This window comes from Hyperoodon ampullatus (genome assembly GCF_949752795.1).
Source record: "Hyperoodon ampullatus genome assembly, chromosome: 2".
Lineage (NCBI taxonomy): Eukaryota > Metazoa > Chordata > Mammalia > Artiodactyla > Ziphiidae > Hyperoodon > Hyperoodon ampullatus.
This window is the reverse complement of record NC_136915.1, coordinates 191653933-191726021: the sequence shown is the minus strand read 5'-3', so window position 1 is coordinate 191726021 and position 72089 is coordinate 191653933.

Below are 72089 nucleotides of genomic sequence, written 5' to 3'. Positions count from 1 at the left end.
AACACAAAAAGTTCACATACACACACAGAATCATGCCACTCATTTCACATACAGACACACCCAGTCTCATGCACACAAACCTACACCACCTAACCGTAATACAGCTTCTTCCTGGGACTATAGTAATTGGTCACATTACTTGTAAATCACTTTCTATCACCAGGACCCCTACTCTCATTCCCAGCACAAATTTGGAATCAGTTTGCCCTCTACACTAAAACCAGCAAGAATGTCCCACTTTCTCATCTTCAAAGTTCTTCCTCCCCAAGTGACTGATTCCAGAATACATACCGTTTTCACGTTCTGGGAAGGCCACCTGCAATTACAGAAGAGAAAACACTATGAGGATAAGATCACAGTGATGCTCAGGTCTTTTGTTCATTTGCTGACAGTAGAAAACCTCATAAGAAACAGTGGTCCAGGGAACCCAGCCAGGGTTATCAGAGCAAACCTACTCAGGCTGAAAGGCAAGAACTTTGTTGGGAGGATGGAACTTCCAAGTCCATTTAGGTTGGAAATTACAGAATTCTTTTCCTAGAGGAAAAATCGCTGCAGGAGAGAGAGCTCCGTACTCTACAGGCTGTAATGGATGCTGTCAATTGTAATGTCCTGTGGAATCAGGCACCATGAGTTGGTAATAGACTCTCAGTCCACATTCTCCCAACCAAGGGAATTGTATGTATCTGGAAGGAATACCCTCAAATATTCATAACTCAATTCTATTGAAAGAGAAATAAAGCAATATTTCTATCCCAGACCAGAAAAAATCCAGCTACCTTGGGGTTCCACGGAGGCTTTTCTTCTGTCCTATCACGGTGCAGGTCATCCGCCACATCCTCAGGGAGAGCTGGAGGGACACAGAGTAACTGTCAGGACACTGGTGATGCTGCTCAGGAATTACTCAGGGGCTTTCTTCTCGATGAGGACATGGGGTGGTGTGTATGGAAGTGGGAGGTTAGTAAGTGTGGGCTGAGCTGGTGTTTGGCCATCCTCTTCGGGGGATGAAGGAAGGCAAAGGACAAGAGGAAGGAAATGAAAACAGAGCTTTGGCTTTCTAGCTAAGGGGAGCCTAATCAGAAGGGAAGGGTCGATCTAAAAAATGGTAAACACTAAAATGCATGCTCTGTTTCAATGACACAGACCCATGACCCATCCTGCCTCTTTTGAGCTTCTGCTAAATTGCCGCTGTCTCTTGATTTTTCCCAGATCACTCTTTCCCCAGCAACCACAATGCCAGCTACTGCATTTATCATGTCTTCTGTTGTATGATATTTCATACTTGATTAACAGCAACCTCCATTAAAGGACTGAATTCAATCCTAGACAATATGTGCTATATTTATTCACTAATCACTTGTCTTAAAGAAAATCAAATACACAAGATTTGACAAAACTGAAATCCTACCATTTAGATACAGCCACTATCAATCGTATCATATTTTTCTCCCAGTCTTTGTTTTCTATACAATGTATGTATGCCCACTGAGTCAGGGGCTGTCCATACTCTAGGGAGCTGTTCCATAAGTGGGACACTTCGTTATGAAGAGGGAGCAAAGACTGAGCACAGCCTGTCTCTAACCCAGCTGTGCAGGAGAAGTGTACAGGCTAACAGTCAGGTTCCACTTTGAGTCCTTGGGTGTGGGCTACAGGAATTGACCAATTCTAAGGCTTATGATAATGTTATCCAATACAGTAAAATAGCTCCCTGATTCTTATCTGCTTTTGGCCTTGTTTAAGCAATGACACCAGCACTGACAGATATGACCTGTACTGTATACATGGGGTCTCACACCTCTCAGAATCTGTGAGCTGACCAGGAGAATGCAGGTCCTGAGGTGGATTTCACATTAATGACTGTGCCAAAGTCAACTGATAAGCCCACCCATAGCTGCCCTGGATTCTGTGACCACTAAGGCCACCTGATGGGCAAGGTCTGGACCTTTGGAGATGCTAGGACTTCCAGCCAAGGATACGGATGCAGGGACTCCCTTGCTCCATGACTGAGGATCCCTTGGCTGAGTGGTAAGTGCAGGTCAGGGATCCAGAGCACCCACATTGGGACCCACCCCTGCGTTCTCAGTTTGGCTTTTCCACTTAGGAGGTCAAGAGCTTAGAACATTTATCTCTGCAGCATCTCCTTCTGAGGAAAAGGAATATTAACCAAATCTGGGCAACAGCTGTGTTGAGGGAAGAACAAGGCAGTGTACAGACAGTGTGCAGTGGTGATGAGCTTTGTTGACAGGTGAATTGTGCTGTGTGAGAGGGAAATATCTCCTGAGGAAACACACACACGCTCACGCATGCAGGTTCACAATCACACCACATAGGCTCACACATGGACCCCACCCCAACCCTGATACACACAAACCCACATCATCTAAATGATGCAGCTACTTCCAGGACCATAGAACTTGGGCATGGCTCTTTACTGGGAAATCAGTCTCTAGCTCTACACCCCCAGCCCTCATCCCTGTAGGGACCCTGAATCAGGGTGTCTCTCCAAGCAAAGCCAGCAAGAGAGTCCCACCTTCTTCATCATCTAGATTGTTCCTCAGCACAGGGGTGAACTCTGAATACATACCGTTTTTGTTTGCTGTCCAATCCACCTGTGATTAGAGAAGAGAAAACAGTGTAAGGATCTCAGCATCCTGTGCTCTGTGGACACAGGTATTTCATCTCTTTTTTTGTCCTCAGAAAACCAAATGGGAAACTGTTGTTGAGTCAATAGCCCCAAAAGAAACCAGAGAAGACAGCTGTGGGAAAGGCTGGACCTTTGCCTGGAAGATCTCTCAGGTCCACTTTGAGGAGCAAATACAAAAGTCTATTTCAAGGAGGGAAATTTTCTGCTGAGGAAAGTGTGTCTGACTATACAGTTTCTAACTGATGTTGCCATTTTTTAAATGGCCTTTTGAATGAGTTATCTGTTGGGAAAGACCTTCAATCAGCATTCATCCAACCAAGCAAAATTGTATACATCAGCTGTCTTGAACATTGTAGATCTTCATATCTGAAATCAATTGGAAAAGAAAGAAATGAAGCAAACTTTTAATCTCTGATAAATAAGGGGAGCTTACCCTGGAGGTAGAAGGAGCCTCTTCAACTGCCCTCACATAGGGCAGTTCCTCCAACCGGTCCTCAGGGGGCTCTAGGAGGACACAGAGTAAGTGTCAGGACACTGGTGATGCTGCTCAGGAATTACTCAGAGAGCCTCGTTAATGTGGACACAGGGTGGGAGTGTATGGATGCAGGTGGTTACTGAGTGTGGACTGAGGTGCTGTTGGACAGACCTCCCTGGTGGGTGGAGGAAGGCAAAGGGGAGGAACATTTCAGAAATGAGGAAGAGAACCTTTAGCTTTCTAGCTGTAGGGAACCTAATCAATTTGAAAGTGTCAGTCTGAAAAAGCTTAAACACTAACATTGCACTCTGTTTCAGTATAGAGTCCCACGGCCCCTCTGCCCATTTGAAAGTCCCTCCAAATCCCCCTTCTTCTTGAAATGTTACAAGACTATTTCAGCTTCCTTCTAATCAAATATGTTGCTCCTTCATTCATCGTCCATTCTGTTGGATTTTTGACTTATTTTATTGTGATGAAATATACATATTTATGCTTTTCATAATTTTTAAGTATACAGTTCAGTAGCATTTCTTACTTTCACAATGCTGTGTACCCATCAACACAATCTACATCTTAATCTTTTTCATCATTTCGACGTAACCTCTGTACCCATTAAATCATAATCCACCTTACTCCTGCCTCCTGACCTTGGTAATTTCTACTTCCGGTGTCTGTGAGTTTGCCTACACTAGGTACCTCATACAAGTGGAATCATATAATATTTGTCTTTCTGCGCCTGCCTTATTTCACTAACATTAATATATTTTTTATATTATTTGGATCATTCATTTTGTAGCATAAGTCAATCTTTAATTCCTTTTTATGGTTGAAAATTATTCCATTCTGTGTATATATCACATTTTATTTATCCATTCATCACCTCATGGACTTTGGATTGTTTCTATCTTTTGGCTACTAAGAATAATGCTACTATGAACATTAGTGTACACATTTCTGTATGGCACCATAATGGTGACAAATAATATTGTACATATTTCAAATATCATTGAATATAACAACACAAGGTGTGACTCTTACGTGAACTATGGACTTCTCATTAGTAAAAATATACTTACATTGTTTCACTAATTGTAACAAATGTACTTCACCTATGCTATATATTATTAATAGCTGAAACTGGAGTGATAGGATACAGGTATTTTCTGTATTGCATGTACAACTTTTATGTCCATATAATCCTGTTCTAAATAATGTCTAATAATTTAAAGAAATCTCGAAACATGGTTTCAGGGAGGGATGTGTTGTTGCTAACGTTCAAAAATCAGCTAATGTCTAAACCATAACTAGAGATCATCTTCCCTCTTAAACATGAATCAAATGTTAAATTTTAAATGCATGTTTACTTCCATGGTTAAAACAGTACCAGCTGGCTTAGTAAGTTTCAATTTGAACACATGGAATAAAAGAAGAATACTGCTTAATATTTCATAGCTTTTTCTTAAATATGAGGCACTGAATCAACTACAATAATTATTCTTGAGTGAACCTAATGAGAAATTTTCCACAGTACCTTCAGCTGGGTCATTTATAGGGTGCACCCTAAAATGTGGCCGGATGCGGATCTTTTTCAGCCAGCCTGGGGTTGATATTCTTGACCTCTGATGAGTGTTTCTTCTTCTCGCATTCTGGGAGCAGCATCCTGGGAAATGCATTACAATAGAGACAACTATTGACATCTTGCTGGCAGAAGACCATGGGGAAATTAGTAATAATTTATTCACAGTTCAATCCTTTGGTCCCTTTCCTCACCAGCTGCCCAGCAGAGCCTCCTGAATCAAAGTTGGACTTAGGAAGACCTTGCAGTTTGGTATGCAGTGAAAACACCCAACAGACAGGTTTTGTGGGCAAATATCTTTATTTAACTGAGAATGTCTAGAAACTCAGCAAACCATTGGGACCATGACTGATGGACTGGATTCAAATCCCGTTTAGAAGAAGCATGTACTTGGGAAAGATATGTAGATCCCTCTTTGCCTCAGTTCCCTGTTCTGAGATGTAGAAATGTTAATATGGCCTACTTTTAGCATTATGTCACGTGGCCAAAAATGATTGAATACAGGTAAAATGTTTGAAAAATAAAGGACCGGTGCTTCACAAATGCTCTATAAGTGTTCAATCCTCAATGATGGCAAGAAGAAGCTGGATATTTCGTAGCTGTTGAAAGGAGAGAAGGGATTTGACGGCTCCAAGTAAAGGGGGATTCAAGCTTACTCTTCAGCTTTTTCATGGGAACAAGGCTTTACAGTTCATGGAGAATATCCATTATCATGTCTGACACCCAGCCCTGTTGGGGGTGAAGGGGAGAGCAAAGTGGGGGCTGTAACCCATATGTTATGGTGGAGGGTGTGGAACTTTAGAGAGATAAGTGACTGTCCAAGAGTCACAACCATGATGAATGATGGATCATGGACAGGACAGACAGAGACAGTGCCTACTCTGAGCTCAATCCCTGGGGTAGATCTCTTGGTTTTGTCTTCACTGTATGCAGTGTTCCTTGCCCAGCACACAGAAACAGGGCCGGCACAAGTGATGGAAGACAGACTTTCCACAGGAGAAGGACATTGTGTTTCCTTAGCACAGAATCTGATAGTGAATATTAGCCTCAAAGGAGAAAGGTGGAGTGAATTTCCTCCATCTACTCCTGGAGGCTCCTTCTTTCTCGGACTTCTCCACAACTGGGTGTGGCATGTGGGTACAAGCATGGGCTTCCTGCCAAAGGAAGGAGGCCTGCCTAGCACTAGGTGCTTCAGGTAAGGGGGGAGGACTCATCCCGAGGCTCTAATAGGTAACAGTTAGAATGGGGGAAGTGGCAGAGAGATGTATCATAACCATTCAGAATGCTATGAGACCTACTAAGAGATGAGATTTCTTATTAAATGAAGTTCTAATTGACCCAGTAGTAGGGATGCTGAAACCCAGTTTTGTTCATTAAGAATCCAGCCATGGAGCAACTAAGTCCGTGCACCACAACTACTAAGCCTGTGCTCTAGAGCCTGCAAGTCACAACTACTGAGCCCACGTGCCACAACTATTGAAGCCCATGCACCTAGAGCCCGTGCTCTGGAACAACAGAAGCCACCGAAATGAGAAGCCCGCGCACTGCAATGAAGACCCAACACAGCCAAAAAAAAAAAAAAAAAAAAAGAACCCAGTAAACATTTGCCTGGGTGGTGATAGGATTTGTTTTCCAGGTTAAATGAGGCTCACTTGGTATAAAATCAATGCACACACTGAAAGTGTACAGTTTATTTACTTTTATATCCATACCCATTCAAGATGCAGTGGTGATGGGAATATTTTCTAGAAAGTTGGCACCAGTAACAGTGATGTTTAGGGGAACATAAACCAAGGGAAACACAACACAAAAAGTTCACATACACACACAGAATCATGCCACTCATTTCACATACAGACACACCCAGTCTCATGCACACAAACCTACACCACCTAACCGTAATACAGCTTCTTCCTGGGACTATAGTAATTGGTCACATTACTTGTAAATCACTTTCTATCACCAGGACCCCTACTCTCATTCCCAGCACAAATTTGGAATCAGTTTGCCCTCTACACTAAAACCAGCAAGAATGTCCCACTTTCTCATCTTCAAAGTTCTTCCTCCCCAAGTGACTGATTCCAGAATACATACCGTTTTCACGTTCTGGGAAGGCCACCTGCAATTACAGAAGAGAAAACACTATGAGGATAAGATCACAGTGATGCTCAGGTCTTTTGTTCATTTGCTGACAGTAGAAAACCTCATAAGAAACAGTGGTCCAGGGAACCCAGCCAGGGTTATCAGAGCAAACCTACTCAGGCTGAAAGGCAAGAACTTTGTTGGGAGGATGGAACTTCCAAGTCCATTTAGGTTGGAAATTACAGAATTCTTTTCCTAGAGGAAAAATCGCTGCAGGAGAGAGAGCTCCGTACTCTACAGGCTGTAATGGATGCTGTCAATTGTAATGTCCTGTGGAATCAGGCACCATGAGTTGGTAATAGACTCTCAGTCCACATTCTCCCAACCAAGGGAATTGTATGTATCTGGAAGGAATACCCTCAAATATTCATAACTCAATTCTATTGAAAGAGAAATAAAGCAATATTTCTATCCCAGACCAGAAAAAATCCAGCTACCTTGGGGTTCCACGGAGGCTTTTCTTCTGTCCTATCACGGTGCAGGTCATCCGCCACATCCTCAGGGAGAGCTGGAGGGACACAGAGTAACTGTCAGGACACTGGTGATGCTGCTCAGGAATTACTCAGGGGCTTTCTTCTCGATGAGGACATGGGGTGGTGTGTATGGAAGTGGGAGGTTAGTAAGTGTGGGCTGAGCTGGTGTTTGGCCATCCTCTTCGGGGGATGAAGGAAGGCAAAGGACAAGAGGAAGGAAATGAAAACAGAGCTTTGGCTTTCTAGCTAAGGGGAGCCTAATCAGAAGGGAAGGGTCGATCTAAAAAATGGTAAACACTAAAATGCATGCTCTGTTTCAATGACACAGACCCATGACCCATCCTGCCTCTTTTGAGCTTCTGCTAAATTGCCGCTGTCTCTTGATTTTTCCCAGATCACTCTTTCCCCAGCAACCACAATGCCAGCTACTGCATTTATCATGTCTTCTGTTGTATGATATTTCATACTTGATTAACAGCAACCTCCATTAAAGGACTGAATTCAATCCTAGACAATATGTGCTATATTTATTCACTAATCACTTGTCTTAAAGAAAATCAAATACACAAGATTTGACAAAACTGAAATCCTACCATTTAGATACAGCCACTATCAATCGTATCATATTTTTCTCCCAGTCTTTGTTTTCTATACAATGTATGTATGCCCACTGAGTCAGGGGCTGTCCATACTCTAGGGAGCTGTTCCATAAGTGGGACACTTCGTTATGAAGAGGGAGCAAAGACTGAGCACAGCCTGTCTCTAACCCAGCTGTGCAGGAGAAGTGTACAGGCTAACAGTCAGGTTCCACTTTGAGTCCTTGGGTGTGGGCTACAGGAATTGACCAATTCTAAGGCTTATGATAATGTTATCCAATACAGTAAAATAGCTCCCTGATTCTTATCTGCTTTTGGCCTTGTTTAAGCAATGACACCAGCACTGACAGATACGACCTGTACTGTATACATGGGGTCTCACACCTCTCAGAATCTGTGAGCTGACCAGGAGAATGCAGGTCCTGAGGTGGATTTCACATTAATGACTGTGCCAAAGTCAACTGATAAGCCCACCCATAGCTGCCCTGGATTCTGTGACCACTAAGGCCACCTGATGGGCAAGGTCTGGACCTTTGGAGATGCTAGGACTTCCAGCCAAGGATACGGATGCAGGGACTCCCTTGCTCCATGACTGAGGATCCCTTGGCTGAGTGGTAAGTGCAGGTCAGGGATCCAGAGCACCCACATTGGGACCCACCCCTGCGTTCTCAGTTTGGCTTTTCCATTTAGGAGGTCAAGAGCTTAGAACATTTATCTCTGCAGCATCTCCTTCTGAGGAAAAGGAATATTAACCAAATCTGGGCAACAGCTGTGTTGAGGGAAGAACAAGGCAGTGTACAGACAGTGTGCAGTGGTGATGAGCTTTGTTGACAGGTGAATTGTGCTGTGTGAGAGGGAAATATCTCCTGAGGAAACACACACACGCTCACGCATGCAGGTTCACAATCACACCACATAGGCTCACACATGGACCCCACCCCAACCCTGATACACACAAACCCACATCATCTAAATGATGCAGCTACTTCCAGGACCATAGAACTTGGGCATGGCTCTTTACTGGGAAATCAGTCTCTAGCTCTACACCCCCAGCCCTCATCCCTGTAGGGACCCTGAATCAGGGTGTCTCTCCAAGCAAAGCCAGCAAGAGAGTCCCACCTTCTTCATCATCTAGATTGTTCCTCAGCACAGGGGTGAACTCTGAATACATACCGTTTTTGTTTGCTGTCCAATTCACCTGTGATTAGAGAAGAGAAAACAGTGTAAGGATCTCAGCATCCTGTGCTCTGTGGACACAGGTATTTCGTCTCTTTTTTTGTCCTCAGAAAACCAAATGGGAAACTGTTGTTGAGTCAATAGCCCCAAAAGAAACCAGAGAAGACAGCTGTGGGAAAGGCTGGACCTTTGCCTGGAAGATCTCTCAGGTCCACTTTGAGGAGCAAATACAAAAGTCTATTTCAAGGAGGGAAATTTTCTGCTGAGGAAAGTGTGTCTGACTATACAGTTTCTAACTGATGTTGCCATTTTTTAAATGGCCTTTTGAATGAGTTATCTGTTGGGAAAGACCTTCAATCAGCATTCATCCAACCAAGCAAAATTGTATACATCAGCTGTCTTGAACATTGTAGATCTTCATATCTGAAATCAATTGGAAAAGAAAGAAATGAAGCAAACTTTTAATCTCTGATAAATAAGGGGAGCTTACCCTGGAGGTAGAAGGAGCCTCTTCAACTGCCCTCACATAGGGCAGTTCCTCCAACCGGTCCTCAGGGGGCTCTAGGAGGACACAGAGTAAGTGTCAGGACACTGGTGATGCTGCTCAGGAATTACTCAGAGAGCCTCGTTAATGTGGACACAGGGTGGGAGTGTATGGATGCAGGTGGTTACTGAGTGTGGACTGAGGTGCTGTTGGACAGACCTCCCTGGTGGGTGGAGGAAGGCAAAGGGGAGGAACATTTCAGAAATGAGGAAGAGAACCTTTAGCTTTCTAGCTGTAGGGAACCTAATCAATTTGAAAGTGTCAGTCTGAAAAAGCTTAAACACTAACATTGCACTCTGTTTCAGTATAGAGTCCCACGGCCCCTCTGCCCATTTGAAAGTCCCTCCAAATCCCCCTTCTTCTTGAAATGTTACAAGACTATTTCAGCTTCCTTCTAATCAAATATGTTGCTCCTTCATTCATCGTCCATTCTGTTGGATTTTTGACTTATTTTATTGTGATGAAATATACATATTTATGCTTTTCATAATTTTTAAGTATACAGTTCAGTAGCATTTCTTACTTTCACAATGCTGTGTACCCATCAACACAATCTACATCTTAATCTTTTTCATCATTTCGACGTAACCTCTGTACCCATTAAATCATAATCCACCTTACTCCTGCCTCCTGACCTTGGTAATTTCTACTTCCGGTGTCTGTGAGTTTGCCTACACTAGGTACCTCATACAAGTGGAATCATATAATATTTGTCTTTCTGCGCCTGCCTTATTTCACTAACATTAATATATTTTTTATATTATTTGGATCATTCATTTTGTAGCATAAGTCAATCTTTAATTCCTTTTTATGGTTGAAAATTATTCCATTCTGTGTATATATCACATTTTATTTATCCATTCATCACCTCATGGACTTTGGATTGTTTCTATCTTTTGGCTACTAAGAATAATGCTACTATGAACATTAGTGTACACATTTCTGTATGGCACCATAATGGTGACAAATAATATTGTACATATTTCAAATATCATTGAATATAACAACACAAGGTGTGACTCTTACGTGAACTATGGACTTCTCATTAGTAAAAATATACTTACATTGTTTCACTAATTGTAACAAATGTACTTCACCTATGCTATATATTATTAATAGCTGAAACTGGAGTGATAGGATACAGGTATTTTCTGTATTGCATGTACAACTTTTATGTCCATATAATCCTGTTCTAAATAATGTCTAATAATTTAAAGAAATCTCGAAACATGGTTTCAGGGAGGGATGTGTTGTTGCTAACGTTCAAAAATCAGCTAATGTCTAAACCATAACTAGAGATCATCTTCCCTCTTAAACATGAATCAAATGTTAAATTTTAAATGCATGTTTACTTCCATGGTTAAAACAGTACCAGCTGGCTTAGTAAGTTTCAATTTGAACACATGGAATAAAAGAAGAATACTGCTTAATATTTCATAGCTTTTTCTTAAATATGAGGCACTGAATCAACTACAATAATTATTCTTGAGTGAACCTAATGAGAAATTTTCCACAGTACCTTCAGCTGGGTCATTTATAGGGTGCACCCTAAAATGTGGCCGGATGCGGATCTTTTTCAGCCAGCCTGGGGTTGATATTCTTGACCTCTGATGAGTGTTTCTTCTTCTCGCATTCTGGGAGCAGCATCCTGGGAAATGCATTACAATAGAGACAACTATTGACATCTTGCTGGCAGAAGACCATGGGGAAATTAGTAATAATTTATTCACAGTTCAATCCTTTGGTCCCTTTCCTCACCAGCTGCCCAGCAGAGCCTCCTGAATCAAAGTTGGACTTAGGAAGACCTTGCAGTTTGGTATGCAGTGAAAACACCCAACAGACAGGTTTTGTGGGCAAATATCTTTATTTAACTGAGAATGTCTAGAAACTCAGCAAACCATTGGGACCATGACTGATGGACTGGATTCAAATCCCGTTTAGAAGAAGCATGTACTTGGGAAAGATATGTAGATCCCTCTTTGCCTCAGTTCCCTGTTCTGAGATGTAGAAATGTTAATATGGCCTACTTTTAGCATTATGTCACGTGGCCAAAAATGATTGAATACAGGTAAAATGTTTGAAAAATAAAGGACCGGTGCTTCACAAATGCTCTATAAGTGTTCAATCCTCAATGATGGCAAGAAGAAGCTGGATATTTCGTAGCTGTTGAAAGGAGAGAAGGGATTTGACGGCTCCAAGTAAAGGGGGATTCAAGCTTACTCTTCAGCTTTTTCATGGGAACAAGGCTTTACAGTTCATGGAGAATATCCATTATCATGTCTGACACCCAGCCCTGTTGGGGGTGAAGGGGAGAGCAAAGTGGGGGCTGTAACCCATATGTTATGGTGGAGGGTGTGGAACTTTAGAGAGATAAGTGACTGTCCAAGAGTCACAACCATGATGAATGATGGATCATGGACAGGACAGACAGAGACAGTGCCTACTCTGAGCTCAATCCCTGGGGTAGATCTCTTGGTTTTGTCTTCACTGTATGCAGTGTTCCTTGCCCAGCACACAGAAACAGGGCCGGCACAAGTGATGGAAGACAGACTTTCCACAGGAGAAGGACATTGCGTTTCCTTAGCACAGAATCTGATAGTGAATATTAGCCTCAAAGGAGAAAGGTGGAGTGAATTTCCTCCATCTACTCCTGGAGGCTCCTTCTTTCTCGGACTTCTCCACAACTGGGTGTGGCATGTGGGTACAAGCATGGGCTTCCTGCCAAAGGAAGGAGGCCTGCCTAGCACTAGGTGCTTCAGGTAAGGGGGGAGGACTCATCCCGAGGCTCTAATAGGTAACAGTTAGAATGGGGGAAGTGGCAGAGAGATGTATCATAACCATTCAGAATGCTATGAGACCTACTAAGAGATGAGATTTCTTATTAAATGAAGTTCTAATTGACCCAGTAGTAGGGATGCTGAAACCCAGTTTTGTTCATTAAGAATCCAGCCATGGAGCAACTAAGTCCGTGCACCACAACTACTAAGCCTGTGCTCTAGAGCCTGCAAGTCACAACTACTGAGCCCACGTGCCACAACTATTGAAGCCCATGCACCTAGAGCCCGTGCTCTGGAACAACAGAAGCCACCGAAATGAGAAGCCCGCACACTGCAATGAAGACCCAACACAGCCAAAAAAAAAAAAAAAAAAGAACCCAGTAAACATTTGCCTGGGTGGTGATAGGATTTGTTTTCCAGGTTAAATGAGGCTCACTTGGTATAAAATCAATGCACACACTGAAAGTGTACAGTTTATTTACTTTTATATCCATACCCATTCAAGATGCAGTGGTGATGGGAATATTTTCTAGAAAGTTGGCACCAGTAACAGTGATGTTTAGGGGAACATAAACCAAGGGAAACACAACACAAAAAGTTCACATACACACACAGAATCATACCACTCATTTCACATACAGACACACCCAGTCTCATGCACACAAACCTACACCACCTAACCGTAATACAGCTTCTTCCTGGGACTATAGTAATTGGTCACATTACTTGTAAATCACTTTCTATCACCAGGACCCCTACTCTCATTCCCAGCACAAATTTGGAATCAGTTTGCCCTCTACACTAAAACCAGCAAGAATGTCCCACTTTCTCATCTTCAAAGTTCTTCCTCCCCAAGTGACTGATTCCAGAATACATACCGTTTTCACGTTCTGGGAAGGCCACCTGCAATTACAGAAGAGAAAACACTATGAGGATAAGATCACAGTGATGCTCAGGTCTTTTGTTCATTTGCTGACAGTAGAAAACCTCATAAGAAACAGTGGTCCAGGGAACCCAGCCAGGGTTATCAGAGCAAACCTACTCAGGCTGAAAGGCAAGAACTTTGCTGGGAGGATGGAACTTCCAAGTCCATTTAGGTTGGAAATTACAGAATTCTTTTCCTAGAGGAATAATCGCTGCAGGAGAGAGAGCTCCGTACTCTACAGGCTGTAATGGATGCTGTCAATTTTAATGTCCTGTGGAATCAGGCACCATGAGTTGGTAATAGACTCTCACTCCACATTCTTCCAACCAAGGGAATTGTATGTATCTGGAAGGAATACCCTCAAATATTCATAACTCAATTCTATTGAAAGAGAAATAAAGCAATATTTCTATCCCAGACCAGAAAAAATCCAGCTTACCTTGGGGATCCACGGAGGCTTTTCTTCTGTCCTATCACGGTGCAGGTCAACCGCCACATCCTCAGGGAGAGCTGGAGGGACACAGAGTAACTGTCAGGACACTGGTGATGCTGCTCAGGAATTACTCAGGGGCTTTCTTCTCGATGAGGACATGGGGTGGTGTGTATGGAAGTGGGAGGTTAGTAAGTGTGGGCTGAGCTGGTGTTTGGCCATCCTCTTCGGGGGATGAAGGAAGGCAAAGGACAAGAGGAAGGAAATGAAAACAGAGCTTTGGCTTTCTAGCTAAGGGGAGCCTAATCAGAAGGGAAGGGTCGATCTAAAAAAATGGTAAACACTAAAATGCATGCTCTGTTTCAATGACACAGACCCATGACCCATCCTGCCTCTTTTGAGCTTCTGCTAAATTGCCACTGTCTCTTGATTTTTCCCAGATCACTCTTTCCCCAGCATCCACAATGCCAGCTACTGCATTTATCATGTCTTCTGTTGTATGATATTTCATACTTGATTAACAGCAACCTCCATTAAAGGACCGAATTCAATCCTAGACAAAATATGCTATATTTATTCACTAATCACTTGTCTTAAAGAAAATCAAATACACAAGATTTGACAAAACTGAAATCCTACCATTTAGATACAGCCACTATCAATCGTATCATATTTTTCTCCCAGTCTTTGTTTTCTATACAATGTACGTATGCCCACTGAGTCAGGGGCTGTCCATACTCTAGGGAGCTGTTCCATAAGTGGGACACTTCGTTATGAAGAGGGAGCAAAGACTGAGCACAGCCTGTCTCTAACCCAGCTGTGCAGGAGAAGTGTACAGGCTAACGGTCAGGTTCCACTTTGAGTCCTTGGGTGTGGGCTACAGGAATTGACCAATTCTAAGGCTTATGATAATGTTATCCAATACAGTAAAATAGCTCCCTGATTCTTATCTGCTTTTGGCCTTGTTTAAGCAATGACACCAGCACTGACAGATACGACCTGTACTGTATACATGGGGTCTCACACCTCTCAGAATCTGTGAGCTGACCAGGAGAATGCAGGTCCTGAGGTGGATTTCACATTAATGACTGTGCCAAAGTCAACTGATAAGCCCACCCATAGCTGCCCTGGATTCTGTGACCACTAAGGCCACCTGATGGGCAAGGTCTGGACCTTTGGAGATGCTAGGACTTCCAGCCAAGGATACGGATGCAGGGACTCCCTTGCTCCATGACTGAGGATCCCTTGGCTGAGTGGTAAGTGCAGGTCAGGGATCCAGAGCACCCACATTGGGACCCACCCCTGGGTTCTCAGTTTGGCTTTTCCATTTAGGAGGTCAAGAGCTTAGAACATTTATCTCTGCAGCATCTCCTTCTGAGGAAAAGGAATATTAACCAAATCTGGGCAACAGCTGTGTTGAGGGAAGAACAAGGCAGTGTACAGACAGTGTGCAGTGGTGATGAGCTTTGTTGACAGGTGAATTGTGCTGTGTGAGAGGGAAATATCTCCTGAGGAAACACACACACGCTCACGCATGCAGGTTCACAATCACACCACATAGGCTCACACATGGACCCCACCCCAACCCTGATACACACAAACCCACATCATCTAAATGATGCAGCTACTTCCAGGACCATAGAACTTGGGCATGGCTCTTTACTGGGAAATCAGTCTCTAGCTCTACACCCCCAGCCCTCATCCCTGTAGGGACCCTGAATCAGGGTGTCTCTCCAAGCAAAGCCAGCAAGAGAGTCCCACCTTCTTCATCATCTAGATTGTTCCTCAGCACAGGGGTGAACTCTGAATACATACCGTTTTTGTTTGCTGTCCAATTCACCTGTGATTAGAGAAGAGAAAACAGTGTAAGGATCTCAGCATCCTGTGCTCTGTGGACACAGGTATTTCGTCTCTTTTTTTGTCCTCAGAAAACCAAATGGGAAACTGTTGTTGAGTCAATAGCCCCAAAAGAAACCAGAGAAGACAGCTGTGGGAAAGGCTGGACCTTTGCCTGGAAGATCTCTCAGGTCCACTTTGAGGAGCAAATACAAAAGTCTATTTCAAGGAGGGAAATTTTCTGCTGAGGAAAGTGTGTCTGACTATACAGTTTCTAACTGATGTTGCCATTTTTTAAATGGCCTTTTGAATGAGTTATCTGTTGGGAAAGACCTTCAATCAGCATTCATCCAACCAAGCAAAATTGTATACATCAGCTGTCTTGAACATTGTAGATCTTCATATCTGAAATCAATTGGAAAAGAAAGAAATGAAGCAAACTTTTAATCTCTGATAAATAAGGGGAGCTTACCCTGGAGGTAGAAGGAGCCTCTTCAACTGCCCTCACATAGGGCAGTTCCTCCAACCGGTCCTCAGGGGGCTCTAGGAGGACACAGAGTAAGTGTCAGGACACTGGTGATGCTGCTCAGGAATTACTCAGAGAGCCTCGTTAATGTGGACACAGGGTGGGAGTGTATGGATGCAGGTGGTTACTGAGTGTGGACTGAGGTGCTGTTGGACAGACCTCCCTGGTGGGTGGAGGAAGGCAAAGGGGAGGAACATTTCAGAAATGAGGAAGAGAACCTTTAGCTTTCTAGCTGTAGGGAACCTAATCAATTTGAAAGTGTCAGTCTGAAAAAGCTTAAACACTAACATTGCACTCTGTTTCAGTATAGAGTCCCACGGCCCCTCTGCCCATTTGAAAGTCCCTCCAAATCCCCCTTCTTCTTGAAATGTTACAAGACTATTTCAGCTTCCTTCTAATCAAATATGTTGCTCCTTCATTCATCGTCCATTCTGTTGGATTTTTGACTTATTTTATTGTGATGAAATATACATATTTATGCTTTTCATAATTTTTAAGTATACAGTTCAGTAGCATTTCTTACTTTCACAATGCTGTGTACCCATCAACACAATCTACATCTTAATCTTTTTCATCATTTCGACGTAACCTCTGTACCCATTAAATCATAATCCACCTTACTCCTGCCTCCTGACCTTGGTAATTTCTACTTCCGGTGTCTGTGAGTTTGCCTACACTAGGTACCTCATACAAGTGGAATCATATAATATTTGTCTTTCTGCGCCTGCCTTATTTCACTAACATTAATATATTTTTTATATTATTTGGATCATTCATTTTGTAGCATAAGTCAATCTTTAATTCCTTTTTATGGTTGAAAATTATTCCATTCTGTGTATATATCACATTTTATTTATCCATTCATCACCTCATGGACTTTGGATTGTTTCTATCTTTTGGCTACTAAGAATAATGCTACTATGAACATTAGTGTACACATTTCTGTATGGCACCATAATGGTGACAAATAATATTGTACATATTTCAAATATCATTGAATATAACAACACAAGGTGTGACTCTTACGTGAACTATGGACTTCTCATTAGTAAAAATATACTTACATTGTTTCACTAATTGTAACAAATGTACTTCACCTATGCTATATATTATTAATAGCTGAAACTGGAGTGATAGGATACAGGTATTTTCTGTATTGCATGTACAACTTTTATGTCCATATAATCCTGTTCTAAATAATGTCTAATAATTTAAAGAAATCTCGAAACATGGTTTCAGGGAGGGATGTGTTGTTGCTAACGTTCAAAAATCAGCTAATGTCTAAACCATAACTAGAGATCATCTTCCCTCTTAAACATGAATCAAATGTTAAATTTTAAATGCATGTTTACTTCCATGGTTAAAACAGTACCAGCTGGCTTAGTAAGTTTCAATTTGAACACATGGAATAAAAGAAGAATACTGCTTAATATTTCATAGCTTTTTCTTAAATATGAGGCACTGAATCAACTACAATAATTATTCTTGAGTGAACCTAATGAGAAATTTTCCACAGTACCTTCAGCTGGGTCATTTATAGGGTGCACCCTAAAATGTGGCCGGATGCGGATCTTTTTCAGCCAGCCTGGGGTTGATATTCTTGACCTCTGATGAGTGTTTCTTCTTCTCGCATTCTGGGAGCAGCATCCTGGGAAATGCATTACAATAGAGACAACTATTGACATCTTGCTGGCAGAAGACCATGGGGAAATTAGTAATAATTTATTCACAGTTCAATCCTTTGGTCCCTTTCCTCACCAGCTGCCCAGCAGAGCCTCCTGAATCAAAGTTGGACTTAGGAAGACCTTGCAGTTTGGTATGCAGTGAAAACACCCAACAGACAGGTTTTGTGGGCAAATATCTTTATTTAACTGAGAATGTCTAGAAACTCAGCAAACCATTGGGACCATGACTGATGGACTGGATTCAAATCCCGTTTAGAAAAAGCATGTACTTGGGAAAGATATGTAGATCCCTCTTTGCCTCAGTTCCCTGTTCTGAGATGTAGAAATGTTAATATGGCCTACTTTTAGCATTATGTCACGTGGCCAAAAATGATTGAATACAGGTAAAATGTTTGAAAAATAAAGGACCGGTGCTTCACAAATGCTCTATAAGTGTTCAATCCTCAATGATGGCAAGAAGAAGCTGGATATTTCGTAGCTGTTGAAAGGAGAGAAGGGATTTGACGGCTCCAAGTAAAGGGGGATTCAAGCTTACTCTTCAGCTTTTTCATGGGAACAAGGCTTTACAGTTCATGGAGAATATCCATTATCATGTCTGACACCCAGCCCTGTTGGGGGTGAAGGGGAGAGCAAAGTGGGGGCTGTAACCCATATGTTATGGTGGAGGGTGTGGAACTTTAGAGAGATAAGTGACTGTCCAAGAGTCACAACCATGATGAATGATGGATCATGGACAGGACAGACAGAGACAGTGCCTACTCTGAGCTCAATCCCTGGGGTAGATCTCTTGGTTTTGTCTTCACTGTATGCAGTGTTCCTTGCCCAGCACACAGAAACAGGGCCGGCACAAGTGATGGAAGACAGACTTTCCACAGGAGAAGGACATTGCGTTTCCTTAGCACAGAATCTGATAGTGAATATTAGCCTCAAAGGAGAAAGGTGGAGTGAATTTCCTCCATCTACTCCTGGAGGCTCCTTCTTTCTCGGACTTCTCCACAACTGGGTGTGGCATGTGGGTACAAGCATGGGCTTCCTGCCAAAGGAAGGAGGCCTGCCTAGCACTAGGTGCTTCAGGTAAGGGGGGAGGACTCATCCCGAGGCTCTAATAGGTAACAGTTAGAATGGGGGAAGTGGCAGAGAGATGTATCATAACCATTCAGAATGCTATGAGACCTACTAAGAGATGAGATTTCTTATTAAATGAAGTTCTAATTGACCCAGTAGTAGGGATGCTGAAACCCAGTTTTGTTCATTAAGAATCCAGCCATGGAGCAACTAAGTCCGTGCACCACAACTACTAAGCCTGTGCTCTAGAGCCTGCAAGTCACAACTACTGAGCCCACGTGCCACAACTATTGAAGCCCATGCACCTAGAGCCCGTGCTCTGGAACAACAGAAGCCACCGAAATGAGAAGCCCGCGCACTGCAATGAAGACCCAACACAGCCAAAAAAAAAAAAAAAAAGAACCCAGTAAACATTTGCCTGGGTGGTGATAGGATTTGTTTTCCAGGTTAAATGAGGCTCACTTGGTATAAAATCAATGCACACACTGAAAGTGTACAGTTTATTTACTTTTATATCCATACCCATTCAAGATGCAGTGGTGATGGGAATATTTTCTAGAAAGTTGGCACCAGTAACAGTGATGTTTAGGGGAACATAAACCAAGGGAAACACAACACAAAAAGTTCACATACACACACAGAATCATACCACTCATTTCACATACAGACACACCCAGTCTCATGCACACAAACCTACACCACCTAACCGTAATACAGCTTCTTCCTGGGACTATAGTAATTGGTCACATTACTTGTAAATCACTTTCTATCACCAGGACCCCTACTCTCATTCCCAGCACAAATTTGGAATCAGTTTGCCCTCTACACTAAAACCAGCAAGAATGTCCCACTTTCTCATCTTCAAAGTTCTTCCTCCCCAAGTGACTGATTCCAGAATACATACCGTTTTCACGTTCTGGGAAGGCCACCTGCAATTACAGAAGAGAAAACACTATGAGGATAAGATCACAGTGATGCTCAGGTCTTTTGTTCATTTGCTGACAGTAGAAAACCTCATAAGAAACAGTGGTCCAGGGAACCCAGCCAGGGTTATCAGAGCAAACCTACTCAGGCTGAAAGGCAAGAACTTTGCTGGGAGGATGGAACTTCCAAGTCCATTTAGGTTGGAAATTACAGAATTCTTTTCCTAGAGGAATAATCGCTGCAGGAGAGAGAGCTCCGTACTCTACAGGCTGTAATGGATGCTGTCAATTTTAATGTCCTGTGGAATCAGGCACCATGAGTTGGTAATAGACTCTCACTCCACATTCTTCCAACCAAGGGAATTGTATGTATCTGGAAGGAATACCCTCAAATATTCATAACTCAATTCTATTGAAAGAGAAATAAAGCAATATTTCTATCTCAGACCAGAAAAAATCCAGCTTACCTTGGGGATCCACGGAGGCTTTTCTTCTGTCCTATCACGGTGCAGGTCAACCGCCACATCCTCAGGGAGAGCTGGAGGGACACAGAGTAACTGTCAGGACACTGGTGATGCTGCTCAGGAATTACTCAGGGGCTTTCTTCTCGATGAGGACATGGGGTGGTGTGTATGGAAGTGGGAGGTTAGTAAGTGTGGGCTGAGCTGGTGTTTGGCCATCCTCTTCGGGGGATGAAGGAAGGCAAAGGACAAGAGGAAGGAAATGAAAACAGAGCTTTGGCTTTCTAGCTAAGGGGAGCCTAATCAGAAGGGAAGGGTCGATCTAAAAAAATGGTAAACACTAAAATGCATGCTCTGTTTCAATGACACAGACCCATGACCCATCCTGCCTCTTTTGAGCTTCTGCTAAATTGCCACTGTCTCTTGATTTTTCCCAGATCACTCTTTCCCCAGCATCCACAATGCCAGCTACTGCATTTATCATGTCTTCTGTTGTATGATATTTCATACTTGATTAACAGCAACCTCCATTAAAGGACTGAATTCAATCCTAGACAAAATATGCTATATTTATTCACTAATCACTTGTCTTAAAGAAAATCAAATACACAAGATTTGACAAAACTGAAATCCTACCATTTAGATACAGCCACTATCAATCGTATCATATTTTTCTCCCAGTCTTTGTTTTCTATACAATGTATGTATGCCCACTGAGTCAGGGGCTGTCCATACTCTAGGGAGCTGTTCCATAAGTGGGACACTTCGTTATGAAGAGGGAGCAAAGACTGAGCACAGCCTGTCTCTAACCCAGCTGTGCAGGAGAAGTGTACAGGCTAACAGTCAGGTTCCACTTTGAGTCCTTGGGTGTGGGCTACAGGAATTGACCAATTCTAAGGCTTATGATAATGTTATCCAATACAGTAAAATAGCTCCCTGATTCTTATCTGCTTTTGGCCTTGTTTAAGCAATGACACCAGCACTGACAGATATGACCTGTACTGTATACATGGGGTCTCACACCTCTCAGAATCTGTGAGCTGACCAGGAGAATGCAGGTCCTGAGGTGAATTTCACATTAATGACTGTGCCAAAGTCAACTGATAAGCCCACCCATAGCTGCCCTGGATTCTGTGACCACTAAGGCCACCTGATGGGCAAGGTCTGGACCTTTGGAGATGCTAGGACTTCCAGCCAAGGATACGGATGCAGGGACTCCCTTGCTCCATGACTGAGGATCCCTTGGCTGAGTGGTAAGTGCAGGTCAGGGATCCAGAGCACCCACATTGGGACCCACCCCTGCGTTCTCAGTTTGGCTTTTCCCCTTAGAAGGTCAAGAGCTTAGAACATTTATCTCTGCAGCATCTCCTTCTGAGGAAAAGGAATATTAACCAAATCTGGGCAACAGCTGTGTTGAGGGAAGAACAAGGCAGTGTACAGACAGTGTGCAGTGGTGATGAGCTTTGTTGACAGGTGAATTGTGCTGTGTGAGAGGGAAATATCTCCTGAGGAAACACACACACGCTCACGCATGCAGGTTCACAATCACACCACATAGGCTCACACATGGACCCCACCCCAACCCTGATACACACAAACCCACATCATCTAAATGATGCAGCTACTTCCAGGACCATAGAACTTGGGCATGGCTCTTTACTGGGAAATCAGTCTCTAGCTCTACACCCCCAGCCCTCATCCCTGTAGGGACCCTGAATCAGGGTGTCTCTCCAAGCAAAGCCAGCAAGAGAGTCCCACCTTCTTCATCATCTAGATTGTTCCTCAGCACAGGGGTGAACTCTGAATACATACCGTTTTTGTTTGCTGTCCAATCCACCTGTGATTAGAGAAGAGAAAACAGTGTAAGGATCTCAGCATCCTGTGCTCTGTGGACACAGGTATTTCGTCTCTTTTTTTGTCCTCAGAAAACCAAATGGGAAACTGTTGTTGAGTCAATAGCCCCAAAAGAAACCAGAGAAGACAGCTGTGGGAAAGGCTGGACCTTTGCCTGGAAGATCTCTCAGGTCCACTTTGAGGAGCAAATACAAAAGTCTATTTCAAGGAGGGAAATTTTCTGCTGAGGAAAGTGTGTCTGACTATACAGTTTCTAACTGATGTTGCCATTTTTTAAATGGCCTTTTGAATGAGTTATCTGTTGGGAAAGACCTTCAATCAGCATTCATCCAACCAAGCAAAATTGTATACATCAGCTGTCTTGAACATTGTAGATCTTCATATCTGAAATCAATTGGAAAAGAAAGAAATGAAGCAAACTTTTAATCTCTGATAAATAAGGGGAGCTTACCCTGGAGGTAGAAGGAGCCTCTTCAACTGCCCTCACATAGGGCAGTTCCTCCAACCGGTCCTCAGGGGGCTCTAGGAGGACACAGAGTAAGTGTCAGGACACTGGTGATGCTGCTCAGGAATTACTCAGAGAGCCTCGTTAATGTGGACACAGGGTGGGAGTGTATGGATGCAGGTGGTTACTGAGTGTGGACTGAGGTGCTGTTGGACAGACCTCCCTGGTGGGTGGAGGAAGGCAAAGGGGAGGAACATTTCAGAAATGAGGAAGAGAACCTTTAGCTTTCTAGCTGTAGGGAACCTAATCAATTTGAAAGTGTCAGTCTGAAAAAGCTTAAACACTAACATTGCACTCTGTTTCAGTATAGAGTCCCACGGCCCCTCTGCCCATTTGAAAGTCCCTCCAAATCCCCCTTCTTCTTGAAATGTTACAAGACTATTTCAGCTTCCTTCTAATCAAATATGTTGCTCCTTCATTCATCGTCCATTCTGTTGGATTTTTGACTTATTTTATTGTGATGAAATATACATATTTATGCTTTTCATAATTTTTAAGTATACAGTTCAGTAGCATTTCTTACTTTCACAATGCTGTGTACCCATCAACACAATCTACATCTTAATCTTTTTCATCATTTCGACGTAACCTCTGTACCCATTAAATCATAATCCACCTTACTCCTGCCTCCTGACCTTGGTAATTTCTACTTCCGGTGTCTGTGAGTTTGCCTACACTAGGTACCTCATACAAGTGGAATCATATAATATTTGTCTTTCTGCGCCTGCCTTATTTCACTAACATTAATATATTTTTTATATTATTTGGATCATTCATTTTGTAGCATAAGTCAATCTTTAATTCCTTTTTATGGTTGAAAATTATTCCATTCTGTGTATATATCACATTTTATTTATCCATTCATCACCTCATGGACTTTGGATTGTTTCTATCTTTTGGCTACTAAGAATAATGCTACTATGAACATTAGTGTACACATTTCTGTATGGCACCATAATGGTGACAAATAATATTGTACATATTTCAAATATCATTGAATATAACAACACAAGGTGTGACTCTTACGTGAACTATGGACTTCTCATTAGTAAAAATATACTTACATTGTTTCACTAATTGTAACAAATGTACTTCACCTATGCTATATATTATTAATAGCTGAAACTGGAGTGATAGGATACAGGTATTTTCTGTATTGCATGTACAACTTTTATGTCCATATAATCCTGTTCTAAATAATGTCTAATAATTTAAAGAAATCTCGAAACATGGTTTCAGGGAGGGATGTGTTGTTGCTAACGTTCAAAAATCAGCTAATGTCTAAACCATAACTAGAGATCATCTTCCCTCTTAAACATGAATCAAATGTTGAATTTTAAATGCATGTTTACTTCCATGGTTAAAACAGTGCCAGCTGGCTTAGTAAGTTTCAATTTGAACACATGGAATAAAAGAAGAATACTGCTTAATATTTCATAGCTTTTTCTTCAATATGAGGCACTGAATCAACTACAATAATTATTCTTGAGTGAACCTAATGAGAAATTTTCCACAGTACCTTCAGCTGGGTCATTTATAGGGTGCACCCTAAAATGTGGCCGGATGCGGATCTTTTTCAGCCAGCCTGGGGTTGATATTCTTGACCTCTGATGAGTGTTTCTTCTTCTCGCATTCTGGGAGCAGCATCCTGGGAAATGCATTACAATAGAGACAACTATTGACATCTTGCTGGCAGAAGACCATGGGGAAATTAGTAATAATTTATTCACAGTTCAATCCTTTGGTCCCTTTCCTCACCAGCTGCCCAGCAGAGCCTCCTGAATCAAAGTTGGACTTAGGAAGACCTTGCAGTTTGGTATGCAGTGAAAACACCCAACAGACAGGTTTTGTGGGCAAATATCTTTATTTAACTGAGAATGTCTAGAAACTCAGCAAACCATTGGGACCATGACTGATGGACTGGATTCAAATCCCGTTTAGAAGAAGCATGTACTTGGGAAAGATATGTAGATCCCTCTTTGCCTCAGTTCCCTGTTCTGAGATGTAGAAATGTTAATATGGCCTACTTTTAGCATTATGTCACGTGGCCAAAAATGATTGAATACAGGTAAAATGTTTGAAAAATAAAGGACCGGTGCTTCACAAATGCTCTATAAGTGTTCAATCCTCAATGATGGCAAGAAGAAGCTGGATATTTCGTAGCTGTTGAAAGGAGAGAAGGGATTTGACGGCTCCAAGTAAAGGGGGATTCAAGCTTACTCTTCAGCTTTTTCATGGGAACAAGGCTTTACAGTTCATGGAGAATATCCATTATCATGTCTGACACCCAGCCCTGTTGGGGGTGAAGGGGAGAGCAAAGTGGGGGCTGTAACCCATATGTTATGGTGGAGGGTGTGGAACTTTAGAGAGATAAGTGACTGTCCAAGAGTCACAACCATGATGAATGATGGATCATGGACAGGACAGACAGAGACAGTGCCTACTCTGAGCTCAATCCCTGGGGTAGATCTCTTGGTTTTGTCTTCACTGTATGCAGTGTTCCTTGCCCAGCACACAGAAACAGGGCCGGCACAAGTGATGGAAGACAGACTTTCCACAGGAGAAGGACATTGCGTTTCCTTAGCACAGAATCTGATAGTGAATATTAGCCTCAAAGGAGAAAGGTGGAGTGAATTTCCTCCATCTACTCCTGGAGGCTCCTTCTTTCTCGGACTTCTCCACAACTGGGTGTGGCATGTGGGTACAAGCATGGGCTTCCTGCCAAAGGAAGGAGGCCTGCCTAGCACTAGGTGCTTCAGGTAAGGGGGGAGGACTCATCCCGAGGCTCTAATAGGTAACAGTTAGAATGGGGGAAGTGGCAGAGAGATGTATCATAACCATTCAGAATGCTATGAGACCTACTAAGAGATGAGATTTCTTATTAAATGAAGTTCTAATTGACCCAGTAGTAGGGATGCTGAAACCCAGTTTTGTTCATTAAGAATCCAGCCATGGAGCAACTAAGTCCGTGCACCACAACTACTAAGCCTGTGCTCTAGAGCCTGCAAGTCACAACTACTGAGCCCACGTGCCACAACTATTGAAGCCCATGCACCTAGAGCCCGTGCTCTGGAACAACAGAAGCCACCGAAATGAGAAGCCCGCGCACTGCAATGAAGACCCAACACAGCCAAAAAAAAAAAAAAAAAAAGAACCCAGTAAACATTTGCCTGGGTGGTGATAGGATTTGTTTTCCAGGTTAAATGAGGCTCACTTGGTATAAAATCAATGCACACACTGAAAGTGTACAGCTTATTTACTTTTATATCCATACCCATTCAAGATGCAGTGGTGATGGGAATATTTTCTAGAAAGTTGGCACCAGTAACAGTGATGTTTAGGGGAACATAAACCAAGGGAAACACAACACAAAAAGTTCACATACACACACAGAATCATACCACTCATTTCACATACAGACACACCCAGTCTCATGCACACAAACCTACACCACCTAACTGTAATACAGCTTCTTCCTGGGACTATAGTAATTGGTCACATTACTTGTAAATCACTTTCTATCACCAGGACCCCTACTCTCATTCCCAGCACAAATTTGGAATCAGTTTGCCCTCTACACTAAAACCAGCAAGAATGTCCCACTTTCTCATCTTCAAAGTTCTTCCTCCCCAAGTGACTGATTCCAGAATACATACCGTTTTCACGTTCTGGGAAGGCCACCTGCAATTACAGAAGAGAAAACACTATGAGGATAAGATCACAGTGATGCTCAGGTCTTTTGTTCATTTGCTGACAGTAGAAAACCTCATAAGAAACAGTGGTCCAGGGAACCCAGCCAGGGTTATCAGAGCAAACCTACTCAGGCTGAAAGGCAAGAACTTTGCTGGGAGGATGGAACTTCCAAGTCCATTTAGGTTGGAAATTACAGAATTCTTTTCCTAGAGGAATAATCGCTGCAGGAGAGAGAGCTCCGTACTCTACAGGCTGTAATGGATGCTGTCAATTTTAATGTCCTGTGGAATCAGGCACCATGAGTTGGTAATAGACTCTCACTCCACATTCTTCCAACCAAGGGAATTGTATGTATCTGGAAGGAATACCCTCAAATATTCATAACTCAATTCTATTGAAAGAGAAATAAAGCAATATTTCTATCTCAGACCAGAAAAAATCCAGCTTACCTTGGGGATCCACGGAGGCTTTTCTTCTGTCCTATCACGGTGCAGGTCAACCGCCACATCCTCAGGGAGAGCTGGAGGGACACAGAGTAACTGTCAGGACACTGGTGATGCTGCTCAGGAATTACTCAGGGGCTTTCTTCTCGATGAGGACATGGGGTGGTGTGTATGGAAGTGGGAGGTTAGTAAGTGTGGGCTGAGCTGGTGTTTGGCCATCCTCTTCGGGGGATGAAGGAAGGCAAAGGACAAGAGGAAGGAAATGAAAACAGAGCTTTGGCTTTCTAGCTAAGGGGAGCCTAATCAGAAGGGAAGGGTCGATCTAAAAAAATGGTAAACACTAAAATGCATGCTCTGTTTCAATGACACAGACCCATGACCCATCCTGCCTCTTTTGAGCTTCTGCTAAATTGCCACTGTCTCTTGATTTTTCCCAGATCACTCTTTCCCCAGCATCCACAATGCCAGCTACTGCATTTATCATGTCTTCTGTTGTATGATATTTTATACTTGATTAACAGCAACCTCCATTAAAGGACTGAATTCAATCCTAGACAAAATATGCTATATTTATTCACTAATCACTTGTCTTAAAGAAAATCAAATACACAAGATTTGACAAAACTGAAATCCTACCATTTAGATACAGCCACTATCAATCGTATCATATTTTTCTCCCAGTCTTTGTTTTCTATACAATGTACGTATGCCCACTGAGTCAGCGGCTGTCCATACTCTAGGGAGCTGTTCCATAAGTGGGACACTTCGTTATGAAGAAGGAGCCTAGACTGAGCACAGCCTGTCTCTAACCCAGCTGTGCAGGAGAAGTGTACAGGCTAACAGTCAGGTTCCACTTTGAGTCCTTGGGTGTGGGCTACAGGAATTGACGAATTCTAAGGCTTATGGTAATGTTATCCAATACAATAAAATAGCTCCCTGATTCTTATCTGCTTTTGGCCTTGTTTAAGCAATGACACCAGCACTGACAGATATGAGCTGTACTGTATACATGGGGTCTCACACCTCTCAGAAGCTGTGAGCTGACCAGGAGAATGCAGGTCCTGAGGTGGATTTCACATTAATGACTGTGCCAAAGTCAACTGATAAGCCCACCCATAGCTGCCCTGGATTCTGTGACCACTAAGGCCACCTGATGGGCAAGGTCTGGACCTTTGGAGATGCTAGGACTTCCAGCCAAGGATATGGATGCAGGGACTCCCTTGCTCCATGACTGAGGATCCCTTGGCTGAGTGGTAAGTGCAGGTCAGGGATCCGGAGCATCCACATTGGGACCCACCCCTGGGTTCTCAGTTTGGCTTTTCCACTTAGGAGGTCAAGAGCTTACAACATTTATCTCTGCACCATCTCCTTCTGAGGAAAAGGAATATTAACCAAATCTGGGCAACAGCTGTGTTGACGGAAGAACATGCAACCAACTTCAGAAAACAAGTAAGGGTCCTGTTCCTGAGCTAACCTTAGGTACTTCATACAACTCCGTAAGTCTCTTAGCCCCTTAGAGGGGATGAAAGCAATATTTGAGTTAAAAGTAACTTGTCCCAATTTCCTTAGTCTGGAATACTGAAACAAAAGTTCTACAGCGGAGGAAGCCTCATAAACACACAGCACCTGCCAGGCTTTACCCCAGCCTTGGAAGAACTGGGAAGGATAAGACCAAGGCAGGCCTGAGGAAAGGTCAGAGGGTAGGCAGGACTGGGGTGTGGGGAGCAAGGGCAGGGCTGTCTGGATGGAGCAGTGGGTTGTAAGAAGAGCAGTGACCCTTGGTCCTGCTGCCCTGAGTCTCTGTCCTGGGCCTGGTCAACCCCAGGAGACCAGGTCAGCAGGGCTGTGAAAGCAAGTGTGTGAAGAAGCCCAGCAGCCCCTTCACACAGCCCTCTAGAATTTCTGCCGCCCATGGAGGGTCTCTTGGGCAGCTGGACGTGGACCCCTCTCAAATGGAAGCATGTCAGCACATCAGCCTTTGGGAAGTGCAGAGGCTGAGATGAGCTCAAGGAGACTGAGCACATGCAGTGATCCCAGAGCACGTGTTCTGTGACTCATCCATCTCTGGGACTGTCCTTTACAAGAGGAACAAACAGTGAGGACAAAACATGAGGTGAAGCCACAAGTCCTGAAAGTGCAGAGGGAGACAGTTCACTTCTCATCCACCACCTCACCCTTTCTAGAAGAACTTGGTCTCAAGTTTCAAGGGCCCATGAGAGTTTCGACCCACAGGTTCTGTCCATCATAGGTCAGTATGCAAAGGAAAACAAACTCTCCTGTGCACAATACCCTAGATGTGCTAACCAGAAAACACACTTCCATATTAGGCAGTGACAAGCACAAGAAAGAGCAGCTCATGTGCAAAAGATCATTTTTGATGAGCAAATCAAGAAAAGGTGATTATAGAGCACAGTCACGTCTAAGGACACAATTTCTATCTATTGTATCATTAAAATATGACAAAAACAAGTCAGAACTCTACACATATTTCATTCTTCTTTCTGATTTCATATCCACTTTCCTCAGTCTCCAAAGCAGGAGATATAACCCTAAAGTTCCAGAAACCCTCTGCCATTAGATCCTACCTAAGTGTTGTTCCTACCTGTATCCTTTTCCTTATCACGGCCACAAATGCTATCCAAAGACGATTCTGTATAAACACGAACATGAATTTACAAGTCTTATGGATACATTTAAAATGTGACTAATGTGACTGAGTAATTGGACATTTTATTTTGTTTTATTTTAATACACTAAGATAATCATTGATTGAATTAAATAAATTATAACAGGCACATCTAGCTAGTGGCTACCACATTGTAATACACATCCCTCTCTCTCTCTCTCTCTCTCTCTCTCCATATATATGTATATATATATATATAAAATATATGGAGGATGTTACCACCACTCCCCTGTTTATTCACCTCTGTATGGTGTATCAATTAAAGATGACTGTTTGCTGATGGTTTACCAAAGGTAAAACCTCTGCCCCGTGAAGGTACTTAGGCCAAGGGGTAAGAAGGATGTGTCCCTCTGCTGGTTTCCCTGTTAACCTATGAGCCCAACTGCTGTCAATTCCCCCTTTAACTGGTAGCCTGCCTATTCCGCCCAGAGTGAAGAATGCTGCTACTGCTGCTGCTGCGTTCTGCCTGCCATTGGCTATCTACAGTGGGATGTCTCTCCAGGACAACTTTGCTTCAGACGTCAAAGATCTCCCATCTATTAAACCATGAATGTCTCTGTCCCTGACTCCGGGCTCTTTCCTTAGCCCTGAGGCTGAGCAAGTACAGGGCTTGCAGGCGTGAGAGGTGCAGCCCAACACCTTCTGAAGGGCAGTTTGCTGGCCAGATTTGATGATTCATTTGTAGGTGTTTCCTAGGCTCATGCACACTTGCCAGGCACTCATGAGACCTTGGGGACACTGAAACAGTAATGTCAACACCCAGATCCTAGAGGAATTCCCGACAGGTGTTCCACTTCAGGGGAGAGGTAATGAGCATGGCCCAGTGCACCTGTGATAGACATTATCAGCGAGCAGGTGCAGAAGGGAGAGAGGGACATTCACTCACTTCATGAGGCCATCCTGCTCACCACTGCCTCTGAAAAATCCAGGGAAGGAAGGGACAAAATGCCCTTAGAAGGTAAATGGCCTGTACACTGAAAACTACGAACCACTGCTGAAAGAATTAAACAAGGAACAAATAATTGAAATGACATATCATATTCATAGACTGGAGACTTATTATTGTTGACATTTCTACACTACCCGAAGGTAAGTAGTAATTCATTGTAATACCTATCAAAATCCCAATGTCACTTTCAAAGTAAAAGAAAAAAAAATCCTAAAATACATATGGAACCACTAAGGACTCCAAACAGACAAAACAATCCTGAGAACAAAGAACATAGATGGAGGCTTCTCACTTCCTGACTTCAAAACACATTACAAAGCCACAAGAATCAAAACTGTACGGTACTGACATAGAAACAGATACATAGGCCTAAAAACCAGAATAAATAACCCCCAAGAAAACTCATAGATACATGGCCAAATGAAATTCACCAAGATTCTAAGACAACAAATAGGGAAAGTATAGTTTTTTCAACAGTCAATAGGATGAAAATATAACTTACAGAAAGATTACAAATATATATCAGAAAAGGAGCAAATGTCCAAAACATATAAGAAACACACTACAACTCAAATGCAAATTAAGTTAAAAAATTAAAAAGCGTAAATCAATGGGTTAAGAAATGTGCAAAGCCTTAAATAAGACATTTCCTGAAAAAGACATACAAATGGCTAACAAATATAGGAAAAGGTTCTCAACCTCACTAATCACCAGGGCAATGCAAATGAACACCTCACACCTGTTAGGCTGTGTATTATAAAGAAAAAAATTAACAGCTTAAGGCAAAGATGTAGGGAATTGGAAACTTTGTACACTGCTGGTGGGAATGTAAAATGGTGCCGCTATTATGAAAAAGAGTATGAGGGTTCCTTATAAAATTATAAACAGAAATATCATATGATTCAGCAATCACAGTTCTGGGTATATATCCAAAGGAAATTAAATCAGTATCACAATGAGATGAACTTAGGTTCATTGCAGCATTCTCCACAATAGCCTAGATATGCAAGCAACTTCACAAAACAAGAAAGTGTCCTGTGCATGAGCTAACCTTAGGTACTTCAAAACAACTCCGTAAGTCTCTTAGCCCCTTAGAGAGGATGAAAGCAATATTGGAGTTAAAAGTAACTTGTCCCAATTCCCTTAGTCTTGAATACTGAAACAAAAGTTCTACAGCCGGGGAAGCCTCATAAACACACAGCACCTGCCAGGGTTTACCCCAGCCTTGGAAGAACTGGGAAGGATAAGACCAAGGCAGGCCTGAGGAAAGGTCAGAGGGTAGGCAGGACTGGAGTGTGGGGAGCAGGGGCAGGGCTGTCTGGATGGAGCAGTGGGTTGTAAGAAGAGCAGTGACCCTGGGTCCAGCTGCCCTGAGTCTCTGTCCTGGGCCTGGTGAATTCCAGGAGACCAGGTTAGCAGGGCTGTGAGAGCCAGTGTGTGAAGCGAGCCGAGCAGCCCCTTCACACAGTCCTCTAGAATTCCTGCCAGCCATGAAGGGTCTTTACGGGCAGCTGAACATGGAGCCCTCTCAAATGGAAGCATGTCTGCACATCAGCCTTGGGAGGTGGTGAGGCTGAAATGAGGAGACTGAGCACATGCAGTGATCCCAAAGCATGTGTTCTGTGACTCATCCACCTCTGGGAGCGCACTTTGCATGAGGAATAAACAGTGAGGACAAAAGTAAGATGAAGCTACAAATCCTGAAAGTGTAGAGGGAGAGCGTTCAAGTCTCATCCAACACCTGACACTCACTATAAGAACTTGTTGTCCAGTGTCAAGTGACTATGAGAGTTTTGTTCCCAGTAGGATATGGCCATCATACGTGAATGTAAAAAGGAAACCAAAATCCTGGTGAAAAATACCCTCCAGGTACCAAACAGAAATGAAGCTTTCATCTTTGGCAGTGAAAAACCAATGAAAGAGTAGTCTTGTGAGAAAGAAAATTTCTGAATGGCAAAGCAAGAAAAGATGACTATAAGCACAGTACAGTCAAAGGACATGGACACAATAACTCTATTATATCATTAATTTGGAAAGAACAAATCAGAATTCTACACATATTTCCTTTTTCTTCCTGATTTTATATTCATCTTCCTTAATTTCTAAAGAAGTGGGGGGAACCCAAGTGTTCTAGGAATTGTCTCGCATTAGATCCTACCTGAGAGTTGTTCCCTACGTGAATCGTCATCAGCATCACTGCTATGTATGCTCTCCACCATGCATTCTGTACAAACACAACCATGAGCATAACGTAATTATACAAGTTGACCCACCCATTTTTCCTACTCGACTTGCTGGCTCACACAGCATCACCCTGGTCTTCCCTCCAGGTTTTCAGACCTCCCCTGTGCTCTGTGCAGACAGAGTCCTTCAATAAGATATTGATCACAGTTGAAAATTTCAAATGAGGGAGAGATGCTGAGAAAATCACCTTTCGAACCCTCACTTCTATAGACCCATTTATAGCTTTCACCGTCAACCTTAAAAACCTGAAATTCCAGAAGTTACAGACACACTTGAAACATGGCTAGTGTGACCAAGCAATTGTGCGTTTTTTGCATTTTTTAGGAGAATGAGTTAATTATTGTTTGAACTAAATTAATTATAAATAGACACATTTGGTTAGTGGCTACCACACTGGAAATCTCTGCTCTAAGAAATCCAAAGATGAGAAAGAGGCAACCAGCCACCACCCCCCTGGTTGTTCCTTACTGAAGAAAATTTGATGGCCTGATCTGATCATTTGTATGTAGGTATATCTTGGGCTCTTGGACCTACGCCAGGCATTGGGAGAGTCCTTGTGAACACTGAAATAGTACATTCAACACTCAGATCCAAGAGGAATTCCCAACAAGGGGCCCACTTGTAGACAGAGGTGAAGGGCATCGCCCAGTACACCTGTATTAGACATAATCAGAGAGTAGGTGCAGAGGGGAGGGAGGGATTTCACTCTCTCCATGAGTCCATCCTTCTCACCCCTGACTCTAGAAGACCTGAGGAAGGCAGTGGAAAAGGCCCCGTAGGAGGTGAAAATTTGTATACTGAAAACTACAGGATATTCTGAAAGAAATTAAAGACGAGACAAGTAATTGGAATGACATACCATGTTCATAGACTGGATTACTAAATACTGTTGGCATTTCTATACTACATTAAGCGATGTACACATATATCGCAAAAACCCAAAAAATTCCATGTCATTATTATAGAAGTGGACAGAATCCTAAAATACATATGGAACCCCCCAAGTAGATAAAACAATCTTGAGAGCAAAGAGCAATGATGGAGATTAACACTTCCTGAACTCAAAACACATAACAATGCCACAGTAGTCAAAACAGTCTGCTACTGGCATCAAGACAGAGAGATACATCAAAGAAATATACTAGAGAGACCCCAAATAAAAGCACGTATATATGGCCAACTGATCTTTGCCAAGGTTCTAAGATTACCAAGTGAAGAAAGGATAGTCTCTTCAACAATCAACAGAATGAAAAGGCAACCTATAGGATGGGAGGAAATATGTGAAAACCTTGTATCTGAATAAGGGAACTATACCCAAAATATATATGAAACTACTACAAGTCAATTTCAGAAAAACAGCGGGCAAATAACTGAGTTTAAAAATGGGTAAAAAGCTTCACTAGACATTTCTCCATAAAGACATACAAGTGGTCAATCTACATATGAAAATTTGCTCAACATCGCTAAGCATCAGGGAAATGGAAATCAAGCCACAAGGAGATATCACTCACACCTGTTAGGATGTGTATTATAAAAAGACAATTAGGGCTTCCCTGGTGGCACAGTGGTTGAGAGTCCGCCTGCCGAGGCAGGGGACACGTGTTCATGCCCCGGTCTGGGAGGATCCCACATGCCGCTGAGCGGCTGGGCCCATGAGCCATGGCCGCTGAGCCTGTGCGTTTGGAGCCTGTGCTCCTCAATGGGAGAGCCCACAACAATGAGAGGCACGCAAAAAAACAAAAGAAAGAAAATTAATGGATGCTGGCAAAGATGTGAAGAAGTGGAACTTCTGTACCCTGTTTTGTACCCTGTAGTAATGTAAAATGGTGTACCCATTATGGAAAACAGAATGGAGGTCCCCCAAAAATTATTAAGAGAACTCTCATAAAATCCAGCAATCACTCATTTAGGTTTATATACAAAGGAGATAAAACAAGAATGTCCAAGAGATATCTACAATCTCATGTCCATTGCAGCATTATACACAATACACAACATAGGAAAACTGCCTAGTGTCCATGGGAAGATGAATTAATAAAGAAAATGTGGTGTATACATACAGTGGAATGTCATTCAGTCTTTGAAAAAGAAGGAAATCCTGCCATTTGCAGCAACATGAAAGAACTTGAAGGACATTTGTAAGAGTGAAATAAGCCAGTCACAGAAGGTCAAAAACTGATACAAAACTCCGAGGAGCAGAGAGTAGAAGGGTGGTTCCAAGAGCTGGCAGGAGGTTGACATGGGAAGTCTCTGTTCAATGGTTAGAATGTGTTATTTCAAAATGGAAAAGTTCAACACATATGCTGTACAACAAGGTGCATGTAGTCAACAGGACTGACTGGACATTTCAAAACTTGTTTAGAAGTTGGATTTCATTGTATGTGTACTTTTACAACAATAAAATATACATATGTAAAATAAATACAAAGTGGAAAAAGGGGAAAAAAAGAAGAAAAAAAAGGAAAGGGAGTCAACAGAGGGAAAGAAGAAAGCAGGAAGGGTCTCGAATGTACACAGGTATCAGGAGATAATGGGAGAGGAGCTCCTCTCCCCAGGCTTTAAAGAAGACATCTCTCCAGAGTTCACTCCAGCAAGACGGGGATGTCCTTTCTCTTCCCCATTCAACCAGAAGTGCCAATAGCATCCTAAGTGAGGCCCAGGCTGTGCTCAGGTGTACACTTTTCCTTGATCTCTAAACCAACCACCCCTGACTCCCCATGGCTCAGGTGCCCTTCCTGTATCTCCTTCCACTTCTCTAAAGCATTTCCCTCTTCAAGTCCAGCCCGAGGTGCCAATCCTGTCCTCACACGTGGGGTCCACTGGGCGGGTCTCTGATTTCTTAAGAGCCTCCCTGTGAGTAGCAGGCACTGAATCGCACACCAGGGTTCCCCTCAGCACCATCAGGAAACTACGACCTAGGGACTGAGGATTTCTAGAACAACTTTACTCATACACACTCTCTTGGGTAAATAAGTGACATTTTACAATTAAGCATTTTCAGTTTTTTCTTTGGTGGGGAAAATATTGACACATATAAGGCAATCATATTCTATTAAAGTATGTATTTCTCAAAGGACTCACTATCGAAAAACAAATTTTAAGTATAACTTTCCATGTTTTAATTGACTTTACTCCCAGACTTGTTTGCTTGCAAAAGCCTTCAGAAAATACCAAGAACCTACTTCACCTGGCACTTTGCACAGCAACATGAGTGGAGATCCTCTTGTCACACTGCTTGGTTACTCTATCCCACCTGGCAAAGCACAACCTCCTCTCCGCCCTCCTGGGAAGGGAGCCAGTGCCCACCTTGGGCTCAAGCCCTGGGGTAGATCTCTTGGTTCTGTATTCACTGTATGCAGTGTTTTTTGCCCAGTACACAGAAACAGGGCCGGCACAAGTGATGGAAGACAGACTTTCCACAGGAGAAGGACATTTCGTATCCTTAGCACAGAATCCAATATTGAATATTAGCCTCAAAGGAGAAAGGTGGAGTGAATTTCCTCCATCTACTCCTGGAGGCTCCTTCTTTCTCGGACTCCTCCAGAACTGGGTGTGGCATGTGGGTACAAGCATGGGCTCCCTGCAAAAGGAAGGAGACCGGCCTAGCACTAGGTGCTTCAGGTAAGGGGGGAGGACTCATCCCGAGGCTCTAATAGGAAACAGTTAGAATGAGGGAAGTGGCAGAGAGATGTATCATAACCATTCAGAATGCTAGGAGACCTACTAAGAGATGAGATTTCTTATTAAATGAAGTCGTAAATGACACAGTAGTAGGGATTCTGAAACCCAGTTTTGCTCACTAGGAATACAGCCATGGAGCAACTAAGCCTGTGCACCACAACTACTAAGTCTGTGCTCTAGAGCCTGCAAGTCAAGGCCAAGATGTGGGGAATTGGAAATTTTGTACACTGCCTGTGGGAATGTAAAATGGTGCAGGTCTTATGAAAAAGAGTATGGGGGGGGTCCTTATAAAATTATAAACAGAAATATCATATGATTCAGCAATCACAGTTCTGGGTATATATCCAAAGGAAATTAAATCAGTATCACAATGAGATGAACTTAGGTTCATTGCAGCATTCTCCACAATAGCCTAGATATGCAACCAACTTCACAAAACAAGTAAGTGTCCTGTGCCTGAGCTAACCTTAGGTACTTCAAAACAACTCCGTATGTCTCTTAGCCAATTAGAGAGGATGAAATCAATATTAGACTTAAAGGTAACTTGTCCCAATTCCCTTTTTCTGGAATACTGAAACAAAAGTTCTACAGCAGGGGAAGCCTCCTAAACACACAGCACCTGCCAGGGTTTACCCCAGCCTTGGAAGAACTGGGAAGGATAAGACGAAGGCAGGCCTGAGGAAAGGTCAGAGGGCAGGCAGGACTGGAGTGTGGGGAGCAGGGGCAGGGCTGTCTGGATGGAGCAGTGGGTTGTAAGAAGAGCAGTGACCCTGGGTCCAGCTGCCCTGAGTCTCTGTCCTGGGCCTGGTGAATTCCAGGAGACCAGGTTAGCAGGGCTGTGAGAGCCAGTGTGTGAAGCGAGCCCAGCAGCCCCTTCACACAGTCCTCTAGAATTCCTGCCAGCCATGAAGGGTCTTTAGGGGCAGCTGGACGTGGACCCCTCTCAAATGGAAGCACCTTCAACACATCAGCCTTGGGAGGTGCTGAGGCTGAAATGAGGGGACTGAGCACATGCAGTGATCCCAAAGCATGTGTTCTGTGACTCATCCACCTCTGGGAGCGCACTTTGCATGAGGAATAAACAGTGAGGACAAAAGTAAGATGAAGCTACAAGTCCTGAAAGTGTAGAGGGAGAGAGTTCAAGTCTCATCCACCACCTGACACTCACTATAAGAACTTGTTCTCCAGTGTCAAGTGCCTATGAGACTTTTGTTCCCACTAGGATATGGCCATCATACGTGAATGTAAAAAGGAAACAAAAATCCTGGTGAAAAATACCCTCCAGGTACCAAACAGAAATGAAGCTTTCATTTTTGGCAGTGAAAAAGCAATGAAAGAGTAGTCTTGTGAGAAAGAAAATTTCTGAATGGAAAAGCAAGAAAAGGTGAGTATAAGCACAGTACAGTCAAAGGACATGGACACAATAACTCTATTATATCATTAAAATTTGGAAAGAGCAAATCAGAATTCTACACATATTTCCTTCTTCTTCCTGATTTCATATTCACCTTCCTTAGTTTCTAAAGAACCGGGTGGAACCAAAGTGTTCTAGGAATTGTCTCACTTTAGATCTTACCTGAGAGTTGTTCGCTATGTGAATCGTCATCAGCATCACTGCTAGGTATGCTCTCCATGATCCATTCTGTACAAACACAACCATGAGCATAAAGTTATTATACAAGTTGACCCACCCATTTCTCCTACTCGACTTGCTGGCTCACACAGCATCACCCTGGTCTTTCCTCCAGGTTCTCAGACCTCCCCTGTGCTCTGAGCAGACAGAGTCCTTTAATAAGATATTGATCATAGTTGAAAATTTCAAATGAGGGAGAGATGCTGAGAAAATCAACTTTCGACCCCTCACTTCTATAGACCCATTTATAGCTTTCACCGTCAACCTTAGCAACCTGAAATTCCAGATGTTACAGACACACTTGAAACATGGCTAGTGTGACCAAGCAATTGTGTGTTTTTTGCATTTTTTAATAGAATGAGTTAATTATTGTTTGAACTAAGTTAATTATAAATAGACACATTTGGTTAGTGGCTACCACACTGGAAAGCTCAGCTCAAGAAATCCAAAGATGAGAAAGAGGCAACCAGCCACCCTTCCCCTGGTTGTTCTTTACTACAGAAAATTTGATGGCCTGATCTGATCATTCATATGTAGGTATATCTTGGGCTCGTGGACCCACGCCAGGCATTGGGAGAATCCTTGTGGACACTGAAATAGTACAGTCAACACTCAGATCCAAGAGGATTTCCCAGAAAGGTGCCCACTTGTAGACAGAGGAGAAGGGCATGGCCCAGTACACCTGTATTAGACATAATCAGAGAGTAGGTACAGGGGGAGGGAGGGATTTCACTCTCTTCATGAGTCCATCCTTCTCAATCCTGACTCTAGAAGACCTGAGGAAGGCAGTGGAAAAGGCCCCGTAGGAGGTGAAAAATTTGTATACTGAAAACTACAGGACACTGCGGAAAGAAATTAAAGAAGAGACAAGTAATTGGAATGACATACCATGTTCATAGACTGGATTATTAAATACTGTTGGCATCTGAATACTACATAAAGGGATGTACACATATATCACAAGAACACACAAAATTCCATGTCATTATTGTAGAAGTGGACAGAATCCTGAAGTACATATGTAACCCCCACAAGTAGATAAAAGAATCTTGAGACAAAAGAGCAATGATGGAGATTAACACCTCCTGAACTCAAAACACATAACAATGCCACAGTAGTCAAAACAGTCTGCTACTGGCATCAAGACAGTGAGATAGACCAATGAAATATAATAGAGAGACCCCAAATAAACGCACATATATATGGCCAACTGATCTTTGCCAAGGTTTTAAGATTACCAAGTGAAGAAAGTATAGTCTCTTCAACAATCAACAGAATGAAAAGGCAACCTATAGGATGGGAGGAAATATGTGTAAACCTTGTACCTGAATAAGGGACCAATATCCAGAATATATAAGAAACTACTACAAGTCAATTTCAGAAAAACAGCGGGCAAATAACTGAGTTTAAAAATGGGTAAAAAGCTTCACTAGACATTTCTCCATAAAGACATACAAGTGGTCAATCTACATATGAAAATTTGCTCAACATCGCTAAGCATCAGGGAAATGGAAATCAAGCCACAAGGAGATATCACTCACACCTGTTAGGATGTGTATTATAAAAAGACAATTAGGGCTTCCCTGGTGGCACAGTGGTTGAGAGTCCGCCTGCCGAGGCAGGGGACACGTGTTCATGCCCCGGTCTGGGAGGATCCCACATGCCGCTGAGCGGCTGGGCCCATGAGCCATGGCCGCTGAGCCTGTGCGTTTGGAGCCTGTGCTCCGCAACGGGAGAGCCCACAACAATGAGAGACACGTGTACTGAAAAAAGAAAGAAAGAAAGAAAGAAAGAAAATTAATGGATGCTGGCAAAGATGTGAAGAAGTGGAACTTCTGTACCCTGTTTTGTACCCTGTAGTAATGTAAAATGGTGTACCCATTATGGAAAACAGAATGGAGGTCCCCCAAAAATTATTAAGAGAACTTTCATAATATCCAGCAATCACTCATTTAGGTTTATATACCAAGGAGATAAAACAAGAATGTCCAAGAGATATCTACAATCTCATGTCCATTGCAGCATTATCCACAATACACAACATAGGAAAACTGACTACTGTCCATGGGAAGATGAATTAATAAAGAAAATGTGGTGTAAACATACAGTGGAATGTCATTCAGTCTTTGAAAAAGAAGGAAATCCTGCCATTTGCAGCAACACGAAAGAACTTGGAGGACATTTGTAAGAGTGAAATCAGCCAGTCACAGAAGGTCAAAAACTGAAAGAAAACTCCGAGAAGCAGAGAGTAGAAGGTTGGTCCAAGAGCTGGCAGGAGGTTGACATGGGAAGTCTCTGTTCAATGGTTAGAATGTGTTATTTCAAAATGGAAAAGTTCTAGACACATGCTGTACAACAAGGTGCATGTAGTCAACAGGACTGACTGGACATTTCAAAACTTGTTTAGAAGTTGGATTTCATCGTATGTGTACATTTACAACAATAAAATATACATATGTAAAATAAATACAAAGTGGAAAAAGGGGAAAAAAGAAGAAAAATAAGGAAAGGGAGTCAACAGAGGGAAAGAAGAAAGCAGGAAGGGTCTCGAATGTACACAGGTATCAGGAGATAAAGGGAGAGAAGCTCCTCTCCCCAGGCTTTAAAGAAGACATCTCTCCAGAGTTCACTCCAGCAAGAGGGGGATGTCCTTTCTCTTCCCCATTCAACCAGAAGTGCCAATAGCATGCTAAGTGTGGCCCAGGCTGTGCTCAGGTGTACACTTTTCCTTGATCTCTAAAACAACCACCCCTGACTCCCCATGGCTCAAGTGCCCTTCCTGTATCTCCTTCCACTTCTCTAAAGCATCTCCCTCTTCAAGTCCAGCCCGAGGCGCCAATCCTGTCCTCACACGTGGGGTCCACTGGGCGGGTCTCTGAGTTCTTAAGAGCCTCCCTGTGAGTAGCAGGCACTGAATCGCACACCAGGGTTCCCCTCAGCACCATCAGCAAACTACGACCTAGGGATTGAGGATTTCTAGAACAACTTTACTCATACACACTCTCTTGGGTAAACAAGTGACATTTTACAATCAAGCATTTTCAGTTTTTTCTTTGGTGGGGAAAATATTGACACATATGAGGCAATCATATTCTATTAAAGTATGTATTTCTCAAAGGACTCACTATCGAAAAAATTTTTTAAGTATAACTTTCCATGTTTTAATTGACTTTACTCCCAGACTTGTTTGCTTGCAAAAGGCTTTAGAAAGTACCAAGAACCCACATCATCTGGCAGTTTGCGCAGCAACATGAGTGCAGATGCTCTTGTCACACTGCTTGGTTTCTCTGTCCCACCTTGCAAAGCACAACCTCCTCTCCGCCCTCCTGGGAAGGGAGCCAGTGCCCACCCTGAGCTCAAGCCCTGGGGTAGATCTCTTGGTTCTGTCTTCACTGTATGCAGTGTTCCTTGCCCAGCACAGAGAAGCACGGTCGGCACAAGTGATGGAAGAGAGACTTTCCAAAAGAGAAGGACATTTCGTTTCCTTAGCACAGAATCCGATAGTGAATATTAGCCTCAAAGGAGAAAGGTGGAGTGAATTTCTTCCATCTACTCCTGGAGGCTCCTTCTTTCTCGGACTCCTCCAGAACTGGGTGTGGCATGTGGGTACAAGCATGGGCTCCCTGCAAAAAGAAGGATGCCTGCCTAGCACTAGGTACTTCAGGTAAGGGGGGAGGACTCATCCCGAGGCTCTAATAGGTAACAGTTAGAATGAGGGAAGTGGCAGAGAGATGTATCATAAGCATTCGGAATGCTATGAGACCTACTAAGGGGTGAGATTTCTTATTAAATGAAGTTGTAATTGACCCAGTAGTAGGGATGCTGAAACCCAGTTTTGTTCACTAAGAATCCAGCCATGGATCAACTAAACCCGTGCACCACAACTACTAAGCCTGTGCTCTAGAGCCTGCATTCACAAGTACTGAGCCCACGTGCCACAACTATTGAAGCCCATGCACCTAGAGCCCGTGGTCTGGAACAACAGTAGCCACCGAAATGAGAAGCCCGTGCGGTGCAACGAAGACCCAACACAGCCATAAGAAAAAAAAAAAAGATTCCAGTAAACATTTGCCTGGGTTGTGATAGGATTTGTTTTCCATGTTAAATGAGTGTCAATTGGTATAAAATCAATGTACACACTGAAAGTGTACAGTTTATTTACTTTTATATCCAAACCCAATCATGAGGCAGTGTTGATGTGCATATTTTTTGAAAGTTGGCACCAGTTACAGTGATGTTCAGGGGAACATAAATCAAGGGAAACACAACACAAAATGTTCACATACACACACAGAATCATACCACTCATTTCACATACAGACACACCCAGTCTCATGCACACAAACCTACACCACCTAACCGTAATACAGCTTCTTCCTGGGACTATAGTAATTGGTCACATTACTTGTAAATCACTTTCTATCACCAGGGCCCCTATTCTCATTCCCAGTACAAATTTGGAATCAGTTTGCCCTCTACACTAAAACCAGCAAGAATGTCCCACTTTCTCATCTTCAAAGTTCTTCCTACCCAAGTGACTGATTCCAGAATACATACTGTTTACACGTTCTGTGAAGGCCACCTGCAATTACAGAAGAGAAAACACTATGAGGATAAGATCACAGTGATGCGCAGGTCTTTTGTTCATTTGCTGACAGTAGAAAACCTCATAAGAAACAGTGGTTCAGGGAACCCAGCCAGGGTTATCAGAGCAAACCTACTCAGGCTGAAAGGCAAGAACTTTGCTGGGAGGATGGAACTTCCATGTCCATTTAGGTTGGAAATTACAGAATTCTTTTCCTAGAGGAATAATCGCTGCAGGAGAGAGAGCTCCGTACTCTACAGGCTGTAATGGATGCTGTCAATTTTAATGTCCTGTGGAATCAGGCACCATGTGTTGGTAATAGACTCTCACTCCACATTCTCCAAACTAAGGGAATTGTATGTACCTGGAAGGAATACCCTCACATATTCATAACTCAATTCTACTGAAAGAGAAATAAAGCAATATTTCTATCTCAGACCAGAAAAAATCCAGCTTACCTTGATGATCCTCCGAGGCTTTTCTTCTGTCCTATCACGGTGCAGGTCAACCGCCACATCCTCAGGGAGAGCTGGAGGGACACAGAGTAACTGTCAGGACACTGGTGATGCTGCTCAGGAATTACTCAGGGGCATTCTTCTCGATGAGGACATGGGGTGGTGTGTATGGAAGTGGGAGGTTAGTAAGTGTGGGCTGAGCTGGTGTTGGGCCATCCTCTTTGAGGGATGAAGGAAGGCAAAGGACAAGAGGAAGGAATTGAAAACAGAGCTTTGGCTTTCTAGCTAAGGGGAGCCTAATCAGAAGGGAAGGGTCGATCTAAAAAATGGTAAACACTAAAATGCATGCTCTGTTTCAATGACACAGACCCATGACCCATCCTGCCTCTTTTGAGCTTCTGCTAAATTGCCACTGTCTCTTGATTTTTCCCAGATCACTCTTTCCCCAGCATCCACAAGTCCAGCTACTGCATTTATCAGGTCTTCTGTTCTATAATATTTTATACTTCATTAACAGCAACCTCTATTAAAGGACTGAATTCAATCCTAGACAAAATATGCTATATTTATTCACTAATCACTTGTCTTAAAGAAAATCAAATACACAAGATTTGACAAAACTGAAATCCTACCATTTAGATACAGCCACTGTCAATCGTATCATATTTTTCTCCCAGTCTTTGTTTTCATTACAATGTACGTATGCCAACTGTGTCAGGGGCTGTCCATACTCTAGGGAGCTGTTCCATAAGTGGGACACTTCGTTATGAAGAGGGAGCCCAGACTGAGCACAGCCTGTCTCTAACCCAGCTGTGCAGGAGAAGTGTACAGGCTAACAGTCAGGTTCCACTTTGAGTCCTTGGGTGTGGGCTACAGGAATTGACCAATGCTATGGCTTATGGTAATGTTATCCAATACAATAAAATAGCTCCCTGATTCTTATCTGCTTTTGGCCTTGTTTAAGCAATGACAACAGCACTGTCAGATATGACCTGTACTGTATACATGGGGTCTCACACCTCTCAGAATCTGTGAGCTGACCAGGAGAATGCAGGTCTTGAGGTGAATTTCACATTAATGACTGTGCCAAAGTCAACTGATAAGTCCACCCATAGCTGCCCTGGATTCTGTGATCATTAAGGCCACCTGATGGGCAAGGTCTGGACCTTTGGAGATGCTAGGACTTCCAGCCAAGGATACGGATGCAGGGACTCCCTTGCTCCATGACTGAGGATCCCTTGGCTGAGTGGTAAGTGCAGGTCAGGGATCCAGAGCATCCATATTGGGACCCACCCCTGCGTTCTCAGTTTGGCTTTTCCACTTAGGAGGTGAACAGCTTAGAACATTTAACTCTGCACCATCTCCTTTTGAGGAAAAGGAATATTAACCAAATCTGGGCAACAGCTGTGTTGAGGGAAGAACATGCAACCAACTTCACAAAACAAGTAAGGGTCCTGTGCCTGAGCTAAACTTAGGTACTTGAAAACAACTCTGTAAGTCTCTTAGCCCTGGGGTAGATCTCTTGGTTCTGTCTTCACTGTATGCAGTGTTCCTTGCCCAGCACACAGAAACAGGGCCGGCACAAGTGATGGAAGACAGACTTTCCACAGGAGAAGGACATTGCGTTTCCTTAGCACAGAATCCGATAGTGAATATTAGCCTCAAAGGAGAAAGGTGGAGTGAATTTCCTCCATCTACTCCTGGAGGCTCCTTCTTTCTCGGACTCCTCCAGAACTGGGTGCGGCATGTGGGTACAATCATGGGCTCCCTGCAAAAGGAAGGAGGCCTGCCTAGCACTAGGTGCTTCAGGTAAGGGGGGAGGACTCATCCCGAGGCTCTAATAGGAAAAAGTTAGAATGAGGGAAGTGGCAGAGAGATGTATCATAACCATTCAGAATGCTAGGAGACCTACTAAGAGATGAGATTTCTTATTACATGAAGTTGTAATTGACCCAGTAGTAGGGATTCTGAAACCCAGTTTTGTTCACTAAGAATACAGCCATGGATCAACTATGCCCGTGCACCACAACTATTAAGCCGGTGCTCTAGAGCCCACAAGTCAAGGCCAAGATGTGGGGAATTAGAAAAATTGTACACTGTTGGTGGGAATGTAAAATGTTGCAGCTATTATGAAAAAGAGTATGGGGGTTCCCTATAAAATTATAAACAGAAATATCATATGATTCAGCAATCACAGTTCTGCGTATATATCCGAAGGAAATTAAATCAGTATCACAATGAGATGAACTTAGGTTCATTGCAGCATTCTGCACAATAGCCCAGATATGCAACCAACTTCACAAAACAAGTAAGGGTCCTGTGCCTGAGCTAACCTTAGGTACTTCAAAACTACTCCGTAAGTCTCTTAGCCCCCTTAGAGAGGATGAAAGCAATATTAGAGGTAAAAGTAACTTGTCCCAATTCCCTGAGTCTGGAATACTGAAACAAGATTCTACAGCAGAGGAAGCCTCATAAACACACAGCACCTGCCAGGGTTTACCCCAGCCTTGGAAGAACTGGGAAGGATAAGACCAAGGCAGGCCTGAGGAAATGTCAGAGGGTAGGCAGGACTGGGGTGTGGGGAGCAGGGGCAGGGCTGTCCGTATGGAGCAGTGGGTTGTAAGAAGAGCAGTGACCCTGGGTCCTGCTGCCCTGAGTCTCTGTCCTGGGCCTGGTGAATTCCAGGAGACCAGGTTAGCAGGGCTGTGAGAGCCAGTGTGTGAAGCGAGCCCAGCAGCCCCTTCACACAGTCCTCTAGAATTCCTGCCGGCCATGAAGGGTCTTTGGGGCAGCTGGACGTGGACCCCTCTCAAATGGAAGCACCTTCAGCACATCAGCCTTGGGAGGTGCTGAGGCTGAAATGAGGGGACTGAGCACATGAAGTGATCCCAAAGCATGTGTTCTGTGACTCATCCACCTCTGGGAGCGCACTTTCCATGAGGAATAAACAGTGAGGACAAAAGTAAGATGAAGCTACAAGTCCTGAAAGTGTAGAGGGAGAGAGTTCAAGTCTCATCCACCACCTGACACTCACTATAAGAACTTGTTCTCCAGTGTCAAGTGACTATGAGACTTTTGTTCCCACTAGGATATGGCCATCATACGTGAATGTAAAAAGGAAACAAAAATCCTGGTGAAAAATACCCTCCAGGTACCAAACAGAAACGAAGCTTTCATCTTTAGCAGTGAAAAAGCAATGAAAGAGTAGTCTTGTGAGAAAGAAAATTTCTGAATGGAAAAGCAAGAAAAGATGACTATAAGCACAGTACAGTCAAAGGACATGGACACAATAACTCTATTATATCATTAAAATTTGGAAAGAGCAAATCAGAATTCTACACATATTTCCTTCTTCTTCCTGATTTCATATTCACCTTCCTTCGTTTCTAAGGAACCAGGTGGAACCCAAGTGTTCTAGGAATTGTCTCGCTTTAGATCCTACCTGAGAGTTGGTCGCTATGTGAATCGTCATCAGCATCACTGCTATGTATGCTCTCCACGATCCATTCTGTACAAACACAACCATGAGCATAAAGTTATTATACAAGTTGACCCACCCATTTCTCCCACTCAACTTGCTGGCTCACAGAGCATCACCCTAGTCTTCCCTCCAGGTTCTCAGACCTCCCCTGTGCTCTGTGCAGACAGGGTCCTTCAATAAGATATTGATCACAGTTGAAAATTTCAAATGAGGGAGAGATGCTGAGAAAATCACCTTTTGACCCCTCACTTCTATAGACCCATTTATAGCTTTCACCGTCAACGTTACCAACCTGAAATTCCAGATGTTACAGACACACTTGAAACATGGCTAGGGTGACCAAGCAATTGTGTGTTTTTTGCATTTTTCAATAGAATGAGTTAAGTCTTTTACAACAACAAAATACACATATGTAAAATAAATACAAAGTGGAAAAAGGGGAAAAAAGAAGAAAAATAAGGAAAGGGAGTCAACAGAGGGAAAGAAGAAAGCAGGAAGGGTCTCGAATGTACACAGGTAACAGGAGATAATGGGAGAGGAGCTCCTCTCCCAAGGCTTTAAAGAAGACATCTCTCCAGAGTTCACTCCAGCAAGAGGGGGATGTCCTTTCTCTTCCCCATTCAACCAGAAATGCTAATAGCATCCTAAGCGTGGCCCAGGCTGTGCTCAGGTGTACACTTTTCCTTGATCTCTAAAACAACCACCCCTGACTCCCCATGGCTCAGGTGCCCTTCCTGTATCTCCTTCCACTTCTCTAAAGCATTTCCCTCTTCAAGTCCAGCCCGAGGTGCCAATCCTGTCCTCATACATGGGCTCTACTGGGCGGTCTCTGAGTTCTTAAGAGCCTCCCTGTGAGTAGCAGGCACTGAATCGCACACCAAGGTTCCCCTCAAAACCATCAGCAAACTACGACCTAGGGATTGAGAATTTCTAGAACAACTTTACTCATACACAGTCTCTTGGGTAAACAAGTGACATTTTACAATCAAGCGTTTTCAGTTTTTTCTTTGGTGGGGAAAATATTGACACATAAAAGGCAATCATATTCTATTAAAGTATGTATTTCTCAAAGGACTCACTATCGAAAAAAAATTTTTAAGTATAACTTTCCATGTTTTAATTGACTTTACTCCCAGACTTGTTTGCTTGCAAAAGCCTTCAGAAAATACCAAGAACCTACATCATCTGGCAGTTTGCACAGCAACATGAGTGGAGATGGTCTTGTCACACTGCTTGGTTTCTCTGTCCCACCTTGCAAAGCACAACCTCCTGTCCGCCCTCCTGGGAAGGGAGCCAGTGCCCACCCTTGACTCAATCCCTGGGGTAGACCTCTTGGTTCTGTCTTCACTGTATGCAGTGTTTCTTGCCCAGCACACAGAAACAGGGCCGGCACAACTGATGGATGACAGACTTTCTACAGGAGAAGGACATTTCGTTTCCTAAGCACAGAATCCGATAGTGAATATTAGCCTCAAAGGAGAAAGGTGGAGTGAATTTCCTCCATCTACTCCTGGAGGCTCCTTCTTTCTCGGACTCCTCCAGAACTGGGTGTGGCATGTGGGTACAAGCATGGGCTCCCTGCAAAAAGAAGGAGGCCTGTCTAGCACTAGGTGCTTCAGGTAAGGGGGGAGGACTCATCCCGAGGCTCTAATAGGAAACAGTTAGAATGAGGGAAGTGGCAGAGAGATGTATCATAAACATTCAGAATGCTATGAGACCTACTAAGAGATGAGATTTCTTATTAAATGAAGTTCTAATTGACCCAGTAGTAGGGATGCTGAAACACAGTTGTGTTCATTAAGAATCCAGCCATGGACCAACTAAACCCGTGCACCACAACTACTAAGCCTGGGCTCTAGAGCCCGAAAGTCACAACTACTGAGCCCACGTGCCACAACTATTGAAGCCCATGCACCTAGAGCCTGTGGTCTGGAACAACAGTAGCCACCGAAATGAGAAGCCCGCGCAGTGCAACGAAGACCCAACACAGCCAAAAGAAAAAAAAAAAAGAATTCAGTAAACATTTGACTGGGTGGTGATAGGATTTGTTTTCCAGGTTAAATGAGGCTCAATTGGTATAAAATCAATGCACACCCTGAAAGTGTACAGTTTATTTACTTTTATATCCATACCCATTCATGATGCAGTGGTGATGGGAATATTTTTTAGAAAGTTGGCACCAGTAACAGTGATGTTCAGGGGAACATAAATCAAGGGAAGCACAACACAAAATGTTCACATACACACAGAGAATCATACCACGCATTTCACACACAGACACACCCATTCTCATGCACACAAACCTACAGCACCTAACCGGAATACAGCTTCTTCCTGGGACTATAGTAATTGGTCACATTACTTGTAAATCACTTTCTATCACCAGGGCCCCTACTCTCATTCCCAGCACAAATTTGGAATCAGTTTGCCCTCTACACTAAAACCAGCAAGAATGTCCCACTTTCTCATCTTCAAAGTTCTTCCTCCCCAAGTGACTGATTCCAGAATACATACTGTTTTCATGTTCTGTGAAGGCCACCTGCAATTACAGAAGAGAAAACACTATGAGGATAATATCACAGTGATGCTCAGGTCTTTGGTTCATTTGCTGACAGTAGAAAACCTGATAAGAAACAGTGGTTCAGGGAACCCAGCAAGGGTTATCAGAGCAAACCTACTCAGGCTGAAAGGCAAGAACTTTGCTGGGAGGATGGTACTTCCAAGTCCATTTAGGTTGGAAATTACAGAATTCTTTTCATAGAAGAAAAATCGCTGCAGGAGAGAGAGCTCCGTACTCTACAGGCTGTAATGGATACTGTCAATTTTAATGTCCTGTGGAATCAGGCACCATGAGCTGGTAATAGACTCTCAGTCCACATTCTCCCAACCAAGGGAATTGTATGTACCTGGAAGGAATACCCTCAAATATTCATAACGCAATTCTATTGAAAGAGAAATAAAGCAATATTTCTATCTCAGACCAGAAAAATCCAGCTTACCTTGATGAAACACAGAGGCTTTTCTTCTGTCCTATCACGGTGCAGGTCACCCGCCACATCCTCAGGCAGAGCTGGAGGGACACAGAGTAACTGTCAGGACACTGGTGATGCTGCTCAGCAATTACTCAGGGGCTTTCTTCTCGATGAGGACATGGGGTGGTGTGTATGGATGTGGGAGGTTAGTAAGTGTGGGCTGAGCTGGTGTTGGGCCATCCTCTTTGGGGGATGAAGGAAGGCAAAGGACAAGAGGAAGGAAATGAAAACAGAGCTTTGGCTTTCTAGCTAAGGGGAGCCTAATCAGAAGGGAAGGGTCGATCTAAAAAATGGTAAACACTAAAATGCATGCTCTGTTTCAATGACACAGACCCATGACCCATGCTTTGAGCTTCTGCTAAATTGCCACTGTCTCTTGATTTTTCCCAGATCACTCTTTCCCCGGCATCCACAATGCCAGCTACTGCATTTATCATGTCTTCTGTTGTATAATAATTTATACTTGATTAACAGCAACCTCTATTAAAGGACTGAATTCAATCCTAGACAAAATATGCTATATTTTTCACTAATCACTTGTCTTAAAGAAAATCAAATACACAAGATTTGACAAAACTGAAATCCTACCATTTAGATACAGCCACTATCAATCGTATCATATTTTTCTCCCAGTCTTTGTTTTCTATACAATGTATGTATGCCCACTGAGTCAGGGGTTGTCCATACTCTAGGGAGCTGTTCCATAAGTGGGACACTTCGTTATGAAGAGGGAGCCCGGACTGAGCACAGCCTGTCTCTAACCCAGCTGTGCAGGAGAAGTGTACAGGCTAACAGTCAGGTTCCACTTTGAATTCTTGGGTGTGGGCTGCAGAAATTGACCAATGCTATGGCTTATGGTAATGTTATCCAATACAATAAAATAGCTCCCTGATTCTTATCTGCTTTTGGCCTTGTTTAAGCAATGACACCAGCACTGACAGATATGACCTGTACTGTATACATGGGGTCTCACACCTCTCAGAATCTGTGAGCTGACCAGGAGAATGCAGGTCTTGAGGTGAATTTCACATTAATGACTGTGCCAAAGTCAACTGATAAGTCCACCCATAGCTGCCCTGGATTCTGTGATCATTAAGGCCACCTGATGGGCAAGGTCTGGACCTTTGGAGATGCTAGGACTTCCAGCCAAGGATACGCATTAAGGGACTCCCTTGCTCCTTGACTGAGGATCCCTTGGCTGAGTGGTAAGTGCAGGTCAGGGATCCAGAGCATCCACATTGGGACCCACCCCTGGGTTCTCAGTTTGGCTTTTCTACTTAGGAGGTCAAGAGCTTACAACATTTATCTCTGCACCATCTCTTTCTGAGGAAAAGGAATATTAACCAAATCTGGGCAACAGTTGTGTTGAGGGAAGAACATGCAACCACCTTCAGAAAACAAGTAAGGGTACTGTGCCAGAGCTAAGCATAGGTACTTCAAAACAACTCCGTAAGTCTCTTAGCCCCTTAGAGCAGATGAAAGCAATATTAGAGTTAAAAGTAACTTGTCCCAATTCCCTTATTCTGGAATACTGAAACAAAATTCTACAGCAGAGGAAGCCTCATAAACACACAGCACCTGCCAGGCTTTACCCCAGCCTTGGAAGAACTGGGAAGGATAAAACCAAGGCAGGCCTGAGGAAAGGTCAGAGGGTAGGCAGGACTGGGGTGTGGGGAGCAAGGGCAGGGCTGTCTGGAAGGAGCAGTGGGTTGTAAGTAGAGCAGTGACCCTGGGTCCTGCTGCCCTGAGTCTCTGTCCTGGGCCTGGTCAACCCCAGGAGACCAGGTCAGCAGGGCTGTGAAAGCAAGTGTGTGAAGAAGCCCAGCAGCCCCTTCACACAGCCCTCTAGAATTTCTGCCGCCCATGGAGGGTCTCTTGGGCAGCTGGACGTGGACCCCTCTCAAATGGAAGCATGTCAGCACATCAGCCTTTGGGAAGTGCAGAGGCTGAGATGAGCTCAAGGAGACTGAGCACATGCAGTGATCCCAGAGCACGTGTTCTGTGACTCATCCATCTCTGGGACTGTCCTTTACAAGAGGAACAAACAGTGAGGACAAAACATGAGGTGAAGCCACAAGTCCTGAAAGTGCAGAGGGAGACAGTTCACTTCTCATCCACCACCTCACCCTTTCTAGAAGAACGTGGTCTCAAGTTTCAAGGGCCCATGAGAGTTTTGACCCACAGGTTCTGTCCATCATAGGTCAATATGCAAAAGAAAACAAACTCTCCTGTGCACAATACCCTAGATGTGCTAACCAGAAAACACACTTCCATATTAGGCAGTGACAAGCACAAGAAAGAGCAGCTCATGTGCAAAAGATCATTTTTGATGAGCAAATCAAGAAAAGGTGATTATAGAGCACAGTCACGTGTAAGGACACAATTGATTTCTATTGTATCATTAAAATATGAAAAAAACAAGTCAGAACTCTACACATATTTTATTCTTCTTTCTGATTTCATATCCACCTTCCTCAGTCTCCAAAGCAGGAGATATAACCCTAAAGTTCCAGGAACCCTCTGCCATTAGATCCTACCTAAGTGTTGTTCCTACCTGTATCCTTTTCCTTATCACGGCCACAAATGCTATCCAGAGTCGATTCTGTAGAAACACGAACATGAATTTACAAGTCTTATGGATACATTTAAAATGTGACTAAAGTGACTGAGTAATTGGATATTTTATGTGTTTTATGTTAATACACTGAGTTAATCATTGATTGAATTAAATAAATTATAACAGGCACATCTAGCTAGTGGCTACCACACTATAATACACATCCCTCTCCCTCTCTCTCTCTCTCTCTCATTCTCTCTCTCTCACTCTCTCTCTCTCTCTATATATATATCTACCCATTCAAGATGGCTGTTTGCTGATGGTTTACCAAAGGAAAAACTTGTGCCCTGTGAAGTACTTAGCCCAAGGGGTAAGAGGGATGTGTCCCTCTGCTGGTTTCCCTGGTAACCGATGAGCCCAACTGCTGTCAATTCCCCCTTTAACTGGTAGCCTGCCTATTCCGCCCAAAGTGAAGAATGCTGCTACTGCTGCTGCTGCGTTCTGCCTGCCATTGGCTATCTACAGTGGGATGTCTCTCCAGGACTACATTGCTTCTGACATGAAAGATCTCCCATCTATTAAACCATGAATGTCTCTGTCCCTGACTCCGGGCCCTTTCCTTAGCCCTGAGGCTGAGCAAGTACAGGGCTTGCAGGCGTGAGAGGTGCAGCCCAACAACTTCTGAAGGGCAGTTTGCTGGCCAGATTTGATGATTCATTTGTAGGTGTTTCCTAGGATCATGCACACTTGCCAGGCACTCATGAGACCTTGGGGACACTGAAATAGTAATGTCAACACCCAGATCCTAGAGGAATTCCCGACAGGTGTTCCACTTGAGGGTAGAGGTAATGAGCATGGCCCAGTGCACCTGTGCTAGACATAATCAGCGAGCAGGTGTAGAAGGGAGGGAGGGACATTAACTCACTTCATGAGGCCATCCTGCTCACCACTGCCTCCAAAAAATCCAGGGAAGGAAGGGACAATATGCCCTTAGAAGGTAAATGGCCTGTACACTGAAAACTACAAACCACTGCTGAAAGAATTTAACAAGGAACAAATAATTGAAATGACATATCATATTCATAGACTGGAGACTTATTATTGTTGACATTTGTACACTACGCAAAAGTAAGTATAAATTCATTGTAATACATATCAAAATCCCAATGTCATTTTCAAAGAAATAAAAAAAAAAAAGATCCTAAAATATATATGGAAACACTAAGGAGTCCAAACAGACAAAACAATCCTGAGAACAAAGATAATGGAGGCTTCTAACTTCCTGTCTTCAAAACACATTACAAAGCCACAGGTATCAAAACTGTATGGTACTGACATAGAAACAGATACATAGGCCTAAAGAGCAGAATAAATAACCCCCAAGAAAACTCATAGATACATGGCCAAGGGAAATTCACCAAGCTTCTAAGACAACAAATAAGAAAAGTATATTTTTTTCAACAGTCAATAGGATGAAAATATAACTTACAGAAAGATCACAAACATATATCAGGAAAGGAGCTAATGTCGAAAACATATAAGAAAAACACTACAACTCAAATGCAAACTAAGTTAAAAAATTAAAAAGGGTAAATAAATGGGTTAAGAAATGTGCCAAGACTTAAATAAGACATTTCCTGAAAAAGACATACAAATGGCTAACAAATATAGGAAAAGGCTCTCAACCTCACTAATCATCAGGGCAATGCAAATGAACACCTCACACCTGTTAGTCTGTGTATTATAAAGAAAAAAATTAACAGTTTAAGACCAAGATGTGGGGAATTGGAAACTTTGTACACAGGTGGTGGGAATGTAAAATGGTGCAGCTATTATGAAAAAGAGTATGCGGGTTCCTTATAAAATTATAAACAGAAATATCATATGATTCAGCAATCACAGTTCTGGGTATATATCCAAAGGAAATTAAATCAGTATCACAATGAGATGAACTTAGGTCCATTGCAGCATTCTCCACAATAGCCTAGATATGCAACCAACTTCACAAAACAAGTAAGTGTCCTGTGCCTGAGCTAACCTTAGGTACTTCAAAACAACTCCGTAAGTCTCTTAGCCCCTTAGACAGGATGAAAGCAATATTAGAGTTAAAAGTAACTTGAACCGGGGCTTCCCTGGTGGCGCAGTGGTTAAGAGTCCGCCTGCCGATGCAGGGGACACGGGTTCGTGCCCCGGTCCGGGAAGATCCCACATGCCGTGGAGCGGCTGGGCCCATGAGCCATGGCCGCTGGGCCTGCGCATCCAGAGCCTGTGCTCCGCAACGGGAGAGGCCGCAACAGTGAGAGGCCCGCGTATCGCAAAAAAAAAAAAAAAAAAAAAAAAAAAAGTAACTTGAACCGATTCCCTTAGTCTGGAATACTGAAACAAAAGTTCTACAGCAGGGGAAGCCTCATAAACACACAGCACCTGCCAGGGTTTACCCCAGCCTTGGAAGAACTGGGAAGGATAAGACCAAGGAAGGCCTGAGGAAAGGTCAGAGGGTAGGCAGGACTGGAGTGTGGGGAGCAGGGGCAGGACTGTCCGGATGGAGCAGTGGGTTGTAAGAAGAGCAGTGACCCTGGGTCCTGCTGCCCTGAGTCTCTGTCCTGGGCCTGGTGAATTCCAGACCAGGTTAGCAGGGCTGTGAGAGCCAATGTGTGAAGCGACCCCAGCAGCCCCTTCACACAGTCCTCTAAAATTCCTGCCGGCCATGAAGGGTCTTTAGGGGCAGTTGGACGTGGAGCCCTCTCAATTGGAAGCATCTCAGCACATCAGCCTTGGGAGGTGCTGAGGCTGAAATGAGGAGACTGAGCACATGCAGTGATCCCAAAGCATGTGTTCTGTGACTCATCCACCTCTGGGAGTGCGCTTTCCACGAGGAATAAACAGTGAGGACAAAAGTAAGATGAAGCTACAAATCCTGAAAATGTAGAGGGAGAGAGTTCAAGTCTCATCCACCACCTGACACTCACTATAAGAACTTGTTCTCCAGTGTCAAGTGACTATGACAGTTTAGTTCCCACAAGGATATGGCCATCAGACGTGAATGTAAAAATGAAACCAAAATCCTGGTGCAAAATACCCTCCAGGTACCAAACAGAAACGAAGCTTTCATTTTTGGCAGTGAAAAAGCAATGAAAGAGTAGTCTTGTGAGAAAGAAAATTTCTGAATGGCAAAGCAAGAAAAGATGACTATAAGCAAAGTACAGTCAAAGGACATGGACACAATAACTCTATTATATAAATAAAATTTGGAAAGAATAAATCAGAATTCTACACATATTTCCTTCTTCTTCCTGATTTCATATTCACCTTCCTTCGTTTCTAAAGAACGGGGTGGAATCCAAGTGTTCTAGGAATTGTCTCCCTTTAGATCCTACCTGAGAGTTGTTCCCTACGTGAATCATCATCAGCATCACTGCTATGTATGCCCTCCACCATGCATTTTGTACAAACACAACCATGAGCATAAAGTTATTATACAAGTTGACCCACCCATTTCTCCTACTCGACTTGCTGGCTCACACAGCATCACCCTGGTCTTCCCTCCAGGTTCTCAGACCTCCCCTGTGCTCTGTGCAGACAGAGTCCTTCAATAAGATATTGATCACAGTTGAAAATTTCAAATGAGGGAGAGATGCTGCGAAAATCACCTTTCGACCCCTCACTTCTATAGACCCATTTATAGCTTTCACCGTCAACCTTACCAACCTGAAATTCCAGATGTTACAGACACACTTGAAACATGGCTAGTGTGACCAAGCAATTGTGTGTTTTTTGCGCTTTTTAATAGAAAGATTTAATTATTCTTTGAACTAAATTAATTATAAATAGACACATTTGGTTAGTGGCTACCATACTGGAAAGCTCAGCTCTAAGAAATCCAAAGATGAGAAAGAGGCAACCAGCCACCCCTCCCCTGGCTGTTCCTTACAGCAGAAAATTTGATGGCCTGATCTGATCATTCATGTGTAGGTATATCTTGGGCTCTTGGACCCAGGCCAGGCATTCGGAGAGTCCTTGTGGACACTGAAATAGTACAGTCAACACTCAGATCCAAGAGGAATTCCCAGCAAGGGGCCCACTTGTAGACAGAGGTGAAGGGCATGGCCCAGTACACCTGTATTAGACATAATCAGAGAGTAGGTGCAGAGGGGAGGGAGGGATTTCACTCTCTCCATGAGTCCATCCTTCTCACCCCTGACTCTAGAAGACCTGAGGAAGGCAGTGGAAAAGGCCCCGTAGGAGGTGAAAAGTTTGTATACTGAAAACTACAGGACACTGCGGAAAGAAATTAAAGAAGAGACAAGTAATTGGAATGACATACCATGTTCACAGACTGGATTATTAAATACTGTTGGCATTTCTATAGTACATAAAGGGATGTACACATATATCACAACAACCCACAAATTTCCATGTCATTATTATAGAAATGGACAGAATTCTAAAATACATATGGAACCCCCGCCAAGTAGATAAAACAATCTTGAGAGCAAAGAGCAATGATGGAGATTAACACTTCCTGGACTCAAAACACAGAACAATGCCACAGTAGTCAAAACAGTCTGCTACTGGCATCAAGACAGTGAGATAGACCAATGAAATATAATAGAGAGACCCCAAATAAACGCACATATATATGGCCAACAGATCTTGCCCAAGGTTCTAAGCTTACCAAGTGAAGAGAGGATAGTCTCTTCAACAATCAACAGAATGAAAAGGCAACCTATAGGATGGGAGGAAATATGTGTAAAACTTGTACTTGAATAAGGGACCAATATCCAGAATATATAAGAAACTACTGCAAGTCAATTTCAGAAAAACAGCGGGTAACTAACTGAGTTTAAAAATGGGTAAAAAGCTTCACTAGACATTTGTCCATAAAGACATACAAGTGGTCAATCTACATATGAAAATTTGCTCAACATCGCTAAGCATCAGGGAAATGGAAATCAAGCCACAAGGAGATATCACTCACACCTGTTTGGATGTGTATTATAAAAAGACAATGAGGGCTTCCCTGGTGGCACAGTGGTTCAGAGTTTGCCTGCCGATGCAGGGGACACGTGCTCGTGCCCCGGTCTGGGAGGATCCCACATGCCGCTGAGCAGCTGGGCCCAATAGCCATGGACGCTGATCCTGTGCGTTTGGAGCCTGTGCTCCGCAACGGGAGAGCCCACAAGAATGAGAGACCCATGTACTGCAAAAAAAAAAAAAAAAAAAAAAGAGAGAAAGAAACTCTTAATGGATGCTGGCAAAGATGTGAAGAAGTGGAACTTCTGTACCCTGTTTTGTACCCTGTAGTAATGTAAAATGGTGTAGCCATTATGGAAAACAGAATGGAGGTCCCCCAAAAATTATTAAGAGAACTCTCATAAAATCCAGTAATCACTCATTTAGGTTTATATGCCAAGGAGATAAAAGAAGAATGTCCAAGAGATATCTACAATCTCATGTCCATTGCAGCATTATCCACAATAAACAACATAGGAAAACTGCCTAGTGTCCATGGGAAGATGAATTAATAAAGAAAATGTGGTGTATACATACAGTGGAATGTCATTCAGTCTTTGAAAAAGAAGGAAATCCTACTATTTGCAGCAACACGAAAGAACTTAGAGGACATTTGTAAGAGTGAAATAAGCCAGTCACAGGTGGTCAAAAACTGAAAGAAAACTCCGAGAAGCAGAGAGTAGAAGGGTGGTTCCAAGAGCTGGCAGGAGGTTGACATGGGAAGTCTCTGTTCAATGGTTAGAATGTGTTATTTCAAAATGGAAAAGTTCTAGACACATGCTGTACAACAAGGTGCATATAGTCAACAGGACTGACTGGACATTTCAAAACTTGTTATGAAGTTGGATTTCATCGTATGTGTACTTTTACAACAATAAAATATACATATGTAAAATAAATACAAAGTGGAAAAAGGGGAAAAAAGAAGAAAAATAAGGAAAGGGAGTCAACAGAGGGAAAGAAGAAAGCAGGAAGGGTCTCGAATGTACACAGGTATCAGGAGATAATGGGAGAGAAGCTCCTCTCCCCAGGCTTTAAAGAAGACATCTCTCCAGAGTTCACTGCAGCAAGAGGGGGGTGTCCTTTCTCTTCCCCATTCAACCAGAAGCGCCAATACCATCCTAAGCGTGGCCCAGGCTGTGCTCAGGTGTACACTTTTCCTTGATCTCTAAAACAACCACCTCTGACTCTCCATGGCTCAGGTGCCCTTCCTGTATCTCCTCCCACTTCTCTAAAGCATTTCCCTCTTCAAGTCCAGCCGGAGGCGCCAATCCTGTCCTCACACGTGGGGTCCACTGGGCGGGTCTCTGAGTTCTTAAGAGCCTCCCTGTGAGTAGCAGGCACTGAATCGCACACCAGGGTTCCCCTCAGCACCATCAGGAAACTACGACCTAGGGACTGAGGATTTCTAGAGCAACTTTACTCATACACACTCTCTTGGGTAAACAAGTGACATTTTACAATCAAGCATTTTCAGTTTTTTCTTTGGTGGGGAAAATATTGACACATATACGGCAATCATATTCTATTAAAGTATATATTTCTCAAAGGACTCACTATCGAAAAAAATTTTTTAAGTATAACTTTCCATGTTTTAATTGACTTTCCTCCCAGACTTGTTTGCTTGCAAAAGCCTTCAGAAAATACCAAGAATCTTCATCATCTCGCAGTTTGCACAGCAATATGAGTGGAGATCCTCTTGTCACACTGCTTGGTTTCTCTGTCCCACCTTGCAAAGCACAACATCCTGTCCGCCCTCCTGGGAAGGGAGCCAGTGCCCACCCTTGACTCAATCCCTGGGGTAGACCTCTTGGTTCTGTCTTCACTGTATGCAGTGTTTCTTGCCCAGCACACAGAAACAGGGCCGGCACAAGTGATGGAAGACAGACTTTCTACAGGAGAAGGACATTTCGTTGCCTTAGCACAGAATCCGATAGTGAATATTAGCCTCAAAGGAGAAAGGTGGAGTGAATTTCCTCCATCTACTCCTGGAGGCTACTTCTTTCTTGCACTCCTCCAGAACTCGGTGTGGCATGTGGGTACAAGCATGGGCTCCCTGCAAAAAGAAGGAGGCCTGCCTAGCACTAGGTGCTTCAGGTAAGGGGGGAGGATTCATCCCGAGGCTCTAATAGGAAACAGTTAGAATGAGGGAAGTGGCAGAGAGATGTATCATAACCATTCAGAATACTATGAGACCTACTAAGAGATGAGATTTCTTATTAAATGAAGTTGTAATTGACCCAGTTGTAGGGATGCTGAAACCCAGTTTTGTTCACTAAGAATCAAGCCATGGATCAACTAAACCCGTGCACCACAACTACTAAGCCTGTGCTCTAGAGCCCGAAAGACACAACTACTGAGCCCACGTGCCACAACTATTGAAGCCCATGCACCTAGAGCCTGTGGTCTGGAACAACAGTAGCCACCGAAATGAGAAGCCCGCAGAGTGTAACGAAGACCCAACACAGCCAAAAGAAAAAAAAAAAAAGAATCCAGTAAACATTTGCCTGGGTTGTGATAGGATTTGTTTTCCAGGTTAAATGAGTGTCAATTGGTATAAAATCAATGAACACACTGAAAGTGTACAGTTTAGTTACTTTTATATCCAAACCCAATCATGAGGCAGTGTTGATGTGCATATTTTTTGAAAGTTGGCACCAGTTACAGTGATGTTCAGGGGAACATAAATCAAGGGAAACACAACACAAAATCTTCACATACACACACAGAATCATACCACTCATTTCACATACAGACACACCCAGTCTCATGCACACAAACCTACACCACCTAACCATAATACAGCTTCTTCCTGGGACTATAGTAATTGGTCACATTACTTGTAAATCACTTTCTATCACCAGGGCCCCTACTCTCATTCCCAGCACAAATTTGGAATCAGTTTGCCCTCTACACTAAAACCAGCAAGAATGTCCCACTTTCTCATCTTCAAAGTTCTTCCTCCCCAAGTGACTGATTCCAGAATACATACTGTTTACACGTTCTGTGAAGGCCACCTGCAATTACAGAAGAGAAAACACTATGAGGATAAGATCACAGTGATGCTCAGGTCTTTGGTTCATTTGCTGACAGTAGAAAACCTCATAAGAAACAGTGGTCCAGGGAACCCAGCAAGGGTTATCAGAGCAAACCTACTCAGGCTGAAAGGCAAGAACTTTGTTGGGAGGATGGAACTTCCAAGTCCATTTAGGTTGGAAATTACAGAATTCTTTTCCTAGAGGAAAAATCGCTGCAGGAGAGAGAGCTCCGTACTCTACAGGCTGTAATGGATGCTGTCAATTGTAATGTCCTGTGGAATCAGGCACCATGAGTTGGTAATAGACTCTCACTCCACATTCTCCCAACCAAGGGAATTGTATGTATCTGGAAGGAATACCCTCAAATATTCATAACTTAATTCTATTGAAAGAGAAATAAAGCAATATTTCTATCTCAGACCAGAAAAAATCCAGCTTACCTTGAAGATCCACGGAGGCTTTTCTTCTGTCCTATCACGGTGCTGGTCACCTGCCACATCCTCAGGGAGAGCTGGAGGGACACAGAGTAACTGTCAGGACACTGGTGATGCTGCTCAGGAATTACTCAGGGGCTTTCTTCTCGATGAGGACATGGGGTGCTGTGTATGGATGTGGGAGGTTAGTAAGTGTGGGCTGAGCTGGTGTTGGGCCATCCTCTTCGGGGGATGAAGGAAGGCAAAGGACAAGAGGAAGGAATTGAAAACAGAGCTTTGGCTTTCTAGCTAAGGGGAGCCTAATCAGAAGGGAAGGGTCGATCTAAAAAATGGTAAACACTAAAATGCATGCTCTGTTTCAATGACACAGACCCATGACCCATCCTGCCTCTTTTGAGCTTCTGCTAAATTGCCACTGTCTCTTGATTTTTCCCAGATCACTCTTTCCCCAGCATCCACAAGTCCAGCTACTGCATTTATCATGTCTTCTGTTGCATGATATTTTATACTTGATTAACAGCAACCTCCATTAAAGGACTGAATTCAATCCTAGACAAAATATGCTATATTTATTCACTAATCACTTGTCTTAAAGAAAATCAAATACACAAGATTTGACAAAACTGAAATCCTACCATTTAGATACAGCCACTATCAATCGTATCATATTTTTCTCCCAGTCTTTGTTTTCTATACAATGTATGTATGCCCACTGAGTCAGGGGCTGTCCATACTCTAGGGAGCTGTTCCATAAGTAGGACATTTTGTTATGAAGAGGGAGCCCAGACTGAGCACAGACTGTCTCTAACCCAGCTGTGCAGGAGAAGTGTACAGGCTAACAATCAGGTTTCACTTTGAGTCCTTGGGTGTGGGCTACAGAAATTGACCAATGCTATGGCTTATGGTAATGTTATCCAATACAATAAAATAGCTCCCTGATTCTTATCTGCTTTTGGCCTTGTTTAAGCAATGACACCAGCACTGACAGATATGACCTGTACTGTATACATGGGGTCTCACACCTCTCAGAATCTGTGAGCTGACCAGGAGAATGCAGGTCTTGAGGTGAGTTTCACATTAATGACTGTGCCAAAGTCAACTGATAAGTCCACCCATAGCTGTCCTGGATTCTGTGATCATTAAGGCCACCTGATGGGCAAGGTCTGGACCTTTGGAGATGCTAGGACTTCCAGCCAAGGATACGGATGCAGGGACTCCCTTGCTCCATGACTGAGGATCCCTTGGTGAGTGGTAAGTGTAGGTCAGGGATCCAGAGCACCCACATTGGGACCCACCCCTGGGTTCTCAGTTTGGCTTTTCCACTTAGGAGGTCAAGAGCTTAGAACATTTATCTCTGCACCATCTCCTTCTGAGGAAAAGGAATATTAACCAAATCTGGGCAACAGCTGTGTTGAGGGAAGAACATGCAACCAACTTCACAAAACAAGTAAGGGTCCAGTGCCTGAGCTAACCTTAGGTACTTCAAAAGAACTCCGTAAGTCTCTTTGCCCCTTAGAGCGGATGAAAGCAATATTAGAGTTAAAAGTAACTTCTCCCAATTCCCTTATTCTGGAATACTGAAACAAATTTCTACAGCAGAGGAAGCCTCATAAACACACAGCACCTGCCAGGGTTTACCCCAGCCTTGGAAGAACTGGGAAGGATAAGACCAAGGCAGGCCTGAGGAAAGGTCAGAGGGTAGGCAGGACTGGGGTGTGGGGAGCAAGGGCAGGGCTGTCTGGAAGGAGCAGTGGGTTGTAAGAAGAGCAGTGACCCTGGGTCCTGCTGCCCTGAGTCTCTGTCCTGGGCCTGGTCAACCCCAGGAGACCAAGTGAGCAGGGCTGTGAAAGCAAGTGTGTGAAGAAGCCCAGCAGCCCCTTCACACAGTCCTATAGTATTTCTGCCGCCCATGGAGGGTCTCTAGGGGAACCTGGAGGTGGACCCTTCTCAAATGGAAGAATGTCAGCACAGCAGCCTTGGGAGGTGCTGAGGGTGAAATGAGGAGACTGAGCACATGCAGTGATCCCAAAGCAGGTGTTCTGTGACCCTTCCACCTCGGGAGCGCGCTTTCCATGAGGAATAAACAGTGAGGACAAAAGTAAGATGAAGCTACAAATCCTGAAAGTGTAGAGGGAGAGAGTTCAAGTCTCATCCACCACCTGACACTCACTATAAGAACTTGTTCTCCAGTGTCAAGTGACTATCAGAGCTTTGTTCCCACTAGGATATGGCCATCATATGTGAATGTAAAAAGGAAACCAAAATCCCTGGTGCAAAATACCCTCCAGGTACCAAACACAAATGAAGCTTTCATCTTTGGCCGTGAAAAATCAATGAAAGAGTAGCCTTGTGAGAAAGAAAATTTCTGAATGGCAAAGCAAGAAATGATGACTATAAGCACAGTACAGTCAAAGGACATGGACACAATAACTCTATTATATCATTAAAATTTGCAAAGAAGAAATCAGAATTCTACACATATTTCCTTCTTCTTCCTGATATCATATTCACCTTCCTTCGTTTCTAAAGAACCGGGTGGAACCAAAGTGTTCTAGGAATTGTCTCCCTTTAGATCCTACCTGAGAGCTGTTCCCTATGTGAATCGTCATCAGCATCACAGCTATGTATGCTCTCCACGATGCATTCTGTACAAACACAACCATGAGCATAAAGTTATTATACAAGTTGACCCACCCATTTCTCCTACTCGACTTGCTGGCTCACACAGCATCACCCTGGTCTTCCCTCCAGGTTCTCAGACCTCCCCTGTGCTCTGTGCAGACAGACTCCTTCAATATGATATTGATCATAGTTGAAAATTTCAAATGAGGGAGAGATGCTGAGAAAATCACCTTTCGAACCCTCACTTCTATTGACCCATTTAAAACTTTCACAGTGAACCTTACCAACCTGAAATTCCAGATGTTACAGACACACTTGAAATATGGCTAGTGTGACCAAGCAATTGTGTGTTTTTTGCATTTTTTAATAGAATGAGTTAAGTCTTGTTTGAACTAAATTAATTATAAATAGACACATTTGCTTAGTGGCTACCACACTGGGAAGCTCAGCTCTAAGAAATCCAAAGATGAGAAAGAGGAAACCAGCCACCCCTCCCCTGGTTGTTCTTTACTGCAGAAAATTTGATGGCCTGATCTGATCATTGGTATGTAGGTATATCTTGGGATTTTGGACCCACGTCAGGCATTGGGAGAGTCCTTGTGGACACTGAAATAGTACAGTCAACACTCAGATCCAAGAGGAATTCCCAGCAAGGGGCCCACTTGTAGACAGAGGTGAAGGGCATGGCCCAGTACACCTGTATTAGACATAATCAGAGAGTAGGTGCAGGGGGAGGGAGGGATTTCACTCTCTCCATGAGTCCATCCTTCTCACCCCTGACTCTAGAAGACCTGAGGAAGGCAGTGGAAAAGGCCCCGTAGGAGGTGAAAATTTGTATACTTATAACTACAGGATATTGGGAAAGAAATTAAAGACGACACAAGTAATTGGAATGACATACCATGTTCATAGACTGGATTATTAAATACTGTTGGCATTTCTATATTACATAAAGTGCTGTACACATATATCGCAACAACCCACAAAATTCCATGTCATTATTATACAAGTGGACAGAATTCTAAAATACATACGGAACCACCCCCCCCAAGTAGATAAAACAATCTTGAGAGCAAAGAGCAATGATGGAGATTAACACTTCCTGAACTCAAAACACATAACAATGCCACAGTAGTCAAAACAGTCTGCTACTGGCATCAAGACAGTGACATAAACCAATGAAATATATAGAAAGACCGCAAATAAACGCACATATATATGGCCAACTGATCTGTGCCAAGGTTCTAAGATTACCAAGTGAGGAAAGGATAGTCTCTTCAACAATCAACAGAATGAAAAGGCAACCTATAGGATGGGAGGAAATATGTGTAAACCTAGTACCTGAATAAGGGACCAATATCCAGAATATATAAGAAACTACTACAAGTCAATTTCAGAAAAACAGCGGGCAAATAACTGAGTTTAAAAATGGGTAAAAAGCTTCACTAGACATTTCTCCATGAAGACGTACAAGTGGTCAATCTACATATAAAAATTTGGTCAACATCGCTAAGCATCAGGGAAATGGAAATCAAGCCACAAGGAGATATCACTCACACCTGTTTGGATGTGTATTATAAAAAGACAATTAGGGCTTCCCTGGTGGCACAGTGGTTCAGAGTTTGCCTGCCGATGCAGGGGACACGTGCTCGTGCCCCGGTCTGGGAGGATCCCACATGCCGCTGAGCAGCTGGGCCCAATAGCCATGGACGCTGAGCCTGTGCGTTTGGAGCCTGTGCTGCACAACGGGAGAGCCCCAACAATGAGAGGCACATGTATTGCAAAAAAAAAAAAAAAGAAAAGAAAAAAGAAAGAAAATTAATGGATGCTGGCAAAGATGTGAAGAAGTGGAACTTCTGTACCCTGTTTTGTACCATGTAGTAATGTAAAATGGTGAAGCCATTATAGAAAACAGAATGGAGGTCCCCCCAAAATTATTAAGAGAACTCTCATAAAATCCAGCAATCACTCATTTAGGTTTATATACAAAGGAGATAAAACAAGAAGGTCCAAGAGATATCTACAATCTCATGTCCATTGCAGCATTATCCACAATAAACAACATAGGAAAACTGCCTAGTGTCCATGGGAAGATGAATTAATAAAGAAAATGTGGTGTATACATACAGTGGAATGTCATTCAGTCTTTGAAAAAGAAGGAAATCCTGCCATTTGCAGCAACACGAAAGAACTTGGAGGACATTTGTAAGAGTGAAATAAGCCAGTCACAGGTGGTCAAAAACTGAAAGAAAACTCCGAGAAGCAGAGAGTAGAAGGGTGGTTCCAAGAGCTGGCAGGAGGTTGACATGGGAAGTCTCTGTTCAATGGTTAGAATGTGTTATTTCAAAATGGAAAAGTTCTAGACACATGCTGTACAACAAGGTGCATATAGTCAACAGGACTGACTGGACATTTCAAAACTTGTTATGAAGTTGGATTTCATCGTATGTGTACTTTTACAACAATAAAATATACATATGTAAAATAAATACAAAGTGGAAAAAGGGGAAAAAAGAAGAAAAATAAGGAAAGGGAGTCAACAGAGGGAAAGAAGAAAGCAGGAAGGGTCTCAAATGTACACAGGTATCAGGAGATAATGGGAGAGGAGCTCCTCTCCCCAGGCTTTAAAGAAGACATCTCTCCAGAGTTCACTGCAGCAAGAGGGGGATGTCCTTTCTCTTCCCCATTCAACCAGAAGCGCCAATAGCATCCTAAGTGTGGCCCAGGCTGTGCTCAGGTGTACACTTTTCCTTGATCTCTAAAACAACCACCTCTGACTCTCCATGGCTCAGGTGCCCTTCCTGTATCTCCTCCCACTTCTCTAAAGCATTTCCCTCTTCAAGTCCAGCCGGAGGCGCCAATCCTGTCCTCACACGTGGGGTCCACTGGGCGGGTCTCTGAGTTCTTAAGAGCCTCCCTGTGAGTAGCAGGCACTGAATCGCACCCCAGGGTTCCCCTCAGCACCATCAGGAAACTACGACCTAGGGACTGAGGATTTCTAGAGCAACTTTACTCATACACACTCTCTTGGGTAAACAAGTGACACTTTACAATCAAGCATTTTCAGATTTTTCTTTGGTGGGGAAAATATTGACACATATAAGGCAATCATATTCTATTAAAGTATGTATTTCTCAAAGGACCCACTATCGAGAAAAAATTTTTAAGTATAACTTTCCATGTTTTAATTGACTTTACTCCCAGACTTGTTTGCTTGCAAAAGCCTTCAGAAAATACCAAGAACCTACTTCATCTGGCAGTTTGCACAGCAACATGAGTGGAGATGCTCTTGTCACACTGCTTGGTTTCTCTGTCCCACCTTGCAAAGCACAACATCCTGTCCGCCCTCCTGGGAAGGGAGCCAGTGCCCACCCTTGACTCAATCCCTGGGGTAGATCTCTTGGTTCTGTCTTCACTCTATGCAGTGTTTCTTGCCCAGCACACAGAAACAGGGCCGGCACAAGTGATGGAAGACAGACTTTCCACAGGAGAAGGACATTTAGTTTCCTAAGAACAGAATCCGATAGTGAATATTAGCCTCAAAGGAGAAAGGTGGAGTGAATTTCCTCCATGTACTCCTGGATGCTCCTTCTTTCTCAGACTTCTCAGGAACTGGGTGTGGCATGTGGGTACAAGCATGGGCTCCCTGCAAAAGGAAGGAGGCCTGCCTAGCACTAGGTGCTTCAGGTAAGGGGGGAGGACTCATCCCGAGGATCTAATAGGAAACAGTTAGAATGAGGGAAGTGGCAGACAGATGTATCATAACCATTCAGAATACTATGAGACCTACTAAGAGATGAGATTTCTTATTAAATGAAGTTGTAATTGACCCAGTAGTAGGGATGCTGAAACCCAGTTTTGTTCATTAAGAATCCAGCCATGGAGCAACTACGTCCGTGCAACACAACTACTAAGCTTGTGCCCTAGAGCCTGAAAGTCACAACTACTGAGCGCACGTGCCACAACTATTGAAGCCCATGCACCTAGAGCCCGTACTCTGGAGCAAGACAAGCCAGCGAAATGAGAAGCCTGCGCACTGCAAAGAAGAGCCAACAGAGCCAAAATAAAAAAAAAAGAATCCAGTAAACATTTGACTGGGTGGTGATAGGATTTGTTTTCCAGGTTAAATGAGGGTCACTTGGTATAAAATCAATGCACACACTGAAAGTGTACAGTTTATTTACGTTTATATCCATACAATTTCATGATGCAGTGGTGATGGGAATATTTTCTAGAAAGTTGGCACCAGTAACAGTGATGTTTAGGGGAACATAAATCAAGGGAAACACAACACAAAAAGTTCACATACACACACAGATTCATCCCACTCATTTCACATACAGACACACGCAGTCTCATGCACACAAACATACACCACCTAAACGTAATACAGCTCCTTCCTGGGACTATAGTAATGGGTTCCATTACTTGTAAATCACTTTCTATCACCAGGACCCCTACTCTCATTCCAAGCACAAATTTGGAATCAGTTTGCCCTCTACACTAAAACCAGCAAGAATGTCCCACTTTCTCATCTTCAAAGTTCTTCCTCCCCAAGTGACTGATTCCAGAATACATACCGTTTTCACGTTCTGTGAAGGCCACCTGCAATTACAGAAGAGAAAACACTATGAGGATAAGATCACAGTGATGCTCAGGTCTTTTGTTCATTCGTTGACAGTAGAAAACTTGATAAGAAACAGTGGTCCAGGGAACCCAGCAAGGGTTATCAGAGCAAACCTACTCAGGCTGAAAGGCAAGAACTTTGCTAGGAGGATGGAACTTCCAAGTCCATTTAGGTTGGAAATTACAGAATTCTTTTCCTAGAGGAAAAATCGCTGCAGGAGAGAGAGCTCCGTACTCTACAGGCTGTAATGGATGCTGTCAATTGTAATGTCCTGTGGAATCAGGCACCATGAGTTGGTAATAGACTCTCACTCCACATTCTCCCAACCAAGGGAATTGTATGTATCTGGAAGGAATACCCTCAAATATTCATAACTTAAATCTATTGAAAGAGAAATAAAGCAATATTTCTATCTCATACCATAAAAAATCCAGCTACCTTGATTATCCACGGAGGCTTTTCTTCTGTCCTATCACGGTGCAGATCAACCGCCACATCCTCAGGGAGAGCTGGAGGGACACAGAGTAACTGTCAGGACACTGGTGATGCTGCTCAGGAATTACTCAGGGGCTTCCTTCTCGATGAGGACATGGGGTGGTGTGTATGGATGTGGGAGGTTAGTAAGTGTGGGCTGAGCTGGTGTTGGGCCATCCTCTTTGGGGGATGAAGGAAGGCAAAGGACAAGAGGAAGGAAATGAAAACAGAGCTTTGGCTTTCTAGCTAAGGGGAGCCTAATCAGAAGGGAAGGGTCGATCTAAAAAATGGTAAACACTAAAATGCATGCTCTGTTTCAATGACACAGAACCATGACCCATGCTTTGAGCTTCTGCTAAATTGCCACTGTCTCTTGATTTTTCCCAGATCACTCTTTCCCCAGCGTCCACAATGCCAGCTACTGCATTTATCATGTCTTCTGTTGTATGATATTTTATACTTGATTAACAGCAACCTCCATTAAAGGACTGAATTCAATCCTAGACAAAATATGCTATATTTATTCACTAATCACTTCTCTTAAAGAAAATCAAATACACAAGATTTGACAAAACTGAAATCCTACCATTTAGATACAGCCACTATCAATCGTATCATATTTTTCTCCCAGCCTCGTTTTCCATACAGTGTATGTATGCCCACTGAGTCAGGGGTTGTCCATACTCTAGGGAGCTGTTCCATAAGTGGGACACTTCATTATGAAGAAGGAGCCTAGACTGAGCACAGCCTGTCTCTAACCCAGCTGTGCAGGAGAAGTGTACAGGCTAACAGTCAGGTTCCACGTTCAGTCCTTGGGTGTGGGCTACAGAAATTGACCAATGCTATGGCTTATGGTAATGTTATCCAATACAATAAAATAGCTCCCTGATTCTTATCTGCTTTTGGCCTTGTTTAAGCAATGACACCAGCACTGACAGATATGACCTGTACTGTATACATGGGGTCTCACACCTCTCAGAATCTGTGAGCTGACCAGGAGAATGCAGGTCTTGAGGTGAATTTCACATTAATGACTGTGCCAAAGTCAACTGATAAGTCCACCCATAGCTGCCCTGGATTCTGTGACCACTAAGGCCACCTGATGGGCAAGGTCTGGACCTTTGGAGATGCTAGGACTTCCAGCCAAGGATACGGATGCAGGGACTCCCTTGCTCCATGACTGAGGATCCCTTGGCTGAGTGGTAAGTGCAGGTCAGGGATCCAGAGCATCCATATTGGGACCCACCCGTGGGTTCTCAGTTTGGCTTTTCCACTTAGGAGGTCAAGAGCTTAGAACATTTATCTCTGCACCATCTCCTTCTGAGGAAAAGGAATATTAACCAAATCTGGGCAACAGCTGTGTTCAGGGAAGAACATGCAACCAACTTCACAAAACAAGTAAGGGTCCAGTGCCTGAGCTAACCTTAGGTACTTCAAAACAACTCTGTAATTCAATTAGCCCCTTAGAGCGGATGAAAGCAATATTAGAGTTAAAAGTAACTTGTCCCAATTCCCTTAGTCTGGAATACTGAAACAAAATTCTACAGCAGAGGAAGCCTCATAAACACACAGCACCTGACAGGCTTTACCCCAGCCTTGGAAGAACTGGGAAGGATAAGACCAAGGCAGGCCTGAGGAAAGGTCAGAGGGTAGGCAGGACTGGGGTGTGGGGAGCAAGGGCAGGGCTGTCTGGAAGGAGCAATGGGTTGTAAGAAGAGCAGTGACACTGGGTCCTGCTGCCCTGAGTCTGTGTCCTGGGCCTGGTCAACCCCAGGAGACCAGGTCAGCAGGGCTGTGAAAGCAAGTGTGTGAAGAAGCCCAGCAGCCCCTTCACAGAGTCCTCTAGAATTCCTGCCGGCCATGAAGGGTCTTTAGGGGCAGCTGGACGTGGACCCCTCTCAAATGGAAGCATGTCAGCACATCAGCCTTGGGGAAATGGAGAGGCTGAGATGAGCTCAAGGAGACTGAGCACATGCAGTGATCCCAGAGCACGTGTTCTGTGACTCATCCATCTCTGGGACTGTCCTTTACAAGAGGAACTAACAGTGAGCACAAAACATGAGGTGAAGCCACAAGTCCTGAAAGTGCAGAGGGAGACAGTTCACTTCTCATCCACCACCTCACCCTTTCTAGAAGAACGTGGTCTCAAGTTTCAAGGGCCCATGAGAGTTTTGACCCACAGGTTCTGTCCATCATAGGTCAATATGCAAAAGAAAACAAACTCTCCTGTGCACAATACCCTAGATGTGCTAACCAGAAAACACACTTCTATATTAGGCAGTGACAAGCACAAGAAAGAGCAGCTCATGTGCAAAAGATCATTTTTGATGAGCAAATCAAGAAAAGGTGATTATAGAGCACAGTCACGACTAAGGACACAATTGCTTTCTATTGTATCATTAAAATATGAAAAAAACAAGTCAGAACTCTACACATATTTTATTCTTCTTTCTGATTTCATATCCACCTTCCTCAGTCTCCAAAGCAGGAGATATAACCCTAAAGTTCCAGGAACCCTCTGCCATTAGATCCTACCTAAGTGTTGTTCCTACCTGTATCCTTTTCCTTATCACGGCCACAAATGCTATCCAGAGTCGATTCTGTAGAAACACGAACATGAATTTACCAGTCTTATGGATACATTTAAAATGTGACTAATGTGACTGAGTAATTGGATATTTTATTTGTTTTATTTTAATACACTGAGTTAATCTTTGATTGAATTAAATAAATTATAACAGGCACATCTAGCTAGTGGCTACCACACTATAATACACATCCCTCTCCCTCTCTCTCTCTCTCTCTCTCTCTCTCTATATATATATATATATATATCTACCCATTCAAGATGGCTGTTTGCTGATGGTTTACCAAAGGAAAAACTTGTGCCCTGTGAAGTACTTAGCCCAAGGGGTAAGAGGGATGTGTCCCTCTGATGGTTTCCTTGGTAACCGATGAGCCCAACTGCTGTCAATTCCCCCTTTAACTGGTAGCCTGCCTATTCCGCCCAGAGTGAAGAATGCTGCTACTGCTGCTGCTGCGTTCTGCCTGCCATTGGCTATCTACAGTGGGATGTCTCTCCAGGACTACATTGCTTCTGACATGAAAGATCTCCCATCTATTAAACCATGAATGTCTCTGTCCCTGACTCCGGGCTCTTTCCTTAGCCCTGAGGCTGAGCAAGTACAGGGCTTGCAGGCGTGAGAGGTGCAGCCCAAAAACTTCTGAAGGGCAGTTTGCTGGCCAGATTTGATGATTCATTTGTAGGTGTTTCCTAGGCTCATGCACACTTGCCAGGCACTCATGAGACCTTGGGGACACTGAAACAGTAATGTCAACACCCAGATCCTAGAGGAATTCCCGACAGGTGTTCCACTTGAGGGGAGAGGTAATGAGCATGGCCCAGTGCACCTGTGATAGACATTATCAGCGAGCAGGTGCAGAAGGGAGGGAGGGACATTCACTCACTTCATGAGGCCATCCTGCTCACCACTGCCTCTGAAAAATCCAGGGAAGGAAGGGACAAAATGCCCTTAGAAGGTAAATTGCCTGTACACTGAAAACTACAAACCACTGCTGAAAGAATTTAACAAGGAACAAATAATTGAAATGACATATCATGTTCATACACTGGAGACTTATTATTGTTGACATTTCTACACTACCCAAAGGTAAGTATAAATTCATTGTAATACCTATCAAAATCCCAATGTCATTTTCAAAGAAATAGAAAAAAAAAGATCCTAAAATACATATGGAACCACTAAGGACTCCAAACAGACAAAACAATCCTGAGAACAAAGAACATAGATGGAGGCTTCTCACTTCCTGA